The sequence below is a fragment of the Nicotiana tomentosiformis genome, chromosome 1 (assembly GCF_000390325.3).
Source record: "Nicotiana tomentosiformis chromosome 1, ASM39032v3, whole genome shotgun sequence".
Lineage (NCBI taxonomy): Eukaryota > Viridiplantae > Streptophyta > Magnoliopsida > Solanales > Solanaceae > Nicotiana > Nicotiana tomentosiformis.
In genome coordinates this window covers 31515813-31587408 of record NC_090812.1, presented here as the reverse complement: position 1 = coordinate 31587408, position 71596 = coordinate 31515813, and the positions used below count along the sequence as shown (strand labels likewise).

Sequence of the window (71596 nt, the reverse complement as noted above, 5' to 3'; positions counted from 1 at the left end):
CTAAAATTTTAAGCTAATTGGTCATATATTGTTGCGCTCGCTTTTGTGCGTCTTCAACTTGTTCTTTTTCGGGCTTAGTCTTAATTTTCATCTGTTTGACCTCTATCAGAGTGTAGTAAGAATGGATTTGAGTTTGTTATTATACAAAGTGCATTTGAGTTTGCATTAGAAATGTTTGAGAAATTGTTCGAAAGAAACTACTATTAACCTATTTTTTTCTATTATGCTGTTTCAATAAATGTTAACTCACAATATTAACTGATTTAAATGTGTGGTCTTAATTTACAAAAACAGCTTTTGCTGTCATTTCTTGTGATCAATTGTATATGAATAAGAATATCTGAACTTCGTAACGGCCATAAAAAGTTGCACACTGTAAATTCTGTTCAATCCTTATAGCCTCAATTTATTGCTCAGGTAATTTTGAAACCTGACACAGGGCTATCAATGGAATATTGTGGTGAAATATGGATATTTTATTTATTGAGTATTGCATTTGCTGTCTTTTTACCTCTTTTTTAGGCTTTCGCCGCACCGTATACTTTTTTTGCTGACAAATTAGACTAGGTTCTTTTTGTTACAGTTGGATGATTTTTGTTTCATCTTGATAAGCTTCAGGCTTCTATTTAAGCTTCTTAACTGATATAACAATCTGGTTGTTATTACAGATAAGTGACTTCTTGGAAAATCTGAGATTGGACTTTTTAGGAGTTCAACCGCTGAAGTGTCGGAGGGGTCTGGTTTTTCTATGTGCACCACAGAAGAAAAGGTTTACCTAGCGGTACTCCTCTGTTCTAATAGACTTGACTTCTTCTTTTTTCTTGTGTTAAAAAGGTTTACATTTTTTTTTTTTTTGTAAGAATCCAATTAGTAGTCGACATTGAAATATCACCCCAGAAGTGTACTCCTCAAAAGGTAGATAATACAATTAGCAGGATTATCTCAACAATATTTTTGCCTTTAAAGAATCTATATATCTGATTTATAGAATCATAAATCATATATTAGCTCAATACATAATTTAAAATTTTGAAGTTCCAAGAAATCCTTGATAAAACGACAGAGTATGTCATAAGAAATCCAAAGTGACGGCAGTTATCTTGAGCTGATTATTCTTCTAAAGATATTTTCGTTTTCCGAGTTGAAAGCTTAAGCTACTGCCAGTCCAAAAGATGTCACATAAATTCAGTAAGTGAGATTCACTGCTATGTAAATCTTGCCTGTTTTATTATTTGAAAAAAAATCATTACTGTATACAAAGATCAAATTAATCGCTTGGTTTATTGAGTTACAAGTTTCACCGGTTTATTATTTTTTAGCTCTGCCTTTGATTTGTTGGTCTGATGGAAGTTGGATCTGTCCATTTTTCAAAATTACTCTGTTAAATTACAAGTATCACAAACAAGTCACTAATGATATCCAGAAATAGTTAATTTAGGATGAAGTTGAAAGATGGAGAGAGGAACTTTTTGTTTTCTCTCTGATTTGTCTGGTGCTCGGTCTGATCTTTAATAGTATAATGGTGGTTCAATATGTCGAGGTTTTCTAAGTGGGTCAAGTGAAATTTTAATTTGTTCAAGTGGATTTTCAATTAATTCCCCATATATAATCACACCGTTAGCAATCTTTATTGTGTACAATATCTTTAAAGTTAATTTGTACGTCCTCATATGTAATGAATTGGCTGATTGATACTGATATTCTCATTCTTCATGTAGATTCCAAACTGTAGCTTATCTTCAACAAATCTGGTGGCTTGAAGTTGATGGGGATCTCGAGTTCCAATTTCAAGAAGGGACATATAGCTTATTCTTCAGACTTCAACTTGGCAAGGTGACAAAGAGACATAGTCGTCGAGTTGTAACTCCACTTACATTTTCATCTTGAACAATTATTGTTTGAAACTGAACCCGCTGATCCCTGCTTTCTCTTGGCCGAAATTTGTCCACGGGCTGAACTTTGCAAGTCCATTCTTTAGTCGATGGTGTAATTTGATTGATCGCAAATCTTTGTTCCATTCTATCAGTATAATCTGCATATTAACAACAGCAAAATTATAAGAACAAAGCATCCAAATATAGGGCGGCAAATTTACTGATAAATAAAGTGGCAGAAGAGTTTCATTTGAGAAGAGTTTAATATAATTTTCCACTGAATTTAATTTCGAAAAGTACGTTCAGCTAATTGAAGTAATTAAATAATCGTGCCTAATCTTATAAGATATCTATAGTTTTGCATTTTAATGAATAAGCTATTGCCAGGTAGCTTCTGTCACTTTATTTGTCGGTAAATTTGATGCTCTATATTTGGATGCTTTGTTGTTACAGGTTTGTTGTTATTAATATGCAGATTATACTGATAGAATGGAACAAAGACTTACGATCAATCAAATTACACCATCGACTAAAGAATGGACTTGCAAAGTTCAGCCCACGGACAAATTTCGGCCAAGAGAAAGTAGGATCGACGGGTTCAGTTTCAAAGAACAATTGTTCAAGATGAAAATGTAAGTGGAGTTACAATAATTGTTCTAACTTGTACTCTTCCAATATTTACTGCATTATTCGTCTCAATAAAAATTTAAGAAGAACAAATTTGTGTAATACTGTATGATGATGACATTGGACGATGTGATAAGTTGTTCTAACTTTTCGAGACGTATCTCATTTCAACTGCCAAAGTTAGAGATCCACAACCCTATTCAATACACATCGGTCAGTTTGAACGGGTCTTCGACTGGTTCACTATTGTGGAGTCTGTTCCAAAGATTAATGAAAATGAGGCACTGTTACCTCCTCCGAGGAGTCTACATACGATTTCCTTCCTCCATATCGAACAACAACCTTGCGGTGTCGAATTTGGTTAGCTATTCTCCCTGTAATTCTTCCATGCTTCACTTTCAAAAGATTTAAATTTTATTCATCATCTTTAAAGTCAACATATTCTTGGGTTAAGCGATACTGAAAGTCTGAAACTGATGAATGGAAACTATGAGAGAAGGGACAATTTCTCTTTCGAAACTCTTCCTAAAACAGAGTAGCACGATATCACACCAACTATCAAAAGTTGGTTCATGAGACTTTTTTTCCCCCCGAATTTAGTCGGTGCTTTACAACAGCTTGGTTACTTGGAAACCCATGGAGTATGTTAGTTATTATTTGTAGGTAGAAAACTTGGAGACACCAGAGTAGACTTGTTAAAAAATAATAGAAAGAAATATCAACATGTTTAAAACATTAGAAAAAATATAAGAAAAGTCTGATAGTTTAGTTAGACATGGGAATTTGCACACAAGGGCGTGGCCTAATGGTCAATGAAGTGAGCAAAAATCTTGAGGTCTCGGGTTCAAATTCCAGCGGAGGCAAATATTAGGTGATTTCTTCCCATCTATCCAAGCCTTGGTGGATAGAGTTACCTGGTACATGTTGCTGGTGCGAGGTGGCAGGTATCCCGTGAAATTAGTGAAGATGCGCGCAAACTGGACCGGACACCACGATTATCAAAAAAAAAAAAAAAAAAGGTTAGACATGGGAATTTAAAACTGAGATCCTCCACTGTTTCTTTTCGTCTTGAGTTTGACTATATGATATGTTGTTCATGTGCTAAATTACTTTGCGTCTAGCTGTCTGCATAACTTGCATAAAACTTTCTTAAGTATCTAACTAAATCTACTTTGAGGGGTAAATACTTTCAGTGAAACATAAGAATTTTCAACAGCTAAAAAGTTGCACGGCTCATTCTTTGAACTTTCGGTTTAATTTGCTTCTTTCACCCATAGCTTTCTTTTTTTGTGTTTTGAGTATATTTGCAGGTTGTAGTACTTTTAGTAATCGGAGGATCAAAATTTAAATAGTAGAATTAAATACCAAAGTATGTCAAAGGTGTAGAAATAAGTAATTCACCTTGAGGAAGTCGTGTTTCCATCTTTACTCACCCTTTGGAAGTTTCACTATCCTACTTTGGAAAAAGAATGGGAGTATATATCATTTACCACAAAATTTGTCTACATATATGTTTACCCGAAAAAATGGATATAGTTGAATTTATACGCAGTTCCGAAGATATGTGATACAACTTAATACAGAATGCTAGGATAAATAAAAGGATGAATATAGGGTGACGAAAGCGTAATCCAGGCGAATCAATTATGAACAGTGAATTTAGGATTTAACAAAATAGAATCAATCTAAGGAACTAGAAAGATCACTCTTGCTTATAGAGGAAAATAATACAGTTTTTGATAGTCTAAATCTCTCAGAAGATCCCCTAAAGAAATGATAAAACAAGCCCTTTTATAGTAAAAAGGGTTTGGCTCCAAGTATAATAAAATAAACATTCAGTGGGAGACCCATGATAAATCAGCTTTTTCATAATTTCTGCCAAGATTCCCTCTAGTGGGATTACAACGGCTTTTGTCTGCGAGCTCGATCTTGCTTAGAATCCTCGATTTTGGTTCGAGCTTGACTTCGGCTCGACCTCGTGATCTTGGCTCGAGCCCGATCATGGTTCGAGCCCTCGGATGGATTCCAGGTCGATGTAGGTTGGTTTTTGGATTATCAGTACGATAGATCTACCCGCGCCATAGTTCGATTCTTGTTCGAGTTTGATTATGATATCGATCTCAACACGGACCGGCCTCCCCGGGCTCTAGGTTAGTTCGTTCCCCCCTTCGGGATCTTACTTCGATATACCACCCTTCGAACCGTACCGGACATGCCAAGGCTGAAATTTATTTTGACCGTATACAGATAGTCCCCTCGTTTTTTCAGAAAGAAATATGGAGAGAAACGATATGATTTTCAACGGCTCGATCGGATTATACCTTGTCGATTCCATCAAGTTCGACCATGAAACACATGATAGATGTCCTGTCGGTTTAGTCTTTCAAGGCATTTAATGCATGTCAGGCGGTGGTCGGCCACTGCTGATAATGAACCGTCGTCGCTTTGAACTTATAAATAACTCTCACCTTTATCTTTTACCATTTTTGCATCTTCTATCTTCTAAAATTTCTCAATTTCTTCTTTATACTCTCCAGCCTACAAAGAAAGCTATGATTTCTTTCCGAAAAGACCCCTCAATTCTACCAAATTTCTATCACTTTCTTCTACTCCTTATTTTTGAATTCAAAAAATGGCGAAAACATCGCAAATCGTTCCTCAGAAAGAGAAAGCTTCATCTTCATATTGTGCCGCCGATGAGACACCGGCGGAGCCACAGCCAGAGGAGTGTGTCCCCGAGGCGTGCGTCCTTCCTTCAGATTTTAAAGTTGATAAAGGTTCATCGGTCCCTGGCCGGTGTGAGCCGATATCGAGGTACATGTATTCGATTACTAAGAAGCACCTCGATCTGTTAAAGAAGGACTGCAATTGGGGAAAAAAAGAAGTGATAATACCTACCCCTGACGAAGACATCACTTCTCACGTGAAAGGATTTTTGAACGTATATACTTACCCTTTCACTTTGGGTCCCCTCGATTCCGTCGTTATCGACTTCTGTCGACAGTATCATGTAACTTTAGGCCAGGTCCATCCTTCTTTGTGGCGGATCGTTATTCTGATCCGATATTTCGTGAGCAAAATCAAGGGGATGTCGTTCACCCTCGATCATCTTATCCGGCTGTATCGTCCCTGAATTTTTCGGGGAGGGTTAATAAAACTCCAGTGTCGGGCTACCAAGGCTTTGTTCTCGAGTATTGACGAGGACAGGGACCGGGGTTGGATGAGCAGGTTCGTTCGAGTAAGGACTTCGGACCTGATCCCGACTGAAAAGATGCCCTTTCCCGAGGAGTGGAATCTGAAACGTAAGTGTGATTTTGCTATTGCTTCTATTTTGTTCTTTCATTTGTTCTCTTATCGATGCTCCTCTTTTCATGATGTAGCGGTTCCCTGGATGCCCGGAGCGGTTCCCGACCTCAAGAATTGGGTACGGGATCTTGTTTCGACTTCCACATACGCCGAACGCTCATGGCGTGATTTGTCTAAGGGTCGATGGGAGGCTAAAAATCACGGTAAGCTCATTTCTCGGATTCTGACGAGGCATTTCTCGATATTTTTTATAAGGTTTCCCATATGCAGGTTTGGGTAAGGATGTGGTCTTGAGACCTCTGTCTAATGAGGAGGGTGTCTCGACCTTCGTTCCAAAGCCGGTGAAGGAAAATAAAAGGAAGAGAGCTTCGTTGCCCGAATATCCAAAACTAAAGAAAAGGACGGCTCGTAAGCCGAACAAGAACGTTATTCCTTTGACCGTAGAATCTGTTTTGCGCCTAAGGGATGAGGAAGAAGAGGAAGAGGATAATGAGTCCACGCTGGCGGTCCGGACGAAGAGAGCCACCGATGCTTCAACACCGGCTGGATCGATGATGCCCTATGGGGCTCCGTCTCGAAATGAAAATATACCGGAGAGAGGTTCTGGTAGAGTCCCCGAACTATCGGATGTCGAAGACACCTCTCACCGGAATCAACTGGCAGGGGTTACAATCGAAGAGCCCTTCGAACCCCTCCAAGCCGAGGGGAATGCTCCGAGCGACTCACTTGGGGCAGCAGCGATCGAGGAATCGCCTACCTTTCCCGCTTTTTCTACAGGGGTGATTCGGGAAGCTCAATCTCTGGGGGCCCTCGATCTAGGTAGGCCTCACGATGAAGAGGATCCGTTTCATGACCTGTTTATTGGTATCGAGGATGTTGCCGGTGCCGGTGATGAATCAGATCTTTTTCACGGTTTGCGGTAGGCTTTGAACCAGTTGAGTCTCTATGTTCGTTTTGTTGGTATTGCCTTTATGTTCGTCTTTCGTTAACTTCGCTTCTTGTTCCTTCGTAGGCTGCAGCAGTCTATCGAGAACAATGTTCTCGTTCCCAGAATGAGCTGCATCGATACGCGGCCGACCTGAAACGCGCTACCGATGAGAGGAACTCTCTCAAACTTTCCTTAGGGCAGAGAGAGGAGGAAATAAAAGATCTCCGAGCCGAGCTGGCCAAGGCTCATCGAGACCAGAATGATTTGTCTCAGCAGGTAATGATGCTTTTGAAAGCCTATGGGTTCGATACCAGAATGGTAGCTAACATTTTGGTCTCGCAGCTGCAGCAAAAAATCGAGATGATAGGGAAACTGCGTGAGGAGGTCGATATGATAAGGATGGAATCCTTGCGGTGGAAAGAAGGTATGGACCGCTTTGCTGCAGAAAAAGAGACTGCTCGAGCCCAGTTATCATCGTCTAAAACCCAACTTCAGAAAATGAAGGAAAAGGGTCTGGTTCAAGAAAGAAAAATTGAGGAGCTCGAGGCTCGGTTGGCCTCAGTACTCGCCAAGGCCGAATCCGATGTCGAAACGGCAAAGACTTATGCGGATGCGCTTGTGGCCGTCTATCGGGCTGATGCTGAAGCTACCCAAGTTCAAGCAAGAGAGGCAGCCGAATCCGCCAATGGTCGGGCGCATTGGGTCGCCGAACTTGCTAAGTACCGATCCAGGAGAGAAACTCTCGAGGAGATTCATGCTCGCAGCTTCGATCTCACAGAAGAGATAAAAAAGGCAAAAGAACTCGAAGCTGATGCTGAAGCTCTAGTTTCCGATGATGATGACGACGACGATGAGAGCAAAAGCGGATCCGAGAACGGGGGGGGGGGGGGGAATCTGATAAAGAAAAGACCGCTCCCGTTTAAATTTTTTTTTGCTGTAGCCACCTATGTAGATAACTTTTTGTGTATAGGCATATCTCTATGTATTAAACCACTTAATCAAACTTGAAACTCGTGGTCTCTTCACCGAGTGAGCGTTTATTCAAACTTGGGGCAATGTAGCCTTTTAGGCTTTTGACGGTCGAGCGGGTGTTTGCTTGTGCTCGAATTGATGTAGGCTATTTGGTTGAATGAGTGTTTGCTCGAACTTGAAACAAAAAATAGACCGTAGGCTTGATCGAGTGAATAATTCGAACTCGAATTAATGCAGCCCATAGGCTATTTGGTCGAGTGAGTGTTTGCTCAAACTCGAAACGAAAAATAGCCCGTAGGCTCGATCGAGTGAATATTTCGAACTCGAATTGATGCAGCCCGTAGGCTATTTGGTCGAGTGAGTGTTTGCTCGAACTCGAAATGAAAAATAGCTCGTAGGCTCGATCGAGTGAATGATTCGAACTCGAATTGATGTAGCCCGTAGGCTATTTGGTCGAGTGAGTGTTTGCTCGAACTCGAAGTGAAAAATAGCCCGTAGGCTCGATCGAGTGAATGATTCGAACTCGAATTGATGCAGCCCGTAGGCTATTTGGTCGAGTGAGTGTTTGCTCGAACTTAAAATGAAAAATAGCCCGTAGGCCTGGTCGAGTGAATGATTCGAACTCGAATTGATGCAGCCCGTAGGCTATTTGGTCGAGTGAGTGTTTGCTCGAACTCGAAATGAAAAATAGCCCGTAGGCTCGATCGAGTGAATATTTCAAACTCGAATTGATGCAGCCCGTAGGCTATTTGGTCGAGTGAGTGTTTGCTCGAACTCGAAATGAAAAATAGCCCGTAGGCCTGGTCGAGTGAATGATTCGAACTCGAATTGAAAAATATAGCCCGTAGGCTATTTGGTCGAGTGAGTGTTTGCTCGAACTCGAAATGAAAAATAGCCCGTAGGCCTGGTCGAGTGAATGATTCGAACTCGAATTGATGCAGCCCGTAGGCTATTTGGTCGAGTTAGTGTTTGCTCGAACTCGAAATGAAAAATAGCCCGTAGGCCTGGTCGAGTGAATGATTCGAACTCGAATTGAAAAATATAGCCCGTAGGCTATTTGGTCGAGTGAGTGTTTGCTCGAACTCGAAATGAAAAATAGCCCGTAGGCCTGGTCGAGTGAATGATTCGAACTTGAATTGATGCAGTTCATAGGCTATTTGGTCGAGTGAGTATTTGCTCGAACTCGAAATGAAAAATAGCCCGTAGGCTCGATCAAGTGAATATTTCGAACTCGAATTGATGCAGCCCGTAGGCTATTTGGTCGAGTGAGTGTTTGCTCGAACTCGAAATGAAAAATAGCCCGTAGGCCTAGTCGAGTGAATGATTCAAACTCGAATTGATGCAGCCCGTAGGCTATTTGGTCGAGTGAGTGTTTGCTCGAACTCGAAATGAAAAATAGCCCGTAGGCTCGATCGAGTCAATATTTCGAACTCGAATTGATGCAGCCCGTAGGCTATTTGGTCGAGTGAGTGTTTGCTCGAACTCGAAATGAAAAATAGCCCGTAGGCCTGGTCGAGTGAATGATTCGAACTTGAATTGATGCAGTTCATAGGCTATTTGGTCGAGTGAGTGTTTGCTCGAACTCGAAATGAAAAATAGCCCGTAGGCTCGATCAAGTGAATATTTCAAACTCGAATTGATGCAGCCCGTAGGCTATTTGGTCGAGTGAGTGTTTGCTCGAACTCGAAATGAAAAATAGCCCGTAGGCCTAGTCGAGTGAATGATTCAAACTCGAATTGATGCAGCCCGTAGGCTATTTGGTCGAGTGAGTGTTTGCTCGAACTCGAAATGAAAAATAGCCCGTAGGCTCGATCGAGTCAATATTTCGAACTCGAATTGATGCAGCCCGTAGGCTATTTGGTCGAGTGAGTGTTTACTCGAACTCGAAATGAAAAATAGCCCGTAGGCCTGGTCGAGTGAATGATTCGAACTCGAATTGAAAAATATAGCTTGTAGGCTTAATGGTCGCATTATATCTTAATTCTTCGCATATTATTACACGCCCGGGTTCGGGCCAATTTATACGAGCATGGCTCGCTTCGACCATTCGGCTCTTTACAGTTTTCCTATCGGGACCCTGTTGCTGTGAAGTAACTCTCTTACGGGGCCTCGGATATCATTATAAATGTTGCACGACTAGTGGTTGCCTCATTAAAAGCCTTGCCGAAAAACCCAATTGGGATAAAACCGGTATAAGGAAAAAAGAGTGCAACGCGTGCTTTCTGATGAGAGATCTGTCCCTTGTTCGGACTTCTGCAGGGGTCAGTTTTGAGATATAAACGAATATGGAAAAGTTTGTACCTTAACAGTAGTACCGTTTTAGATGTGATACATTCTAGTTACTTGATAACTGCTTGCCGTTTATAACGCCGATCCTGTACGACCCCTTTCCGATGTCCTCGAGTACCTGATATGGTCCTTCCCAATTCTGTCCTAGCTTCCCTTCATTCGGATTCCGGGTATTGATGGTAATTTTTCTCAACACTAAGTCCCCAGGCTTGAAATAGCGGAGCTTGGTTCTTCGATTATAATACCTTTCGATTCGCTGCTTTTGGGCGGCCATTCGAACGAGTGCAGTTTCTCGCCTTTCGTCTGATAGTTCGAGGCTTGTGTTCATAGCCTCGTTATTTGATTCTTCCGTCGAGAATCGAAATCTGGCACTGGGTTCACCAACCTCGACTGGTATCAATGCTTCGTATCCATATACTAAAGAGAACGGGGTCGCCCCCGTACTAGATTTTGATGTTGTCCGATATGCCCAAAGGACTTCGGGTAGGATTTCTCTCCATCTCCCTTTATCATCGTTCAATCTCTTCTTTAAGTTTTGAATGACAGTTTTATTCGTTGATTCGGCCTGCCCGTTCCCACTGGGGTGGTACGGCGTCGACAGTATCCTTCTTATCTTGTGGTCTTCGAGGAATCCTGTTACTTTGCCGCCAATGAATTGCTTTCCATTGTCACATACTATTTCGGCGGGTATCCCGAACCGGCATATGATATGATCCCAAATAAAGTCTATAACTTCTTTCTCTCTTATTTTCTCGAACGCCTATGCTTCAACCCATTTAGAAAAATAGTCAGTCATAAACAAAATGAATTTGGCTTTACCTGGGGTCGATGGAAGAGGGCCGACGATATCCATTCCCTATTTGATGAAAGGCCACGGGGATAAGACCGAATGGAGTTGTTCTCCGGGCTGGTGGATCATTGGTGCGAACCTTTGACATTTATCACATTTACGAACGAATTCCTTCGCATCTTTGCCCATATCGATCCAATAATACCTTGCTCTGATTATTTTTTGGGCTAATGTGTCGGCTCCAGAGTGATTCCCGCAAGTACCCCCATGCACTTCCCGTAGGACATAATCGACATCCCCCGGACCCAAGCATATCGCCAATGGTCCGTTGAACGTTCTTCGGTACAGTGTTCCATCTGAAGCCAGAGTGAATCGAGCAGCCTTGGTCCGTAGGGTTTTGGAATCTTTTGGGTCTAATGGGAGTTTTCCGTTTTTCAAATATTCGATATACTTGTTTCTCCAATCCCAAGTTAAGCTTGTAGAATTTATTTCGGCGTGTCCTTCTTCGATTACTGATCTCGAAAGTTGAACTACATTCCCCGAGCCCGTATCATCTACCTCGACCGATGCCCCCAAATTTGCCAGTGCGTCGGCCTCATTATTCTGTTCCCGTGGCACATGTCATAAAGTCCATTATTTGAAATGGCGCAAAGTGATAAGCAGTTTATCTAAATACCTCTGCATTCTACCTTCTCGAACTTCGAAAGTTTTGTTTACTTGACTTACCACCAGCAAGGAGTCGTAGTTGGCTTCAATGATTTCTGCTCCCAAATTTCTAGCTAGCTCGAGGCCTGCAATCATGGCTTCGTACTCGGCCTCGTTGTTAGTCAACCTGATAGTTTTAATAGATTTTCTAATAATGCCACCCGTGGGTGGTTTCAAAACTATGCCCAGCCCGGACCCCTTTACGTTTGAAGCCCCATCCGTAAAAAGGATCCATACCCCCGATGATGTGTCTGATTTCAACAGTTCATTTTCAGCTTCGGGTACGAGGGCTGGTGTGAAATCGGCCACGAAGTCTGCTAGGACTTGAGACTTGATGGTCGTGCAGGGTCGATATTCAATATCGTACCCACTGAGTTCGACGGCCCATTTGGCCAGTCGGCCCGATAACTCGGGTTTGTGCAAAATATTACGAAGTGGGTAAGTAGACAATACGCATATGGGGTGACATTGGAAGTATGGCCTTAACTTCCTTGAGGCGCTTATCAGTGCAAGTGCCAACCTTTCTAGGAGCGGATATCTAGTTTCCGCCTCTCCCAAGGTTCGACTTGTATAATAAACTGGGAATTGCGTACCTTGCTCTTCTCAAACTAGGACACCGCTTACAGCGACTTCCGATACTGCCAAGTACAAACAAAGTTTCTCATCGATTTTTGGAGTGTGAAGCAGTGGTGAACTTGATAGATATCGTTTCAGTCCTTCTAACGCTTGTTGGCACTCCGGGGTCCAAGAAAAATCGTTCTTCGTTTTGAGTAGAGAAAAAAATTTATGACTTCGATCGGACGATCTCGATATGAATCGGCTTAGGGCGGCGATCCGACCCGTTAGTCTTTGCACGGCCTTCACGTTGTCTATGACGGTGATGTCTTCGACGACCCTGATTTTATCGGGGTTAATCTCTATTCCCCGATATGGTACCATGAAGCCGAGGAACTTGCCCGAACCGACCCCAAAGGCACATTTTTCGGGGTTGAGCTTCAGTTTGTATTTCCTCAGAATCTCGAACGTTTTCTGCAAATGAATTAAATGGTCATCTGCGCGCAAGGATTTGACTAACATGTCATCAATATAAACCTCCATTGATTTTCCTATTTGTTCTTCGAACATTTTATTCACTAGGCGTTGGTAAGTGGCCCCTGCGTTCTTTAGCCCGAAGGGCATCACATTAGAACAATACGTCCCATATTTGGTGACAAATGAGGTTTTTTCCTGGTCCTCCGGGTTCATCTGTATTTGATTATACCCGGAATAGGCATCGAGAAAAGTGAGGATCTCGTGGCCGGTCGTGGCATCGATCATGCGATCGATGTTGGGCAACAGAAAAGAATCTTTGGGGCATGCTTTGTTCAAATCCTTATAGTCCACGCACATTCTAAGTTTGTCTCCTTTTTTAGGGACTACAACTACGTTGGCTAACCATTCGGGATATTTTACCTCCCGAATGGACCCTATTTTGAGAAGTTTGGTTACCTCGTCCTTTATGAAGGCATTCTTTCTATCAGACTGGGGTCTTCTTTTTTGCTTCACCGGTCTGAACCTATGGTCCAAACTTAGCTGATGCGTCGTTATGTCAGGCGAGATCCCTGTTATATCTAAATGGGACCAGGCGAAACAATCGATGTTATTGATAAGAAATTGAACGAGTTTCTTCCTGAGTTCAGGGCTCAACCCCGTTCCCAAGTATACCTTTTGCTCGGGCCGGCGCTCGATTAATATGACTTGCTCTAGCTCTTCGATCGTCGATTTTGTGGCATCAGAATCATCGGGAATTACGAAAGATTGAGGGACCCTTTGGTCCCCATCCTCTTCGACTTTCTGGTTGTCTGGCTGGGTTGAAGTCGCTGTCTGTGATTGCTATTTAGTGTCCTGTTCTCCTTCCGGGCCCGATCCTTTTATCGGCGAAAGTGAGGACATTGGTTTGGCTTCGTCGACGGCGAACATTTCTTTTGCGGCTGGTTGCTCTCCGTATACCGTTTTGACATCTCCCGACGCCGGAAATTTGAGGACCTGATGTAGGGTCGAAGGCACAGCTCTCATGTTGTGGATCCATGGTCTTCCGAAAAGGACGTTATACCTCATATCGCCTTCGATCACGTGAAACTTTGTTTCCTGGACAGTTCCGGCCACGTTTATTGGTAAGGCTATCTCCCCTTTGGTGGTTTCGCATGCCATATTGAACCCGTTTAGGACCAGAGTTGCAGGTACGATCCGATCCTGCAGGCCGAGCTGCTCTACTACCTTCAATCGGATGATATTGGCCGAGCTACCTGGATCGATCAACACACGCTTAATTTTAGTTTTATTTACGAGTACAGATATTACCAGTGCATCGTTTTGAGGTTGGATGACCCCCTCTGCATCTTCATCACCGAAGGACAAAGTCCCCATGGGTGCGCAGTCTTGAGTCCGAGATCGCCTTTTCCTCACCATCGATGTTCTAGTGCGCTTAAGCATCGGTCCCCAGGGGGTATCGGTGCCGCCGATGATCATGTGGATAACGTGTTGTGGTTCTTCTTGCTCGTTCTGCTTGCTGAAATCCCTACTTCTAAAATGGCTCTTTGCCCTATCACTCAGAAACTCCCGAAGATGCCCTTTGTTAAATAGGCGAGTTATTTCCTCTCTTAGTTGCTTGCAATCTTCCGTTCTGTGGCCATGGGTACCATGATATTCACACGTTTGATTGGGATTTCTATGGGCCGGATTGGTTTGCATTGGTCGAGGCCATTTAGTGTCTTCGATGCGTCCGATGGCCGACACGAGAGCGGATGCGCCCACGCTGAAGTTATATTCCGATAATCGAGGTGCTTCTATAGGCTCGGCATATTTGTCGAAGCCGCTCTTACTCATAAGCCCCCGAGAGTTTTTTCCCCGATCAATTCTTTGAATGTTCTGAACTGCGCTGCGTGTTGAGCCATTGTTTACTCGATCGGTGACGTACGGTCGATATCGGTCTCTGTTTGACCTTTGCTCTCTGTCGATCTGCTTTTGATTAATAACTGTCTTGTTCTGATGAACTGGTCCGTACGAGGTCCCCGATTGATCATCCTCGACCCTAATTTTCGATTGATATCGGTTGTGCACATCTGCCCAAGTTACCGCCGGATACTCGATCAAATTTTGCTTCAACCGATGTGATGCTATCGAACTTAGCTCGTTCAACCCTTGGGTGAAATCTTGTACGGCCCAGTCGTCGGTGACCGGGGGTAATTCCATGCGTTCCATTTGAAATCGGGATACGAATTCCCTCAGCATCTCTCCCTGCCTTTGCTTTACTTTGAAGAGGTCTGATTTTCTCGTTGCAACCTTTATGGCTCCAGCATGCGCTTTTACGAACGAATCTGCTAACATGGCAAAAGAATCGATGGAATTTGGTGGTAAATTATAGTACCAAATCATAGCTCCTTTTGAGAGGGTCTCCCCGAACTTTTTCAATAGCACGGATTCGATCTCATCATCTTCCAAATCATTGCCTTTTATGGCACACGTGTAAGAGGTGGCATGTTCGTTAGGATCGGTCGTACCGTTATATTTGGGAATTTCGGGCATACGGAACTTTTTGGGGATTGGCTTCGGTGCCGCACTCGATGGAAAAGGCTTTTGTATGAATTTTTTCGAATCAAGCCCTTTTACCATTGGTGGATCCCCCGGGATTTGATCGACCCTGGCATTATACGTCTCCACCCTCTTGTCGTTGGCTTTGACTCGTTTTGTGAGTTCCTCGAGCAATTTAGTAATTCCGGGAGTAGTCCCCGATTCCTGCTCATTAGATTTTACTATGGCAGGCTCTGTTCTGGGGGTGACCTCTCGAAGTAACCCTTGCCGGACCTCTCGAAGTGGATTGGAAACCGGCCTGCTTTGTGCTTGAGTTTGGCTCTGTAGCCGAGCTATCGCTAATTGCTGGGCTTGCAACATCTCGAAGATCATGCGTAAGCTGGCCTCGATCTCCTCTGGATTTTGGGTGTCTTGGGCTACGGATCGAGCACCGCCCTGAATGCTTCTTTCCGGTTCGGAATGCTGGTTTGCTTCCAAAGCAATTTGTCAATTGACATCTAGTGGTATTTCGGCTCGAATCTCGGGTAGTGACAAGTTGTTGGTTTCATCTTGAAGGCCAGCTTCGTAATCGGTCGGTGAAGCCATTCGGTCGGCGGCTATTCGTAGCCGAACCTGAATTGAAGGTGTTTTCGGAAATAAGTGACCACTGTTATCCTCGGCCCCACGGTGGGCGCTAAACTGTTTACCCGAAAAAATGGATATAGTTGAATTTATACGCAGTTCCGAAGATATGTGGTACAACTTAATACAGAATGCTAGGATAAATAAAAGGATGAATATAGGGTGACGAAAGCGTAATCCAGGCGAATCGATTATGAATAGTGAATTTAAGATTTAACAAAATAGAATCAATCTAAGGAACTAGAAAGATCACTCTTGCTTATAGAGGAAAATAATACAGTTTTTGATAGTCTAAATCTCTCAGAAGATCCCCTAAAGAAATGATAAAACAAGCCCTTTTATAGTAAAAAGGGTTTGGCTCCAAGTATAATAAAATAAACACGCAGTGGGAGACCCATGATAAATCAGTTTTTCCATAATTTCTGCCAAGATTCCCTCTAGTGGGATTACAACGGCTTTTGTCTGCGAGCTCGATCTTGCTTAGAATCCTCGATTTTGGTTCAAGCTTGACTTCGGCTCGACCTCGTGATCTTGGCTCGAGCCCGATCCTGGTTCGAGCCCTCGGATGGATTCCAGGTCGATGTAGGTTGGTTTTTGGATTATCAGCACGATAGATCTACCCGCGCCATGGTTCGATTCTTGTTCGAGTTTGATTATGATATCGATCTCAACACGGACCGGCCTCCCCGGGCTCTAGGTTAATTCGTTCCCCCTTCGGGATCTTACTTCGATATACCACCCTTCGAACCGTACCGGACATGCCAAGGCTGAAATTCATTTCGACCGTATACAATATATATTCTCTTCTATTTGAACTACCATCGCTATGACGATCAACGTAGTTAATTTTAACCACAAAATCTGTCTACATATGTATTTTCCAGAAACATTATAATGTTAAATTGAAAGAGCCTTTTTTTTTTTTTTTTTTTTTGGCATTTCAGCTAACAAGAAATACCAGCCATTCGACGAAAAGAAAGAGCATATTATCTTCAAACCCATTCTCGTAAAAGACTATGAAATACTTATATCATGATTTCTGGAAAGGAATAGAATTAAGGAAAAGATGTCTGAACATATCATGAAATTTGATGGAACCCCCTCAAAATAATTCTTACAAGTTAAATACGGATGGATCCTCCAGGGTTAACTTAATTAGGACAATTGGAATCATAAAACTGATATGATATTGGCTTTACTAAAGGATAAGTGTACATATATACACGTCTACAGCAGCAGAAAACGTTAGCTAGCACATTGAAGAAAGTTACAATTTCCTTTGGAGATCCGTTTAACTCATGCAACTCTATTAATATGCAGTCAATTAATAGACAAAATACATTTCATTTTTGCCTAATAAAAAGAATTGACAATGTAGCAGAATAAATTGTACGAATAACGAAGCCATGTTATGGTATGGCACCGCGTTTCTGCAAACATACTACTATAAACTTTAGTTTGGAAAATCAGGGAATGAGCAAAGAAATTCCAATTCAGAAAATCAACGCATATCAAATATAATAATCCTTGCAAAATCAAATCATATAATGCAATGAAAAAATGATAATGTCGTTAATCAAATCTCAAGAACCAATTTGATTTATATCCAAATCCAATAAACAAAAGTTAGTCAAAATACAGAGACCTCATTTAAAAATCCATATCATCCATGGCATCATCATATCCTTGATCATAGGCATCCATCTCTCCAACATCAGAAGCCATTTCACCTACCAACATACCACCAAGCAACCCTCCAGCCAAACCCAACCCTACTCCTGTTCCCATCCCTCCAAAATTGCTCTTTTTCTGTGGCTTTTGTACTTGTTGCACCTGTGGATATCCTCCTCCGTAACTTTGTTGCTGTTGTTGAGGAGGATATCCATATCCAGAGGGTGGATATCCAGATGGTGAGTATCCACCATTCTGACTAGCAGGAGGATATCTTGTTGGTTGCTGACCGTTGTAACCAGCGGGAGGATATCCTGCTGGTTGTTGATATGCCATGTTGGACGTTCCATATCCCATGCCAGGTGGCACATTATTAGACCCTGTCTGTGAATATGGATAAGCCGTGACAGGCACATCACCATGCTTGTTTTCATTATACATACCATTAGGTTGATTGACATTTTTGAACATTAGCTCTGAAGGTTGTCCATATTTCTTTCCAAATTTATATGCAAACTTGAGGGTTCCTCTAGGTCTACCAGAAATTGGTGTAAAAACTTGATACTCCACAAGTCTCTCAGCACTGCCATCAGGACCAGAGGCAGATTGGCCGAAGATTTCATTTATAGGAATGGAGACAATGCCAATATCCTTATCGCCGAAAAGGCGATCGGATCTGAGGCGGAAATAGAGGGAAAGGCCAGGTTTTGTGAGGGAAGGCTCGTCTAATGTGAATTTCATGGGGTGATTCCATTTAGGACTTGTGCCACCTCTTTTGTCAATGAACGTTCTCTTCGTGTTCTTGGCATAACCTACGATTGAAACTTCAACGTAAACATCCATTGTGGAGAAGTAATTGACATTTTTTATGCTTTCGGCGGAGATCAGAGTGACATCAAACGGACGCCACTCCATTGTTGAATTCTTTGATATTACGTCTAATATGTCAGTAGATTCAGGAATGGGAGGGAATTGATTAAAAAAATCTTTTTCCCCTTTTTTTTCTTGTGGTTTAGATGGATTTTTATGGGTGCTATGAGAGAAGTTTTAAGGGGGAAAATTAAATGTGAGAAGTGTATTAAATGTTGAATAGGAGACGCATAAGTAACCGCTTAAAGTGGAATAGAGAGGTTATTCCGCTTAAACTAAAATATGAGCTGGATTAATGGCAAATGGCTTCTATCTTTTCCTCCCCTCTTTTCAGCTGATGTTAGACATTTTCTCTATTTTGTTAGTGTATCCATTTTCTTAATTTGTATCGTATATTTTTTTCATTTTGAGAGTTTCTAGAAATATTTGTTTTTACCCGTAAAACGATACAGTTGAATTTATACGTGATTTTTAGACAAGTGAATTAATTTGATCCTGAAATAATAAAAGAATTGAAAAAATATGCAATACTTAGCCTTGAGACGAAGATGAAATAGCAGAAACAGTAAATCTGGGAGCAAGGTTTCTGGGCACAACAGTAATGAAATCGAAAAGTAAGAAGACAAAATTGTGCAGAGCTTTGAATAGATTATAGCGTAAGTTTGCCAGAAATTCATGTCCCTTTACAATGATAACAAAGCTCACTATTTATAGTTGCACTTAGGGAACAGGGTCCTAGGATCATGCCCTTCTTTAATGTTAATTATGAGGGCCATTGAAGAATGTGTAATGTTGAGCATACATGACAAATTCTTTATAACGATCAATGTATTAAATGCTGCAGAATATTCTCCATTAAGTGCTACCGGATGACAGGCATTTATTGCATCTTATGAGCATCATTCTTCCCGGTAGCAAATGGAACAGTTGTCTTCAGTTTTAGCTATCCTCTGTCTTCGGCTCTACGTGTCATTCTCTTATGCAATTACTTAGCATAATATATTTTTACCCTATACAGATAGTCCCCTACTTTCCGATGACATAACTTTGTGTCACTGGAAAATTGGTAGAAATATTCTTTTTGGCGGGAATTTCTCTAACCCCCTCTGAAAAACTTCTGACGGTTGATTAGACGCACGTCTCTCCGCATTTGATGCCCCGAACACGCGTCATCCCACGATTCAGCATAACTTTTGCCAGTTATCGAGGTAATTATGGCCACAAATTTAGCCGCCTAAACCTTTAGTTATACGCATCAACCTCCTTCATTCATACCCCATAATTCTCCAAACTCTCTCAAACTCTCTTCATTCAATTTGTACTCCGTTCTTCAACCTTTCTTTAACTCTCTTCAAACGAGAATTTTTTTCCCTTTTTCCATAACATACAATGGTTTCTTCAAAAAAAATACCGATTCCTCAAAGAACAAAAGCAAAGCCGATGACACCGCTCCGCATACAATGAGCACCATCATCCCTAGAAGTCTTGTCACAACTAAAGACTTCGAAGAGAAATTTCCTTCTGTTAGCCCTCATACATGGGCCGTTAGCAGATATCCTTCTTCCATCCGTCCTTCCAGCATTCCTGATGTGAAAAAAGATTGTCATTACCAAGATTTAGACATTATCGCTCATAATTTGGTGGAGCAGGTAACCTTACCCAAGAAGGGTTTTACGTAATTCTATATGTATCCTTTCACTTTGGGAACATTTTCTCTGAGTGGAAAGCTTGACTCCATTATTGCGGAGTTTTGACTCCACTACCAAGTATGTTTGGCGCAGGTGAGTCCCTGTGGAGGACGATTGCTTGCCTTCGACGCATGTGCCATGAAACAGGGGAGTAACTCTCCCTGACTCATGTGATGAACCTTTATTCCCCCAAGATCTTTTGTGAGGGGATGATTAACTTCAGCAAACGAGGCCACCATGCACTGCTATCCAACATGGATTATGATATCGATCGTGGGTGGATGGAACGGTTTGTTTTAGTTGCCACCGGTGAAATCATCCCGGCCTCGGCCCATTCCTTCCCGGAATTGTGGAACCGCACTCGTAATTATACAGTTTGCTTCTACTCTTGTTAAAGATCATTTTCTCGTCATTATTAATTTTTCTTCCTTTACCTGCCTCAGCGACTCGATGGGTTCCCTCTAGGGTTGAGGGCTTGGGCTAATGGGTTCAGAAAATTTTGGATGTTACTACGTCCGAAACCCGCTCGTGGAAAGAATTATTCCTAAAATATGGGTGGAAGGCCAAAAATCATGGTAAGTTTAACTCATCATGTCCTTACCTTTTCTTATGAGAAAGTTATCTGATTCTTCTCTCCTGTTGAATATAGGTCTACCCCATGGATCAGTTGTCGTCCATGAGAAGGACGTTTTGGTTGATCCTGCTGATGCGGTGAGGCTACTGCAGAAAGCTTTTTCACAGACAGGCGTCTCCGGGCCTGCTTCTGGTGCAAGTGCTTCTTCTCGGAGTCCCCGGCCGGAAAACAAGCAACCAAAAAGAAGGAGTTCCTCCTCAGCCGGGGGAAAAAATAAGAGGGCGAAGAATGCTGCCCCCGAGTCATCTCTGGAAGTCGTGGTGACGATCTCTCTGCCCGGGTCGGCCATAGATACCGTGATGATTGACGATGATGGAGAAGCTAGCGAGGATGGAGCTTCTCTACATAGAAGACGACGACCTTCCTCAACTCAACAGACCGCTCAATCTGTTGAGTTAGTAACACCAACCGAGGACGATGTCTCGGCGCTCTAGGGGGAGTATAAAATGGTGGAAAATGCCAACTCCCGCTTTCGAATCCCAGTCGTTGCGCCCGGTATTTTGGGGCTGAGTACCGGGTCCCTTCCTTTTTCGGTTGACGAGCAACCAACAACCAGCACTGTGTTTGTCGCAGCTATTTCTCACCCTTTAACACCATCAGCTTCATCTCCATCTTCACCAACTCTTCAGCAACTGCTACATCATCTCCACCGGCCGCATCTGTCCGAGAAGAAGATGTTCCTCTTCCATAGTCCCCATTTCATGGGAATTTGGGGCAAAATTATGATGCCCCCTCAGAAGATCCGCAATGGAGAAGGATCGTTACTCTCTCGGTCTCCACCAGATGCAATTTATTATCCCGGTCGGTGGAACTTGCTAACTATCTGAAGCCTTTGGCTTCAGAAAAGATTTGGAAAAGATACAAGCTCTCTCGGGAGAGTGCTTGTTGAACAATGCTATGCACAACGTCACAGTGGTACATTCTTCACTTCTTTTGTCATTTCTCATGTCCTTGACTGAATGAATATCCTGAGTTTGCATTTCTTATTTGCAGGACAATTTCCTTATTTTCGAGGGCCTCTAGAGGTTGATTCGGGAAAAAGAAGAACTTACCTCCGAACGGGATCAACTTTTGGCTGAGCGGGATCAAACTGTTGCTCGCCTCTCAGAATTGGAAGCCAAAGTTGCTGAGGCCGTTGTGTTGGAGACTCGTTTATAGCAAAATGAGCAAGAAGTGGAAACCCTTAGCCAAGAGATTTGCCCGCTGAGGGTTCAGTTTGATGAGGCCAAGGCCAAATGGGATGAAGTCCATAGTGCCATTCTTGTTGCATCCGATCGCGAGGCTGTCTCTGCTGAGAGATTGACCAACCTAGAGGCATCCTTGAACTCCAAAACTGAAGAGCTTGCTGGAGACTCAATGAGGCTATGCAAGAAGTTGTCAAAATGGAGATTATCAAGTGGTTGGATGTCGGGGTTGTCTACCCCATTTATGATAGTTCGTGGACTTCTTCGGTTCAATGTGTCCCAAAGAAACGGCATGACGGTGGTCACCAATGACAAGAATGAGTTGATTCCTACAAGAACGGTGACCGGTTGGAGAGTGTGTATGGACTATCACAAGCTCAACAAAGTCACAGCGGTACATTCTTCACTTCTTTTGTCATTTCTCATGTCCTTGACTGAATGAATATCCTGAGTTTGCATTTCTTGTTTGCAGGCCAATTTCCTTATTTTCGAGGGCCTCTAGAGGTTGATTCGGGAAAAAGAAGAACTTACCTCCGAACGGGATCAACTTTTGGCTAAGCGGGATCAAACTGTTGCTCGCCTCTCAGAATTAGAAGCCAAAGTTGCTGAGGCCATTGTGTTGGAGACTCGTTTGCAGCAAAGCGAGCAAGAAGTGAAAACCCTTAGCCAAGAGATTGGCCCGCTGAGGGTTCAGTTTGATGAGGCCAAGGCCAAATGGGATGAAGTCCATAGTGCCGTTCTTGTTGCATCCGATCGCGAGGCTGTCTCTGTTGAGAGATTGACCAACCTAGAGGCATCCTTGAACTCCAAAACTGAAGAGCTTGCTGGAGACTCAATGAGGCTATGCAAGAAGTTGTCAAAATGGAGATTATCAAGTGGTTGGATGTCGGGGTTGTCTACCCCATTTTATGATAGTTCGTGGACTTCTTCGGTTCAATGTGTCCCAAAGAAACGGCATGATGGTGGTCACCAATGACAAGAATGAGTTGATTTCTACAAGAACGATGACCGGTTGGAGAGTGTGTATGGACTATCACAAGCTCAACAAAGTCACAAGGAAGGTTCATTTTCCACTTCCTTTCCTATACCAAATGCTTGATAGGTTGGCCGACTGTGCTTTCTATTGCTTTGTTGATGGGTATTCGGGATACAACCAAATCCTTATTGCTCCGGAGGATCAAGAGAAAATAACCTTTACATGTCCTTATGGTACTTTCGCCTTCAAACAGATTCCATTTGGTTTGTGCAATACACCAGCGACTTTTCAAAGGTGTATGATGGTTATCTTCACAGACATGGTAGAGGACTACCTTGAAGTTTTCATGGATGACTTCTCGGTAGTTGGAGATTCTTTTGATGATTGTCTTGCAAATTTAGATAAAGTGTTGGCAAGATGTGAAGAAACAAATTTGGTGCTAAATTGGGAGAAGTGTCATTTCATGATCGAGGAAGGCATTGTCCTTGACCACAAAATCTCAAAGAATGGAATTGAAGTTGACAAGGTAAAGATTGAGGTGATTTCTAAACTTTCACCTCCAACTTTGGTGAAAGGTGTGATCTTAGGCCACGCGGGATTTTACCGGCGCTTCATCAAAGATTTCTCTAACATGGTGAACCCGTTGTGCAAGCTTCTTGAGAAAGATGCTAAGTTTAACTTCAATGATGATTGCATGAGAGCCTTTGAATTGTTAAAGTTCAAGATGACAACTACTCCCATCATCACCGCTCCAAATTGGAGTGTCCCTTTTGAACTCATATGTGATGCTAGTGACGTAGCGGTTGGGGTTGTTTTGGAGGCAATGCATCAACAAGATTTTTCATCCGGTCTACTATGCTAGTAAGACCATGAATGGTGCCCAAGTCAACTATACCGTTACGGAGAAAGAGCTTCTTGCCATTGTATTTGCAATTGAGAAGTTCTGCCCGTACTTAATGGGTGCGAAAGTCATTGTCCACATGGATCATGCAACACTTAGTTATCTTATGAGCAAGAAAGATTCTAAAGCTCGGTTGATGAGATGGGTGCTTTTGTTACAAGAGTTTGATATTGACATCCAAGATAGAAAATGAAGTGAAAACCAAATGGCGGACCTCTTGTCTCGTTTGGAGGAGGATGGGAGGCCGTATGATGGCCTTGAAATCAATGACTCCTTCCCCGATGAGCAACTCTTGGCCATTTCAATGAAGGAGGTGCCATGATTCGCGGATCTAGCAAATTTCCTTATGTGTGCTATCATCCCGGATGAGTTCTCTTCAAACCAAAGGAAGAAGCTCAATCGGGATTGTCAAGATTATTATTGGGACGAACCATACCTTTTTCGGATTTTTACGGATGGGGTGATTAGAATATGTGTACCGGAAGAAGAGCAATATGAAATTCTCGGGGCTTGTCATTCTTCGCCATATGGTGTTCACCATGGTGGAGCAAAAATGGCAGCCAAAGTGCTAAGTTGCGGTTTCTATTGGCCCACTCTTTACAATAATGCAAGTGATAAGATGTGATGAATGTCAAAGGGACGGTGGAATCTCAAAGAAAAATGAAATGCCCCTCACCACCATTTTGGAGATTGATATTTTCGATGTGTGGGGTATTGACTTCATGGGTCCGTTTGTGAGTTTTTGTGGAAACACCTACATCTTGGTCGCGGTTGATAATGTGTCTAAATGGTTTAAGGCCATTCCTCTACCCAACAATGAGGCGAGAAGTGTTGTGGCATTCTTGAAAAAGAATATTTTCACAAGGTTTGGTACTCCGCGGGCTATTATAAGCGATGTGGGGTCATATTTTTGCAACAAGGCTTTTGACACTTTACTTAGCAAGTATGGTGTTACTCATAAAGTCACGACTCCCTATCATCCACAAGCTAGTAGTCAAGTGGAAGTCTCCAACCGGGAGATAAAGAGTATTTTGTCCAAAATAGTGAATGCTAACCGGACGGATTGGTCCAAGAAGCTTGATGATGCATTATGGGCCTATCGGATGACTTACAAAACACCTATCGGAATGTCGCCATACCGGTTGGTGTTCGGCAAAGCTTGTCATCTTCCGGTGGAACTTGAGCACAAAGCCATGTGGGCTCTAAAGAAGTTGAATCTTGATTGGGATGTAGCCGCTAACTTGAGGGTTGCACATTTGAATAAATTGGATGAGTTCCGATACTATGCTTATGCAAGTTCGTCCTTGTACAAAGAAAAGATGAAATATCTTCATGACAAATACATTTGGAACAAAAAGTTCAAGGTGGGCGATCTTGTGTTGCTGTTTAACTCAAGGTTGAGGTTGTTTCCTGGAAAGCTAAAGTCTAAATGGAATGGTCCCTTTGAAATTGTGGGTGTGACGCTTTTTTGTGCATTGGACTTGAAAAACAAAATCAATGAGGTATTCCGAGCTAATGGTCACCGGGTGAAGAACTATTTGGGAAAAGTTGGAGATGCGGTCATTCATTTCAACTGATGGTATTCTGCGTCGTGCCGCTGCGTTAAATCAGGCGCTCATTGGGAGGCAACCCATGTTTCTTTTTCTTCTTTTGTAGTTAGGTATGGTTTTGGTGCTAACTTGATTTGAAGTGTGTTACAGGGATGAGTGTGCCTTACAGGAATGGTGGACAGAAATCTGGCTAAGTGTGCAAAATTTTGTGGACCGCATGTGAATTATGCGAACCGCACATTTACAATTGTTGCAGCAAAAGTGCTCTGCAGTCGCACAATTATCATGCGGACCACAGAAGTGGAAGGTGAAAAATGCCAACTCTCTGAATTTGGTCTGTCAGAAAAATGATTAATATGCGGTCGCAACAGGAAATGTGCAGCCGCAACAGGGGATCTACGGTCGCATACAAAATTCTGCGGACCGCAGACAAAATGATGATTTAAGCTCACTAGGTAACAGAGTGCAGTCCGCAGTTGAAATTCTGCGGCCACACTCGCTCTTCTTTCCCTTAGAAAATCAAGAGTATAAATAGAGGGCTAGGGCTATGTTACTCTTTTTCCTCTCTGAGAAAAATCACAGTAATCTTTGGAAATTTCTTGCTGAGTATACATGTGCATTCATACAACACCTTTGATTGATCTCTCATCACACTCATTCATTTGGTATTTTTCAAAATCTTGTTAATGCTTTTCTTTTAATTTGTAGATTTTTAGTCAATTTTAAGCCATTTGTCAATAGAATCCAATTGTACATACATATGGGGGTAAATCTGTAGTGGGTTAACTAGTACATGTTCTAGGGGGACTGGGTAAATGTATTCTCATGCTTTGATGATGTTACAATGTCAAAACTTGCACAAAAATTGCAAACCCTCATTGGAAATTAACTGATTGTTAGTATATTTTAAATTTTGCGGCCGCACCTGAAATTGTGCGGTCTGCAGAAGTTGACTATAGGTCAGTTTAGTAAGAATGAGTCTGCGGCCGCAACAAAGATTGTGCGGACCGCAGAATTTCCATTGCGGCCGCATAACAACTCTTTCACTATCTTCAGAGAGTCTACATTTTGTGACTCAGATGTGCGGTCGTAGGTCAAATTGTGCGGATCGCACAAATCATGTTGCGGCCGCACATCCACCAATTCTCTGTTGCGGGCGCCAAACTATTTACCCGTAAAATAGTACAATTTAATTTGTACATAGTTTTTAGACAAGTAAATTAATTTGATCCTGAAATAATAAAAGAATTGAAGAAATATGCAATACTTAGCCTTGAGACGAAGATGAAATAGCAGAAACAGTAAATTCGGGAGCAAGGCTTCCGGGCACAACAGTAATGAAATCAAAAAGTAAGAAGACAAAATTGTGCAGAGCTTTGAATAGATTATAGCGTAAGTTTGCTAGAAAATTTGTATCCCTTTATAATGATAACAAAGCGCACTATTTATAGTTGCACCTAAAGAACAAGGTCTTATGATCATGTCATTCTTTAATGTCAATTATGAGGGCCATTGAAGAATGTGTAACGGTGAGCATAAATGACAAATTCTTTATAACGGGTAATATATTAAATGTTGTAGAATATTCTCCATTAAGTGCTACCGGGTGGCAGACATTTATTGTATCTTTATGAGCATCATTCTTCCCGGTAGCAAATGGAACAGTTGTCTTCGGTTTTAGCTATCCTCTGTCTTCGACTCCACGTGTTATTTTTTTATGCAATTACTTAGCGTAGCATATTTTTACCTTATACAATTTGATACGTCGGTTACTAATAGTATCTATACGATTTATATAATTCTCAGGAACTTTAATTTATTGAACTATTAAATTTTAAAATTCGATGTGAGTCATTCATTGATTATTTTAAAATTTTCTTTCACTATTATTCAAATTAACATATTAAAATTCTTGATTCAGACAAAAAAATGTATAGTATAAAATAATGCGTAAAGATCACTTATTCCCGACAGGAGGATCTGACTCAAGCTATTTATCTATTGGCAGCAAGATTCATTCGATTGCTTCTTAATATGTACTATGATTTTTAGAACACACGTCTATTTTCGTAGTTAAGCTTTTTCCTTCTTACAACCAGTTTTCTTTTTATTTCCGAGGTCGAAGAGTGGGTAGGTCTTAGGTAGAGGAAGGAAAGATTCTAATGAGAATCAAATTTTACACTTCTAGATTGTACTAATCATGGTTCATAAATGAACCTTTTCTTAACTTTGCATCATAAGAGGGAATTCTGCAAATCTCTCCATATAGTTCCACTGTTAATTTGTGAATCTACAAAAACACTTGAGAATAAAGTAATCAAATTTCAAAAATTCATGAAAAATATACTCCGATAAAAATGTAGACTTTTGGCATGATATAACAACATACCCACATAATTAGCAGAAAAAAACTCTAGTTATAGATATTGGCATCAGGTAGCCAATAAATGTATATCACAACAATAATATGTATATCAAATGATATATTACAACTTTATTTTTCTTTTTTGTGTATATCAAAATGTATTATTAAAATTTTATTTTCCTTCTTTTAATATCTAAAATATGAAATTATAAATATAATTATTTAAACTATATTGTTGTCTCTATATTAATGTATATCAATAAAAATTATTATATTATTTGTATATCACAGTGTATAACACATCAATGTATATCAAATATATTATTGCTTTGTATATTCCAGCATATAACACATTTGCAGATGTTTTGTTTTGTATATCACAATGTATAATATAATGATAATATGTATATCAAATATTATATTATCCAATGATGGAACTGAATCCGACGATCCTTCCCTTTCTTTGCACCCTGCTGTTATTATTAAAATTTCAGATTTTTCTTTCATGTGACAAAATTGATAGCAAAAAAGAATACAAATTTTTTGAGAGGGGAAAAAGAAAAAAGATCGCAACTTGTTCTTGCACTTAGCTTTTCTAGGCTTCTAAAGGTTGTGAACCATCTTGGGAATATTACACAGTAAAAACAGATGGAAAAAAGAAAAAAGAAGATTGAAGGTGAAGCATAAACTCTATCTGCAATCTATTCCTTTTTATTTTCATCATAGCAACCAGCAAACAAGGGAGAGAAGGGGGGACGGGGAAGAACCGAACAAGAAGGGGAGGGGGGATAGAAGCAGCGAATAAAAAAAGAGGAGGAGAGCAAGGAACACGAGGGAGGGGGACGCAATGAACAGTGAGAGAGAATAAGAAAATAGGGGTTTTAGGATTTGGCTATATAATACCAATTATTTGGGGCTATTTTTGCCAGACCTAATATACCGTTAAAGAATTGTCAATTCCTCTTACGTGTTGTGAGGTGGTGCCAACTTTTCAGACATATATAAAGGATAGCCTCACAGCTTCAGAAGGAAAAAATGGTATAATATAACAACCTTTGAAGAGAATTGGTATAAAAAAGCCTTAGTTTTAGATATTGGTACTATATATCCCAACATTAAGATTTTTATATCTAATTGATATTTTATAACCGAAATTATTTTTATGCAAAATCAAAAGAAACGTACAACACTCTCCCCTCTCTCCCTCTTTAAGCCCTTGTTCTCTTTCTTCCCCAAATTTCACTCCACATTTTTTAATCCCTCAAATCTCTCTTTTTTTCTCTGATAATTACTTTGTTAGGTTTTCTTTTAATCTTTTTTTTTTGGGTAATTCTCTATATCTAGAATCTTTTGTAGAATTTTCCATAGCATATCAACATTCTTTTCAACTTGAAAGATGGATAAAAATTCAACATCTAAGAAATCAAGATCTAAAGCTACAGTGGTCAAATCTTCATTTCTTCATGTAGATGATGACTCTGATTTACGAAGTTTCGGTGTTAAAGAGGCCGAATTCACTACATGCAATAGATATTCGACATGACAATTAGGTTTCATTTCATTCAATAGTATCTGAAAAATCTCCGAACTTTTTCTAAATTATTTTCTAATTTTTTATCAGTATATCCAAATATATATAACATAGTAATAATTATATTATTTGTATATCCCATTGTATAACATAATAATAATGTGTATATCAAAAAATATATCAAAATTTTATTTTGCTTCTTTGTATAATATGTTTCAGATTGAAAACTCAAGTTTTATGATGGCTCCACTGTGTATCCCCTATTGTATCCCGTGTATATCTCCATGTACATCAGTGGTATCTCATGTATATCATGTGTATCTGTATATATCCATGAAAATCTATGTTATATACACGATATATAATGTAATATACACAGGCGTAACACACGATATACAATATTATATACACAGGCGCCCATCAAAAATTTGTGTTATATACACGATATACAAAGTGATATACATAGACGTCCATAAAAATATGTGTGTGATATACACTGATGTACAAGATATACAATATGATATACACATGTTGCAGTTGGATTTTTAGGTCTGGTTTTTTAAATGAAACCGGTCTAAATCACTTATAATCTTGCTCAAAATTTGTATATATCCTGGTCTAGATTTTTTAACCAATTTCAATCACACCCACTCGTTCAGTCCAACAAACAAAGAGAGAGAGAGAGAGAGAGAGAGAGAGAGAGAGAGAGAGAGAAAAACAAAGTTGAACTCTATTTTTTCCTTTTTTTTCTCTTAGTTTTTATTTCTGATTTTTTCTGATGTGAGATCAACCTTACCTTTTCATCCAACTGATTTCTTTGCATAATTTGTAATACTTTTCACTAAATCATGAGAGAGAAAGAGGAGAGATAGAAGAAGAAATATAAGGAGAGAAAGGAAGAGGGAAAAGAAAAGATAGTAGGTTATAGAGAAAGGGGAGAGGGAGGTTATAAAGAGAAAATAAATGGGAATTAGGTTTTTTTAAATTTGGCTATACCATGCCAAAAATTTTGGGCTTCTACTAAATTAAATTTAAGGACTAAAAAATACCAATTATACTAATCTTATACGGTGTCAATTCTTCAGAAGATAAACCAAATGGCCCAGCCCATAGCAGCACGCGAAGATCCCAAGATGCTAGAAGCTCAATGTTTGTCGATTCTTCTTTAAAATTAATGGTAGATTAATGATAGATTATATATATGGATGTTTGACTTGCATATTATCATAATATAATTGAACTTTAAAAAATTAAAAAATCAGTAAAATGTTAAATCTAATAATTATTCAGATTAAAATAACAGTATATCAGAAAAGGTAAATAAAATAATGTATAATGTTATGAAAATATGGTTGATGTATATTGGATTATATTTTATTAGATTTAGTCGCCATAACATATTAAACATTAATGATAATCATAATAATTTTAATCCAATCACACAAACAATAAATTCGTCAATTTTTAAATACCGATAAAGAGAAGTAGAAAACCTTAAAACTAAAATATAATCAAAGTTAAAAACATATACATATGAAAATACTGTACTAAATGAAAGTGAAAAGGAACCTTACTAATCTAGTGTAGAAGAAGTAAAACAAAACAAAAAGAGCAGCACTAGAATGTCTCTTAACTCCCAAGTTAAAGCAAAAGGAACCTTCTGTAACTTCTCTTCTACCTTACACTTGCAATCATTTCATTCTCATCCCCTCTCTCTCTCTCTCTCTCTCTCTCCACCGTAGCACGCAATTCCTCCGCCATCTACAACCGTTCTCCACCCTTTCCCCATGACCTCTACCCTCCCTTCCTCCTCCCCTTGGCCCGATTCCAACCCTTTCGTTGCCCCTCACATGTCGGAAAATTCACCTCAAGCTCTAGAATCCGATGATCGTTCCTCTCTCTCTGACCTCTCCGATATCTCCTCCGCCATCACTGCCGCCACAGCTGATGATGCTGAACACCGCGCTGAAACCTCCGTTACCTCCCCTGCTGCCGCCGCTACTACTCCTACTACCGTACAGAATATTAACCCTAATCCTACTTCAATTTCTCTTCCCGTTGATTCTTCTACCCCGAATATCCTCTACCTCTCCTTCAACCAGGATCACGGTTGCTTTGCGGCGGGCACCGATCGCGGGTTCCGGATCTACAACTGCGACCCGCTTCGCGAGATTTTCCGCCGCGATTTTGCCGGTAATGCTAATGGCGGAGGTGGAATTTGTGTTGTTCAGATGCTTTTTCGGTGCAATATTCTGGCGTTGGTTGGAGGTGGCCCGGAACCTCAATATCCCTTAAACAAGGTGATGATATGGGATGATCATCAATCCAGGTGCATCGGCGAGCTGTCGTTTAGATCCGAGGTGAAATCCGTGAGGCTAAGAAGGGATAGAATTGTGGTTGTTTTAGCCCAGAAGATATTTGTTTACAACTTTGCGGATTTGAAGCTGTTACATCAGATTGAGACGGTGGCAAATCCTAAAGGTTTGTGTGAGGTGTCACAGGTATCGGGATCGATGGTTCTGGTTTGTCCGGGGCTGCAGAAGGGTCAGGTGAGAGTGGAGCATTACGCGTCGAAGAGGACCAAGTTTATAATGGCACATGACTCGAGGACTGTGTGTTTTGCGCTCACAAATGATGGGAGGTTGCTCGCTACTGCTAGCAGTAAGGGTACTCTTGTCAGAGTGTTCAATACTTTAGATGGATCCTTGGTCCAAGAGGTATACACTTTCTCTGAATTAATTATCATACTTTATTAAATTGTTTTATTTACATGGTTAACATGGTGACGCCAAATTCCCCGTAGAGCATGAAGTAATCCAGGGTGTGTTGGGTATAGAGAAAAGTGTTTTTCATGGAAATGTCTTCTTTAAGAAAAAAAATTTATCTGGATAATTTTTGGTTGGGTATAGAAGTCTAAGATAGAGATGAAGTGGATTTAACTTGATATTATTTTAAGAAGTTAGTTTTTAAGTGACGTGATAATTTGTATATGGATTTAATGCATGAATAAAATGGCAAAGATGATGTATCTTCTAGTTTTCTAGAGAATGAGTTTGCCTTAATAGCTGATTGTTTTTGGCAAAACCAAATGATTTGCATGACATTGTAAGGCCTTCCGAGAATTGATGTTTCCGTCTTCATATATGTCAATGCAAGTTGCCTCCATGTACTTGAGAAAAATGTGGGGTAACTTCATAACCAGCCTCCCTAAAAAGTATGAAAAGGATAAAATGAAGGTCGATGTCCAAGTTGATGCTAGTTACAGTATTCATACATGAAACACCATCAAAATATTAGTCTGTCCTGTCAATGCTTGTTGTCTCTTCCTCTTTTGAAGGACTGACAACTATGTCAAATAATTGAGACTGTGCATCAGGCATAATCTTTACATGCATTGCCTATGCCTTCTTGTGATACTACTTCACTGAAGATCTGAATGCCATTTGATTTCCAATGAACGTGTCTGGTGTGTTATTGCTAACAACTGCCACTTTGGAAATGGAATATGAACTTTTGTCTTTGATCTTAAGCATGTTCTTTTCGTTTAATACAGGTCAGGAGAGGCGCAGATAGAGCAGAAATCTATAGCCTTGCCTTTTCTTCAACTGCACAATGGCTAGCTGTTTCCAGCGATAAAGGAACTGTCCATGTGTTCAATCTAAAGGTTGATTCAGCAGCTTTAGGAGTTGATAGGCCAAGAGGGGCATCTGAGTCAAATGCTACATCTCCATCAGCTGTGTCTCATCTCTCCTTCATTAGAGGTAATGAGCCTGTGATATTCTTCTCTGTAGTTACTTGACTTTAAATGCAAATCTTCCTGAGGAAGTGCATGCTATTTATAGCATTAAATGCGAATTTAGTTATTCAGAGAACTCCATGAAGTGCATCTTTTTGTTATAATCGACTACATGCAGTTAAACTCTTTCAGAAAGGAGCATCAAATCCTTCCATGGAGGCCTTTATGATGCATCGACGAATGTGTGTAGCTCTGATAAGATATTCTAACTTTTCTAAATTTTGGCATGGAGAAGAAAGGGTAACATTTGCTCCTTAGAGTAAGGACAGCACCAGTGATATCAGTTACATCTTGATCATAAATCAAGAGAATATAATTTTGCATTTAAGTATAAGAGGAGGACTCTACTTCGCATTTAACTTAAAAGTATTTGTTTTCGACCTATGTAACTCCTTTCAAACATCTCAAGTTTTTACATGACGTGGTTCACACAATTCAACGTTGTATTAGAGTAAGCCGAGTGTAAGTCGAGGTGAGTTTGAGTCTTACCGCCACTCATTTAACAAGAATATTTCCATGTAATTGCCCCAAGGAAGGAATCAGGTTGCATGTGAGGTGGTGTATTGCAGACTTATATAAATAATAAAAGTGTTCCTTCTCAAAAAGTTTTGAGTTTTTAGTGGAAGTGTCTTACTTCATCAAAAAAAAAATTAAGTTCTTAAGTTAGCGGATCACTTAAATTAAGATTATGTATAGGATAAAAGTGAGCAATCTGTATGTGTAGTGGTGCTTCCTGGAATCTTTCTTCAGAAACAATGTGTGGAATCACTCGTCCAGCTCTGGTTACTGATTATCTTTCTGCTCTGCATCTCATGGCATATTCTCCTGTAAAATTGAAGGAATAGATGGCTTCAAATTGTAGTTAAAGCTAAATAAAAGAAATATGAATGATATGGATGGAAACATTTTTCAGGTCGGGGCTTAAAATTCCCCTGTTGGCATCGGAAGCTTTCGCTATCTTTGGAAAATGTCCTACAACCTCCTAGTGATCAGCCAGCTACTTGCCCACTAGAGCCTAGGAAATGAAGTTCCTCATTACTTATCTTTTATGATCAATGGGTTATACCTTGTTTACAACAACCCAGTAAAATCCCACAAGTGGCACAAGTGAGGTCTGGGGAGGGTAGAATGTACGCAGATCTTACCCGAGAAGTTGTTCCCGAGAGACCTTCGACTCAAGAAGACGAAAATAGACAATAGAATCTGTGACAGCAACAAAAATCAAAAAAATAATATAAGCATCATAGGAAACAGAAAATAGATGGAAAAACAATAACAACAACTAGTAATAGGCACATTACTATGAAAAAATGGAAAAATAGTGTGGACACAACCTTCACCACCAATAATCCAAGACAATACCCTAACAGACTAGCCGTACCCCCGGTACGAAGGAAGAAAAACGCTTGACTCCTTCGTGACCAGCAACCCTAATGTTCGACCTCCACATTTTCCTATCAAGAGTCATGTTCTCGAAAATCTGAAGTCGCGTCATGTCCTGCCTGATCAACTCACCCCAATACTTCTTAGGCCACCCTCTACCTCATCTCATACCCGTTAAAGCCAACTGCTCACACCTCCTAACCGGGCATCTTGGCTTCTCCTCCGCACATGCCCGAACCATCTAAGTCTCGCTTCCCGCATCTTGTCGTCTATGGGAGCCACGCCCACCTTCTTCCGAATATCTTCATTCCTAATCTTATCCAGCCTGGTGTGCCCACACATCCATCTTAGCATCCGCTTCTCTGCTACTTTCATATTCGATCAATAATGGTATTCTTGGCTAGAGAAAGGTTCTCCTCAACCTCTAGGGGAGTGGAAGAGACTTCTTTGTCCTTCTTGTTTTGACTTTTGCTCTGACTTCTTCTTATCTAAGCATTTGCTTCGACCTGCAAAAGCTCGGACGAGCGGGGACTTATTCTTATTCTTTCTTAGTTGAAGTTCCCCTTCTCCGGATTTACCCGGTGAGCACAACTCTTGCTCGGGTAGGTGGTGCCGGTTTTCGGCAACTTGCTAAATTTCACCATGGAATTCTTGACTGGCCATCAGTCAGCCCTATATAACATGGCCGGTCTAACCATTGCTCTATAGAACTTTTCCTCAAGTTTCGGTGGTACATTCTTGTCACACAGTACTCCAGACGTTAACCTCCATTTCATCCACCCCACCCCTATACGATGCGTGACATCCTCGTCTATCTCCCCATCCCCCTGGATAATTGATCCAAGGTACTTGAAACTTCCTCTCTTGGAGATGACTTATGAGTCAAGCCTCACGTCCAAATCTGCTTCCCCCGTCACGTCGTTGAACTTGTACTCCAGATATTCTGTGTTAGTCCTACTCAACTTGAAACATTTAGACTCAAGGGCTGTTTCCAAACATCCAAATCTCTCGTTAACGCTGTCTCGTGTCTCATCGCCAGGGCAAATAAGAACGGGTTGAGCGTAGATCCTTGGTGCAACCCAATAACAACCGGAAAATGCTCCGAGTCACCACCCACAGTCCTAACCCGAGTCTTAGCTCCATCATACATGTCTTTTATCACCCTAATGTAAGCTACCGGCACACCTTTCACCTCCAGGCATTTCCAAAGCACCTCCCTAGGGACCTTGTCATACGCTTTCTCAAGGTCAATAAACACCATGTGCAAATCCTTCTCCCTATCCTTGTATTGTTCCACCAACCTCCTGATAAGGTGGATAGCTTCCGTAGTCGAACGACCCGGAATGAACCCGAATTGGTTGTCTGATATAGACACCGGGGTTATACCTTGTTTAGGATTTGAAATTCACTAGAATACACATCTTTCTTTTCTTGTGAGATAAAACAAAAAAACAGATGTATATTCTAGGGTAGCGAATAGAATACACATCTTTCCTAGTTCGAAGGACTTTAACTCCTGTGGTGAAGACTGCAGTTAATTTTGAATGATATGTTACTGCCATCTTATGGTTCAGATTCTTGAAGGAGGTTCTTGCAATAGCAATCCTTTTCCGGTTCATTTTGTAGATGACACTAACCATAGGTGTCTGTCAAACAGTCTGAACAAGTCTTTAGGTTTCTGTAATTTTGTTGCCAATAGAATCAGGGCAGACAATTTTTGGATACATTCCAGAAGAATTAGTTGAAGAGTTTTGTCAATAACTCCATATTCTAAGCTTATTGACAGACACCTTTGTGGTGTTTTGCCGTACAGGTGTGCTGCCAAAGTATTTCAGCTCTGAGTGGTCTGTGGCGCAGTTCCGCTTGCAAGAAGGTCTGCAGCACATTGTGGCCTTTGGCCACCAAAAGAATACTGTTGTGATTCTTGGCATGGATGGCAGGTAAGGTTATTAGTGTACTTCCAGGAAGAATCCTGGTGGGACCGTGTTGCTATTTCTCTTTTTACTTTGTCCCAACTTTTGCGACAAGTGGATTGCATCTTTTGTAAGTTCAACTATTAATGCTTTGATGAATTGGAAATGCAGTTTCTACCGATGCGAGTTTGATGCAGCAGCTGGTGGGGAGATGACCCTGTTGGAACATCACAGTTTCTTAAAGCCAGAGGAGAACTTCTAACTTGGGAAATCTAGTTGGGTGCATACTACAGTTCTCTTTGCTACCCTTCCTGTGTCGCTTTTGTTGTTACTGTATCTGTTATAAATTCAGAGGGGGACACTTGTAGTGACTGTGAATATGCATACATATCCAAAAAATGTAAATATATAAGAGGATAAGAATGGGTCGGCTTTTGTAACAACCTTCTGGCTGTACATAGATTGCTGCTGTGCATAGTGCCAGATAACAATATTGTTATGGGCAAATCTGTCATCTCGTTACTGAAGTATCTACTTAGCTATTCATCTGGCGCCCAATGTTTATTCGTCTCTGAAGGAGCTATGACCAGAGCATATATGAATAACTAGGGGTCGTTTGGTACATTCCTGGGATAAAGTTTGGGATTAACTTTATCCCATATTTGGTTTGGGGTATTAGCTAATCTCGGGATATCTTTTATACTAAAATGGTGGGATTAGCTATCCCATACATAAGGTGGGATATCCCACCACATAGGATATCTAATATTATACCAAATGACCCCTAAAGTTTCTCAGTGTGAACATTGGTATTGTCTATCACATATTTAATGGGTACTCTTCTTAAAATTATAAAATTAAATACTAGAAATATTGTTGGAAACAGTTGAAGACCAAGTGAAATGGATGTTAAACAAACAATTAAATTTATGTCTTAAAACATATTCTTATCTAGGTAATGCGAATACATACAGTTATTCAATACCAAATTTAACATAAAGTAATATGGTAGCTAATATTTAGAAACCACAAATGGCAACTAAAGTGCCAATAACACGGCTAAGCAAGCAACCATCAAGGAATGAAACAGGTCGCTGCTTAAACCCCGTTGATTATATAGTGACTGCAAGTCCAACTAGTTTTCGTTTTAGTTGAGCATCTCAACCATGGCTAACCTTAAAATTTTCCAGTCCTCTCTCGGAGAAAGGCAATACATACAGTCTTACTGAGTTTTAGTAACTTCGTCAATAGCATAGAGCACTAAGGACAGCCCGGTGCACTAAGCTTCCGCTATGCGCGGGGTCCGGGGAAGGGCCGGACCACAAGGGTCTATTGTACGCAGTCTTACCCTGCATTTCTACAAGAGGCTGTTTCCACGGCTTAAACATGTGATCTCCAGGTCACATGGCACCAATTTTACCAGTTACGCCAAGGCTCCCCCTCCAATAGCATAGAGCACTCTTTGCATTAAAAGAACAACCAAATGGCGTCCCTTGAATTGTGCATTTTGAACCAACGGACACTGTACTATTGTACTGCTACGCAATTCAGGAACACAAGAGAGCTCCAGTACAGGCTGTAACTAAACTAGTAGTTCGTGGAATAACTCAAAGTCTTAGCTCTAACGGCGGAAGGAAATAGATGAGGGAAGAAAAGGAAGAAGAGGAATAGCAATAGCAATAGCAATAGCAAGACTTGAAGAGACTCCAAACAATTGGAGTTGATCATAAAGAGGAGATTAATAGCTCAAATGGTGGTCTCCTATCACAAGCTATATCCAAAGATCCCATAAAATAATATTTGCTTCCTTACTCCTCATAACATATGCGAAGGATGGAATATCTCCATAAGTAAGTTAGTATACAACACTCTAATTTCCCTCTTCACTGATCAATATTCTAAATGGGAAGATCACAATGTTTGGTTTACACAGATAACTAACATGCAATAATCCACGTAAATACAACACCAATTTGGCTCTAGCAAGAACCGTCATGTCACCAATTTGAAGCGTTTCCATGTCTCTGATTTCGGTCTAAAGTATCATAACATTGTTTGCATTTACATCATACTCAATTTCCACAGGGTGCAACAAGAGATGGGTCTTCCAAGGCATCAATCTTCTACATTTCTAAAGAAAACTCACAAGATCTTCTAAAGCTTCAAGTTGAAGTGCTTCACTTATATTTCCATGAAAAGTGCCTCAAGATGCATGTCTTCAAGAGTTTCAAATTCACTGTTCCTTCGATTGGAGTCACTGTCTAAAGAATCTCCCTGTCATTATCAAACACCTTATGAGTCGCGTTCCTCTTCATGCATTTTGATTGCTCATCAAAGTATTGAGGAAGAGGTGAGTTAGTGATGTTGTTTGTAGATGAAGAAATAAATTGAAGACATGAAAAGAACAAAGTCTGACACATTGCAGCATCTGTTCATTGTCTTCAACGTTGATGATGACAATGGATCAATTTTTTTATCTAAAATTGTTGCCGAAGAGGAACTAGTGCTTGACATGGTTACCTCGATTTCTGTTGAATGGCATTGTTCACCATTGTCACTTCCAGGAATTTCTTCAATGTTAGACAGCTTTGACTGCCTCGACATGAATGGAACTTTGCTTGGAAATGTGAACCAGCAGTTGCCTTGTGAATAGGAGGGAGCGGAACTGTCGACAACTTCTCATATCATTGATTGGACAGATGCAACGCTCGAGCAAATTCCTTCAAAATCCTGTCCATTCCATTATACATGGCATTGATATGAGAGACCTTTTCAAGCACTGTATGCAAGAAATCTTTTCTCTCTTTCATTGTTGAATCATAGGAGCAAGATTACTCCACAGGAACTCAAGAGCGCTCGAGTAGAGTCTACAACTAAGCTAGGAGTCCAGAAAAGAACTCAAACATTAGCTCTAATGTGAGAAAGGAAAGAGACGGTGAAAAAGAATAGGAATAGAAATAAGAGAGAAAAATACTTCATTCATGTTCAATATTGTATTGCATGGCACTATTTATACGATTTATTTCACTTTAACTAACTACCGTTAATAGATTTATTACCACTAAATAGTAGTAACTAAGTAGATGATTTAAGTGTAGGCCAACTAATTCAACTTGATCCCTTGCAAGATTGGTATTTAGATGCATCATGAGCATAGTAAAACAAGTGCCTGTCTGCAATCAAAACATATATACATTGTATAGATACAGAACATGCACACTACTACTCTTCTCTAGGAGATTTCTCCTTTGATGTCTTAAAACAGTGTAGCAATTAACGTCATTTTGGGGGGGAAAGCAAGCCTGTTTTTTGTAAAGTGAAAGGATACATAATGGTCATATCAGGATTAGCCTCCTCTGGAATCACAGTCAAGGTGCAGCGTGATAATTGGCTCTTATCAGTTATCATCAAAACTTGTAATGGCTTTTCAATGTTGTCACCATTATATCAATGATTTGCAGCAGAATCAGAGTATCAAAACCGCCACTACTTAGTATCAATCGCTTAGACATGCAGGAAATATCATGATTGAACCAATAGCACTAAGTCGTTTGCAGCTGGAGTTACATTAGTTACTCATATGCAAACTTGAAAGAGAAGTGCGGCTCATGTAGTTGCTCATTAGGCATTAGACCAGACGCATAAGTTAGTTTCAATTAGATACAGATGCAAATAATGTATCTTTGGAACCTAATTGCTCCTGAGGACGCAGCCGAGCTTCAAATTCTGAATACCAGCTTCCAAGTTAGGACTGTCTTCTGCCAATAAGACAAAAGAATTCCAAGCAGAAAACCATGTACAGATATTCCGATCCACAAAATCTCCAGCAGAATCTCCGGATTCACAAACAAGAGGGATAAAATCAACAACACATGGCACTATGATTCTACAGGGCATAGGCAAACAACAAGATGGTTGTATATAGTATTATTATCTGTTTGATGGTCTTAAGTATGCAGTGATTGACCATCACAGCTTACCACATGTGTAATCTGATTTCCTGACTGAAGAGGGTAACATAAAAGATAGCAGTCTCGGGATGCAAACCAGATTAGGAGGTTGCTAGTTATGATGGGATGACGAAGGCTACTATATTGTAACGACAATTTCTGCAATGAAAGGGAAGGAATAAATATCAAGGAACAGATATATCACTCACACTAATGTTTATCGTCAAGGAATAATGTGTGCTCTCGGTAGCTTAATTGTGGTTTCATAAGAAATAGCTGGGATGTGCTTGGACTGAATAAAAAAACAGCACTCTCCTCCTTGACATTTAGCTCAGCCTAAATTACACCTTACTGATGGTAAACTTCCATCCATCTGGTACTCCCCCAAGTAGTAAAGACTCCAAAGAATCTGCCGTTCCTTGTGCAATCCTTGAAATACCAAGAAATGACTTGCCACAATTTCAGTAACCACACAAAATAACACTAACAAACAGGAAAAGAAAAACCAGAAATAGCTGTGAAGGAAAAAAATAAACTACTGAATAATGCACTTTACAGCATCTCTCAATACTCTCTCCGCATGCCTCCAAGACCAAGATCGCTACTTTTATGTTCGACACAGCTGTATGGATTTGGGAAAAGAAAATAGTGAGAAAGGATAAGAAAGATTTTTCTTTGCAGTTGCAAACAGTTAACAAACTGGAGATATTAGATCTCAGGGTAGTCCATGTTTCTCCAGTTCATTTTCATTGGCCATGCACATTTGATCTATGACACAGAATCTATGCAAATAGTTATGAACCAATCAGGAACTCCAGTAAAAAAAGAGACGGAAGGCAATGCTGGCTGTAAAACTATTTTGAAGGGATAGGGGCCAACCTATAGTGACAAATCAATCCCAGGATGAAACTTTGCTTCAAGTGCAATGTTTTGCAGCTGGTTATAAACCAGTATTGACCACTGCCTCCTCAAGTACATGGCCATTTTTCATGGTAACATTAATCTTACATAAATGTATTTTCCCCATTTATACGTGGAAGAACATAGATACTGACAAGCATGTGAATTGAGTGCAGATGAGTAGAGAGCTTATTATGGACAAGCTGCCTTAGCATAATGACTCGTGATCATGGCTTCGGAAAAAAGAAGATGAACATTTTTCAAATTGATCATCAGATACTAATCACTACAAAAACAATCAGCATACAAACAATTCAGCCTCCCCCTTCACACCTACGCTTACTTCTAGAGAATGAGAAACAACTATGTCTGGATGGCAATCATCTCAGACTATTTCTATCTTAAGCAGTAAGCTATAGTAAACATCAGAGCAGATGCAGACTATTCCTCAATGTTTAGACTTCAAAACTATTCAAAGAATATTCTAAATAAAAGGGCAAATCCACATGGAAAAAGGAAGTGAATGCAATTATTAAACAGCATATCTGTAATATAAGCTAAATAGGACAAAAATCAGATTTGTGTAACTAATGACAGGAAATGATACTTTGTACTAGAAGATGATCCAATTAACGCTTCTCTACCAGTCACCTTCCCTTTGGATGAACATTTTAAACCTTGAAAATCAACTATATGAGCACAACCATACTTCTTGAAAACAACAGTATTAACTACAGCAGGAGGGCAAGACAAACAACAGCTGCTGCATTGGCAATATTGAAACAACTACAGTGTTTAGATTCTTACCATCTCCAGAATCCAAAAGAAGTAGACGAAAACCTATTGTAGCAGTTGTAAACACCTATGGATCCAAGGTAAGAAATACTGCACAAAGAAGTTGAACTTTCACTGTCCACTGCAATGTCACGTGGAACAGAAACATATGGACCTAAAATTAGTCGATGCTTTCGATAACTTGAATACTCATCAAAGTTGAACCACTCGGCCAATTAAGCTACTGCTACAATAATAGAGCAATAGCAGATTTACACTAATAAAATAGTCTTTATCAAGCGGTAGCCTTGGCTAAAACACAAATTGAAAATATCCTACCGTAATTTGATGCTTTCCTCCAACTTCAACTACTTAGGCTCATGAATCATTGATTAGAATTCTTGTTTCTGGGCCTAGTGCTCTGGCCCAAATTTCTGGCCCACAGAGCAAGGTCCAATACAAGCTTTGGTGATGGTTTCTCCATCAAATGCACTCTATTATAAGATTTCCCTCCGATTCTTCCTTCTGTGGTTTCAGTCGACGGTAATCGATTTCAAGTTGTCTACACAATTATATCAATGACATTATGGATACGGAAAAGAAAAAAAACGAGAAATCCAACAAATAGCAAAACTTTTGGGAAAGCAGCAATATTAAATCGCCAAAAGAGTTACCTTCTATTATATTTCCAAGCAACATTAAACCGAAATAAGAAAACTAAAATCTACGTCCTACTACAAGAAGTAGTACCAATAAACTAGACAAAAGACGGGTCCACCATATTTAACCCATAGATATGTTCTAATAGATAGTCCTAGGCCTTCTTTGGCGATTTGGTGGCCTTGGGTGTAGATGCCTTCTCCTCGGACGCAGAAGATTTCTTAGGCAACAGAACTGGGTTAATGTTTGGAAGAACACCTCCACTTGCAATGGTAACTCCACTCAGCAATTTCCCCAACTCTTCATCATTCCTCACTGCCAAAAGCACGTGCCTAGGAATAATCCTACTCTTCTTGTTATCTCTCGCAGCATTTCCAGCCAACTCCAACACCTGTACCCACACAAAAGATATTCAAAAAGTCAATACAACATCACTAGCTGTGTAGTAGTCAACAGAAAATTACGGATCTAAGAAGAAAATATTGGGTACCTCAGCAGCAAGGTATTCAAGAACAGCAGCGAGGTAAATTGGAGCACCAGTTCCAACACGCTGAGCATAACGACCCTTCTTCAGGAAACGAGCAATACGACCAACGGGAAACTGAAGACCAGCTTTGACTGATTTGGTTACAGACTTCTTTCTTGGGCCTCCTCCTTTCCTTCCTCCGGCACCTTTGGTTGTCTTGGTTGTTGCTGCATCCATTGCTGTGGTTGAACTGAGAGAAAAGTTTGAGGAGAGAGTAATAATCAGGAAAAAATTAAGCTTTTGGATTGTGACTTGAGTGTTGAGTGAGAAAAGGAAAAGGGGAGTTTAATTATATATAGGGATAAGATGAGATTGCCACGCTGGCGATCCGCGTGAGGAGTGTGTATTTAACGAAGCGGATTGTTATTTACAATGTGATCTCACGGTTAAGAAAAACAGGACAGGATTGGTGATCCTTGCCTAATATAAATAGCCAATGATGTACTGACACGTAGTTGTGCTTGGTGAATTTGCTTACTGACAGCCAAAACCGCGAGCGGGAAATTTGAATTTTCCTAAATTTGTTTGCGCGAGCTTTTCGTTTTGCTGGTTCGCGCTAACTCTTTTGGCAATTGAAAATCTAGAGGTATAGTTATTCCTAATTCCTGTTTATCCAACCAATTTCGTACTTAGCTTAAATACTTAGCTCCTGGTTATTAGTAAAAAACCTATCTCCAGTAGTACTTTTTTTTTTGTCAAAATATAGCATAGATATTAGAATATCTCCAATACTTTGCTATCTTAAGTTAGCATTTTGTTTTGTATAAATAAAGGTGTGAATTACATAGGTAATGATTAAGCAAATCCTAAATTAAGACAAAAAATCAAATAAATCCTAATTGTTACATAAGTTTTTCTGATGAATAATCACGATCCATCTCGTCAAAAAAAGATTTGCACCTAGGGTTATGGGCATAATTCGGGCAAACCCGAACCCCAAATTGAAATCCGATTTTTTGAATTTTTGGTTTAGATTCCCGGATTACGGATTAAATTTTGGATTTAATTTTTAAATTTCGAATTGGATATTATATTTGGTATTTCATATTTATTGATATCCGAAAATTCAAAAAATTTATACTTTGTAATTTGTAGTTTGTATTTAGTCTATTATTCATAGGCAAATAGTAATAAGTCCAATACCCTGTCCATTAGACATTAATTCATATATTCAATACTAATTATTAAGTTACTGTCAGAATACGTTGTATTTGGACATAGTTTTCCTATTGCTATTTTTTATTGACTTATTAATGTCTTTGTTGTATTTTCTTGATAATGATTTCACTACTTGAATAGTACTTTATTTGGATGATTGCAGTGAGAATGAGAAACTTCTTATGTAATTTAACATGAATACTTTATTTGGGTGCTCATTTTTATAGGAAGAAGAAACATCTAAGCTTATAGGCTCAAAACCGAAAATCCGAAATATCCAAACCGCCCGTCACCTAGCATATGCGTCACCTCCAAAGTAATCACATGATAACAAAAATCCGGGGTTCCATACCATCACGACCAGATTTATAATTGTTACTTACCTCAAAGCCGTGTAATTCTTTATTCTGCAATGTCTTTCCTCATGAATTGGTCTCCAAATGTCTCGAATCTAGCCACAAATAATTTGATTCGGTCAATAAAATTTATTGGAATTAATTTCATGAGAAAATACTAATTTTCCAACAAAATCAGAAATTTAGCTCAAAAATCGCCCGTGGGGCCCACGTTTCGGAATCAGGCAAAAGTTACAAAATTCGAAAGCTCATTCAACCACGAGTCTAACCATACCAATTTTACCAAAATCCGACCTCAACTCGACCCTCAAATCTTCAATTTAAACCAAGAGGGTTTTCTAAATTTTCCAACTTGATTCACCAAACAAATGATAAAAACAACCATGCATTCGGGTAATTTAATCAATATTGAGTTAAAAATACTTACTCCGTTGTTTCTTCTTAAAATCTCCCAAAAATCGCCTCTTCCCGAGCTCCAATCTGTCAAGAATGGAAATCTTCATAACTTAAACTCTCTGTCTCTCTGCCCAGTCATTTGCTCTACGCGACTGCGAACAATCACACGCGATCGCGAAGAACAGTTTTTCACTGCCCAGGTTTAACCATACACAATCGCGAATAATCACACGCGATCGTGATACATAAGATTCCAGCTCTACGCGGTCGCATCCCTCTTCAAGCGATCGCATAGAGCAAACGTGTGGCTCGGCTTCCTCTCAAGTTTCCCCTACGCGATCGCGGCCTCTTCCACGCGTTCGCATAGTACAGACTGGCCCAACCTATGCGATCGCGGTTGACCTCATGCGATCGCGAAGAACAAAATTAATATTGCCTCAGCTAAGCCTACGCGATCGCGTCCCAATCTTCGCGATCGCGAAGAAGGTCTGAAACACCAGCAAACAGCAACTACCAACAGTGCCAAAATAAAGGAAAATAATCCGAATACCATCTGAAACAAGCCAGAGCCCCTCGTGACCCCAACCAAATATACCAACAAGTCCAAAAATATCATACAAACTTAGTCGAGTCTTCAATTCACATCCAAGAATACTAAAAACACGAATTAGACATAGATTCAAGCCTAATGAACTTTGAAACTTTTAATTTCTACAAACGACGTCGGAACCTACCAAATCACGTCCGATTGACCTCAAATTTTGCACACAAGTCATAAATGACATAACAGAGGTTTTTCAATTTTTAGAATCGAATTCCGACCCCGGTTAAACTTCCCGAGAAATTTAATTTTCCCCATTCAAGCCTAATTCCTCTACCGACCTCCAAATAATTTTTCGGACACGATCCTAAGTCCAAAATTACTATACGGAGCTATTAGAATCATCAGAATTAGATCCTGATGTCGTTTACACATAAATAAATATCCAATCAATTTTTCCAACTTAAGTTTTTAATTATGAGACTAAGTGTCTCATTTCACTCCGAATTTCTTCCAGAACCGAACCAACTAACATGGTAAGTCACAAAATAACTGTAAAGCATAAATTGAGCAGTAAATGGATGAACAGGTTATAATACTCAAAATGATCGGCCGGGTCGTTATATTTTTTCCCTCTTAAACAAACGTTTGTCCTCGAACGGGTTTAGAATCATACCTGGAGTCTCAAATAGGTGTGGATATTTTCTTTGCATCTCCCGTTCAATCTCCCAAGTAGCTTTTTCGACTGGCTGGCCTCTCCACCGTACCTTCACTGATGCTATGTTCTTTGACCTCAGCTTTCGAACTTGCCGGTCTAAAATAGCCACCTACTCCACATCATAAGTCAAGTTACCGTCCAACTGAACTGTACTGAAATCCAAAATATGAGACGGATCCCTAACATACTTTCGAAGCATAAATACATGGAACACTAGATGAACACCTGATAGACTAGGTATAAATGAACACTGGATGAACACTACGGATAGTCCCAACATCTGAAAGTATAAAACCAGTGGAGGTATAAATATGTTATTGTGCGAAAAAAAAAGGTCAAGTCAATAAACATAAAGAAGAAAATTTGTAAATATCCTGGCATTGATTATATAGAGACATGTTTTCTTGTGGTGGATATCGCCATTTCAGGTTTTAATATGGCAATACAAGAAAAACGTGATATACGTATAATGGAAATCATTGAAGGATTTAAATTGTTCTGAAGCATATTAAGGTTTCCAAGAAATTTATTAAATTAAGCTTCAAAAATCCTTATATAGATTGAAACAATCAGGGCACGTATGGTATAATGGCCTGAGTGAGTACCTATTAAAAGAAGGGTACAAGAATGATTCAATTTGTCCTTGTATCTTTATAAAAAGATCTGAGTCTAAATTTGTTATAATCACCGTGTATGTTGATGATTTAGATATCATTGGAACTCCTGGAGAGCTTCCTAAAGCAGTAGACTATTTAAAGAAAGAATTTGAAATGAAAGATCTTGGAAAAACAAAATTTTGTCTTGGTCTATAAATTGAGTATATGAAAGATGAATTTTTTGTCCATCAATCAACATACACTAAAATAATTTTAAAGCGATTATATATGGATAGAGCACATCCATTCCGACCTCATGAAAATAATGAAGAGCTTCCTGGTCCCGAAGTACCATATCTTAGTGTAATTGGTGCACTAATGTATCTTTCTAACATTACAAGGTCTGACATAACGTTTTTAGTTAATGTCTTAACAAGATATAGCTCTGCTCCTACAAGGAGACATTGGAATGGAATCAAACACATATTGCGGTATCTAAAATAGACTACCGATATGGGATTATTTTATGGCAATGATTGCAGTCCCGATCTTGTTGGTTATGCTGATGCTGGGTATTTATATGACCCACACAATGCTCGATCTCAAACAGGCTATGTGTTTACATATGGAGACACTGTCATATTTTGGCGATCGACTAAGCAATCAATCGTGGCTACTTCATTTAATCATGCTGAGATAATTGCTATTCATGAAGCAAGTCGAGAATGTGTATGGTTGAGGTCTATACTACATCTTATTCGAGACAAGTATGGTTTGAAGTGTGACAAACTACCCACAATTTTGTATGAAGATAATGCAGCATGCATAACCCAATTGAAGGGAGGATTCATAAAGGGGATAGGACAAAGCAAATTTCACCAAAGTTATTTTTCACACATGATCTTCAAACGAATGGTGATATCAATGTGCAACAGATCCGTTCAAGTGATAAAATGGCTGATCTGTTCACCAAATCTCTACCGACGTCAACCTTCAAGAAACTAGTGTATAGGATTGGGATGTGAAGGCTCAAGGATATGAATTGATGCTCTCATCAGGGGGAGTTAATACGCGTTGTACTCTCTTTCCCTTACAAGTTTTTGTCCCACTGGGTTTTCCTTGCAAGGTTTTTAATGAGACAACCAAAAGACGTATTTCTAAACATGTGTACTCTTTTTCCTTCCCTAGAATTTTTTTTCCATAGGGTTTTTTCCTAACAAGGTTTTAACGAGGCACATTATCTATGGACATCCAAGGGGGGGTGTTATAAGAAAAATCAAATTATGGTAGATGTCTACTCTTCCTCCATGATCTTCTCAAATGCTTAATGACATATTCAATGACATATTTCTATGCTTAATGACATAATTAATGACATATTTTTCTTCACTTTTCATGCCTATATAAAGGCCTTGTAATAGATAAGAAAATACACACAATTGAAGAAGAAAATCTCTTCCTTTTCTCTATCTCTATTTCTTGTTCATGTTTTACTAAATTGCTTTTATTTCATAACAACATGTCTTATTCATGTTTTACTAAATTGCTTTTATTTTATAACATAATTATAATAATACGCGCCTTTTTTAAAAATTTATTTTGTCACATCAGCTTTTGGGTAGGTATTAAATTTATTTCGGACAAGTATAGAGAGGTACTGGGACGTCCACAAAAGTTAAGTGTAAAACTAATTTTTCGGGACAAGTACATGATGCATGCTATGTATTTTTTCTTTATTTTTTTGGTAATCATATTCTATATGTATGCGACCGTTAGATAGGTGTATCTTGATTTACATATGCCAATGGTTTGAGTTAAGATTTCTTCTCGTGTAGTGCATTTTTCTTTTTAATTTAAATGACAACATGTTTTATTAATGGCTAAACCCCTTTATTTGCAAACGACGTCGACTTTCGTGAATACTATAAAGTTTCATGTAATATTGATATGTCTTAAAAAATTATACTTTTACAAGTTTTGCTTACTTATACATCATCATATGTTAGAAATGCTAATAATTTTTGTAAAATGTTAGGTTCGAATTTAGATTGAGAAAAGTTCTTACAAAAAAATAAATAAATTGAAAAAGATGAAAGGCTAGCCCACGACTCACTTAGAGATGGGTTGGGCTCGCTATTTTAAGGTCATTCGAAAATGAAGTCGGCCCGTCCCAGCCTATTAAATTTCATGGTTTTTGAGGCCTGGGCTAGGTTAAGATCGACTAGCTTATTTGGACCGCTCTATTTAATATTGTTGTTGTTGTTATTATTATTATTATTATTACTTTTAAGCTCTATTTTTCAAAAATACTCCGAAATCATTTACGTGCAATTTTTCCCAATAATTTATTTGATAATTATTAACAACTATACACGTTAGATCAAAAGTATATGTATTATAAATCTAATAGCTTGTTTGGATGGTTGTTATGTATCGTTTCATAATGTATCGTACAATATTGTATTGTATTATACTGTATCGTTTTGATGTATATAATGTTTGAATATATTGTATTATTTGTCGTCATTTCATGATGTCATGCACCAACAAATATGAAGAATAAACTTACAATATTATATGTATAAAAAGTAAGGTACGTGATAAAATTATTATATAAAAAGGTAGGTTAAAAGATAACATAGTATTATTTTATAATAAGAAACGGTGAGATAAGAGAAAAAAATAAGGTACCGTTGCGACCATACCAAATCGTTCGTTCCATAAAGTGAGATTTTTCGTTTTAACGATACGATACAATAACATTTAAGTAACAATCGAAACAAATATTATATTTAGGTGTCGTTTGGTAGGGTGCATTAGCTTTTGGTATTACTAATCCCTTGCGCGGTACACTTTTTTAACATATGTATTACTAATGCAAGTATTAGTTATACAACATATTTGGTATTATCCTATGTATAACTAATGCATAACAACCCTTGGTATTAGCAATACCAAGGCTATTAATGCATGCATGCATTAGCATTGTTAAAGACAGAATTATCTTTAAAGTCCCTTAAAGCTAAAGAATATGGAGGGCATTTTCGTAAACAACTAATTTTCTTAAAAAGGATGAAATACATTTTAATTTTTAATACACCGTATCAAACAATAAATAAGAAATAATCTCTGCATAACTAATGCTTGTATTACTAACGATGCATTACTAATCCCTGCATTATTAATATACTTTATTCAGCACTATTCTTATGCACCCATCCAAACGACCCCTTAAAGTAACAATCTTCTATATATAATAGGAGAGGCAAAGACACCACATTATGCCAAGTGCCAACATGATAATAAGCCACATGATAATTTTAAGACAAAATTAGTTAGATTGGGTAATAATTATTTTTTTAATGCATTATTTATTATTAATAGTTAGTTACTCTTTTTGAATTTAATATAGAAAAAAGTCTAATTTGAATTTGAAATAATTACAAACAACATAGTAAAAAAATATAAAAATCAAAACTTTATATCGAAAATAAAATAGAAGAAAAGTCTAGTATGATAAGGTAACAACCATCCAAACAAGTTGTAACTAAGTATTATGTAATCATCTTTTTCACGCACATTTGAGAAGATAATCACTATTTTTCATTTATCTTCTATATGTAATAGGAGAGGCAAAGACACTATAGTATACCAAATGGCAACATAATAATAAGCCATTTGGTAATTTTAGGACAAAGTTAGTGACGGGGGAGCAATCTGCATGACCCAAAATTCAACTAGTCGTGATAGCACCTAACCCAACCCACCAGGTAAGCCAATTAATTATTAACCAATTCCAATATCAATTAATAAAGCAATCAAGTAAAGAAATATCTAAATCCGATACATTTCCCAAAGACTGGTAGTACAAATCATGAGCTTCTAAGAATAGATTTTACAAAGTTGGTATGAAGTAAATACATCATCTGTTTGAAAAATTCATAAACAAAGTTTTATGAATCTAAGGCTACCAAGAACAAGAGGCAGCTACAACCGGAACGCAGGTACGTCTTCAATTTCAGCTCTCGTCGAGTACAACAACATCAATATCTAATATCTGCACGCAATTAAATTTTCAACACACTTCAAAACTTATATCATTTTTTAAGACAAACGTGTTAAGAATGGGGTAGAAGAGACACTTTTATGATTAGGATAAATGACATTATTTTTAAAATTCACAAAGTTTTCTTATTTTCAAAAAAGCCCCCCTCCCCCCTCCTCCCCCTCCTCCTGCCACTCATCTTCCTCCTCTTGTTCTTCCATCTCGCAACGCTCATCTCTATCCCCTGTCACTCATAATCCTCAAACATTTAGTAAAGATGTTTCAAATATCTAGAGAAATATTTCAAACATCTATTGAGATGTTTCAAACAGCTGCACACATCTGTGAGGACGTTTGAAATACTTGTGAAAAAAAAAGATCAATAAGAACAACACTAAAAAAAAGAAGGAAGCAGAAGAAAAATACCGATGGATGTTTCAAACATCCCGGGAAATGTTTCAAACATCTAGAAGAAAAAAAAAATGAAAAATAAGATGAAGAGGGAAAGAACAAAATAAAGAATAAGAATAAGAAGATGGCATGGTCAAACCAGCAGCAACAACAACAACGAAAGTTGAAGAGAAAGAAAAAAAGTAAGGAAGAAGAACGAGAGAACGAGGAAGAGAAAGAAGAAAAAAGAAAGAAGGAGAAAAAGAAGTAAAGAGGAGAAAGAAGAAGGAGATGAAAATTTAAAATAATTTGAATGGGTATGGTTTTTTAAATTTTTTGAAAAATTTAATATTTACCCACAACTTTTGTTATTTTTAATCTGACCCCCGAACCTCCTTAATTACACATTTTCTGTTAACCAAATAATGTGTCCTATATTCTAACACAAGACTTCAAAAGTCTTTTTACTACATTTTTCCTAGTTAGGTTATGTAATAATTAGTTTATTTTTGAGTTTAAATTTAAAAAAAAAATAAAAGTATGCATTATTTATTATTAATAGTTAGTTACTCTTTTTGAATTCAATATAGAAGAAAAGTCTAATTTGAATTTGAAATAATTACAAATAACACAGTAAAAAGTATAAAAATCAAAACTTTATATCGAAAATAAAATAGAAGAAAAGTCTAATATGATATAATACAAGAGGTAACAACCATCCAAACAAGTTGTAACTATACAACTTGTTTGGATGGTTGTTACCTATTGTATCGTATTGTTACTTTAAATACGCTGTTTGTTTTGATTGTTACTTAAATTTGATTGTACCGTATCGTTAAATCCGTCGTTACGTAACGTCAAAATGTGCGCTTTATGTAACGACCGATTTGGTGTGGTCGCGTCGTTACCTTATCTTTTTCTCTCAATTTCGCCCTTCATTATTATTAAATAATTTTACTTTATCATTTACCATTCATTTTTATATACCGTATCAAATTTTTATTTATTTATTTTATAATATTACAATTTTATTCTTCATATTGCTGGTGTGTGATATCATAAAACGACGACAAACGACACAATCTATCCAAACATTATATTCATCAAACAATACAATACAATACAATACAACATGATACATTATGAAATGATATGTAACAATAATCCAAACAAGCTCCAAGTATTTTGTAATCATCTTTTTTCACACACATTTGAGAAGATAATCACTATTTTTCATTTATGTGACTCGAATCATCCACTTAAAGAGTAAAGGCAAACATGCTTCACTAACTAATCAATACTCACTCTAGCAAGAAGATCCACAGGTTTACTTTCTTGAATTTGGTTACAATTTTTACAATAAAAGAAAAAAACGTTCCCAATTGATCTAATGCTCACATATGCAGTGATACGACGCCGTAAAATTCCCTTTAAACCATCGATAACCTTTAATTTAGGCGGGCCATTTGGCGCGGCACAGGGGAGCAGACCATTGGGATCCAATTTTGATTTTCTTCAACGGTAGGGTTCCCACTGTTCCTCGTCTCTACAACGGTAGAAAGGTAATCACTAACATCTCACTTCCACTCTCATAGTCGTGACAGACACACACCAATTAGATAGATGATACTAAGAACCAATGTTGTTGGAAAATTCCATTTTAGCCGAGAAAAATATAAACGATTATTGGGATGGGAAAACTTGAACCATAACATCTTGGCAATAATAGGACAATTATGAAAAATTGTAAATAAAAGGTATATTATGAGATTTTTTTTGTTAATTCAGTTCTTGATTGAAGTTAGTGAATTATTTGATTTTCAGTATTACTTAGAAGTGATTGCAGCATTGAATCAGAAAAACTAAATATTGAGAAACATTATTGACATTAAAGTAGTATAGTGTTTTTAAGTCTGTAAAACAGTCAATGTAGTTGCAAAAAGTTGTACTGTAAGTGTTTTTGGTTCAATGAGTTTTCTTTTCCTATGTTCGGATGATTTTGATTTGTTTGATAATAGTTCAATCTGGATTCTCTGACTTTTCTTTACTTCCATGCGACTGAGAATATATTCTGTTTTGTCTATACCAAGGACTTGCATGTGTACTGTCAGAGTGCAAGTAAATGGAGCCAGACCAAGTTGTTGCTGAATTGGTTGGAATGGGATTTGAGTTATCTGATGTTACAAATGCTATAGAAGCCGTGGGTCCGTCGATTGATGGTGCAATTGATTATCTCCTTGATGATTCTCGAAGAAACACTACGAGTGCATCAACTATTAATGCATGCATCACCAGCTGTGCTGGCACACTGGGAAAAAGAGCCTCCTCTTCGTCGTGTTCTGCAAGTAAAATGCGGCAACCCAGCATAAACGAATTCATTCAGTCAGCAGGCAGACCTAAAAGAAGCAAGACCATGAATAAGTTGGATACGTCTCAATTAGAAGTCTTGCAAAGAGATCCCGGAGGTTGTAATGTGCATCCTCCCCCAGAGGATACTGATCTGCACATTGCAACTGAAAAAGTCGTGTTGCCATATAATTACAAAGACGAAGAGAGCATTGGACCAGATTGGGAAAAGCAGGTTAAGAATTTGTTGCACAAGCACTTTGGATACTCATCCTTGAAGAATTTTCAGAGAGAAGCTCTCGCAACTTGGTTAGCTCATCAGGACTGTCTTGTTCTTGCAGCAACAGGATCTGGTATTGGCCCCTCACTTTTTTTTCCTTCGTTGCTATTGTCCCCTTTTTTATATCTTAATGTGATATTCTGTGTTCTGACAGTTACTTTTATGTAGGGAAGTCTTTGTGTTTTCAAATTCCTGCATTGCTGACTGGGAAGGTTGTCATTGTTATATCGCCATTGATTAGCTTGATGCACGATCAGTGCTTGAAGTTAGCAAAACATGGTGTTTCTGCTTGCTTCCTTGGATCTGGTCAAATTGATCGAAGTGTTGAACAAAAAGCAATGGCAGGCATGTATAGCATCATTTATGTATGCCCCGAGACAATTCTAAGGTATAGAGCATGTTACTCGAATTGTATTTCAAGGATAGCATTGGCTGTTGTTTGACAGATGAGTTGCTTATCTTTTCTTTCAGACTCATAAAACCCATCCAAGGCCTTGCAGAAAGCCGTGGAATTGCTCTATTTGCAATCGATGAAGTTCATTGTGTTTCTAAGTGGGGTCATGATTTTCGACCAGATTACAGGTTTATATTCTTTTTTTTTGTTTGATGAACCAGACTAATACTATTATCTGGAATTGGTCAAAATTTTCAGTAACTGATTAAGTCAGTGGATATAGATAAGTACTATAGCCTCTTGTCCTAGAGTGCGCAAAGTAAGAAGGATATTTTTATCCTTCAATACAGCATTTACATACCATATCATGCCAATTATAGTACTTGCAACAATTCACATTGTGAGTGTGTGTGTGTGTGTGTGTGGGGGGGGGGGGGGGGTCACCTTCCGCATTCTGGTTCTATGTTTGTTCATGCACTTGGTTATCCAAATGAAGAATGGATGATGCACACAAACGACACAAATATCATATGATTGTTGAAAGCGGAAAATGCAAAAGAAGTTGTTAGTTCCATGGGTTTTATACAAAGAATAAAATACTGGCAAATGTCATTTTTCTACTTCTTCTGAGGTTGCCAACAATAATTTTTTTTTTTTTACCATTCGGTGCAACGTCCAATTGAAATGAGAAACTTTATTCAGAACACGTTACAAGAGTGCCAAACAATCTTTCTTGAGTTCACCACTGTCATCAGCCAAAGAATAGGATAATTCTGACCTTCCATTTGGTGTTCTTCTTCTTTGATTTCATCACATGAGTTCCTTGAAAATTCAACAGAAATAATTATAGGGTTTCCATAGTGCTAACTTTTTGATTGAGGGAGTTCTTATTTTGATGCTGAAACTCATCTGGAGGGTGATGTTCCGCTTTTTTCTATTCAGCCAGATGATATTGTCTTCTCTCCATCAACTCTTTCCAAGAAAGAGCTCCTTATCATCAGAAGCGAGTGAAGTAAGTATGAATAAAGTTAGTAGAGAGGTTAGAGAGGGTGGATTATCAGCATGAGTTTACCCCCTTTATCAGTATCACTTATTTCATCCTGAAAACTACTTCAAAGATTTATCTACAATTAGTTGCAAAAAGCACTGGTTTAAACCTAGTTTGTGAAATAAGGTGGCAGAGTGGATAAATTTCATAAATAAGTGGTAAATGGTTAGTGTTATTCAATCGCGAATGCTACTTTCACATTTGCTCATTAATCCCCATTTTTAGCCTAAGGAAGATGCAGACGGGCCAAGCATTTTGATGAAGCCACATTGCATCTTAAAATATGCAAGGGCTGAAATTTTGAGCCTCAGCAACATGCATAAGCATTCACTCGAAACTGCATGATATTCTTTATTATTCTTCATGCAGCAGTGTTGAAGACATAATTAGTAAATAAAAGTATGTTCTCTCTAAAAGCTTAGTTTTTTTAGATGAGATGGTCACACATTTCAACATGGTATCAGAGCAGGCAGAGGTCCTAGGTTCGAGTCTCACCACCACCCTATATCAAAAAGAATTTTCACGTGCTTGGCTCATAAAAAAGAATCAAGCCCGCGCATGAGGGGGCGTGTTGAAGACATAATTAAGCAAATAAAAGTGTGCTTTCGCTAAAGCTTAAGCTTTTAGATGAGATTATCACACATTTCAACAAACAAGAATGGTTCTTGCACTCGAAGCTCAAAGACATATGTGTTTCTGTTATTATTAACATGGAAACATCGATCTTTTTCTCCTTATTAATATTGTATCATACCATGACTGATTTCTTAAGTTCCTTGAGTTTGTTTATCAACTTATTGCAAAGTCTACTACTTTAGCATAATAGATACGATACATCATGCTTATAACTCATAAGATAAACATCATGCTTATGACTAGTCAAATTCTGATCTTTCTCTTCTCTAACTTCCATTCTAGCCAAGCAAAAGCTACAAGAAAATATTGACACAAATCTTCCATGTACGTAGGCGATTGTCTGTTTTGAGAGAGAACTTTAGAATGGATACCATGAAGTTTCTGAAATTTGACATACCGATCATGGCACTGACTGCCACTGCAACTACTCGTGTTCAAGAAGACATTCTGCAGTCATTGCACATGTCAAAGGCGACACAAATTGTTCTCACTTCATTTTTCAGGCCAAATCTTCGATTTTCAGTAAGTTAATCTACAATGTGTTTGGTACTCTTTTGGTTTGGTATTCCCTGTATGTTCTGCATCTGCCTTGCTGCACAATTTCAATTTTTGCTTTCTTGTGTATGAAGGGTGCTTTTTTTTCTTCTTCATATTTTTTTTTTGTGTGTGTGGGGTGGGGGGTTGCAAATTGTTTGACGATACACCTATTTATATAATATTGCGAATAATATTTACACCAATTAAACTTTCATGAAGCTAAATTCTTCAGCAAACTTATACTTAAATTGTGATATTTGGTTGCCCTATAATGTATTCACACTCAAGAACTAAATTACTATTTTCTTTGACCATATTTATTGTATTTTAAACTAGATCGTCAATCTTTGTGTCACTTTTGTTTGCTGCATAATACGACAACAACAACATATCCAGTATTATCCCACACCGTGGGGTTTGGGGAGGGTAGTGTATACGCAGACCTTACCCCTACCTTGTGAGGATAGAGAGACTGTTTCCAATAGACCTTCGGCTCAGGAAAGCATAAGCACCACATTAATGAAAATATAGACAAGGAGGGACAATACCAAAAATCCATATAAAAACAAAATAAAAACAACAAGACAGTAATGTGATCAACAATGAAAGAAACAACGGTTAGTCATAAAAACCTACTATCAACAGAAAGTAAGACTGCGTGCTAATACTACTGTTATGAACACTTTAGACTACCTACTCTACTATCCTAATCCTCGACCTCCATACCTTCCTATCAAAGGTCATGTCCTCGGTCAGCTGAAGCTGCGCCATGTCTTGCTTAATCACCTCTCCCCACTTCTTCTTTGGCCTACCTCTACCTCTCCGTAGGCCTTCCAATGTCAACCTCTCACACCTCCTCACCGGGGCGTCTGTGCTCCTCCTCCTCACATGACCAAACCACCTAAGTCGCTCTTCCCGCATCTTGTCATCAATAGGGGCCACACCCACCTTGTCGTGAATAACCTCATTTCTGACCCTATCTAATCTGGTGTGACCGCACATCCATCTCAACATCCTCATCTCTGCTACCTTCATCTTCTGGACATGAGCGATCTTGACTGGACAACACTCAGCCCCATACAACATTGTTGGTCTGACCACCATTCTGTAGAACTTACCCTTAAGTTTCGATGGCACCTTCTTGTCACACAAAACACCGGAAGCGAGTCTCCATTTCATCCATCCCGCCCCAATACGATGTGTGACATCTTCATCAATCTCCCCATCCCCCTGAATAATAGACCCAAGGTACTTAAGACTCCCTCTCCTAGGGATGACATGCGAGTCCAACCTCACTTCCCCTTCCCCTCCTTGAGTCTCGCCACTGAACTTACACTCCAAGTATTCTGTCTTGGTCCTGCTCAACTTAAAACCTTTAGATTCCAGGGTCTACCTCCATACCTCTAATTGCGCGTTCACACCGTCTCGCGTCTCGTCAATCAATACAATATTATCTTTGCTGCATAATACGATGAAAGGGAAATACTACATACTAATAAAGTTTACTTTGAGTGTTTTTAATTTTATTTTTGCTACAATATTAGTGTTTGATCTTCTAAAAATAAAGTCTTCACTTTCAGTACATATACTGATAGACATAATAGCAATTCACTTCATTTCTGCTGATTGCAGGTGAAGCACTCTAGAACATCATCTATAGAGTCCTACAAGAAGGATTTTCATGAATTGATAAGCACTTATTCCAAAAAAGGAAAGACTGGCAGGAAAAGTAAGTTAATGCCCACAAATCTGGAGGAGAACTCTGAAAGCTCTGATAATGCTTCCAATGGTTGCATGGATGAATATAATGGAATCTATGAGGTTAATGTAGATGGCGTTGAGGGGGATGGCGTTTCTGATAGTGAAGACAAAGTACGTTCTCCTGGGAGATGTGGTTTGGCTTCTCTGAAGGATAGACAATTGTCCGTTGAGTATCTGGAAGATGAGTGTGATCTTGTGCAAGATGTTGATGATTTGGATGGTAAGACTCTTCTTTGGTGAAATATTCGCTTAGACAGTACATATCAAATTTAAGAGAGAATTTAATCGCACCCATCTTCCATGGCACTAAAGATTACACAACGAATAACTTATCTGTTACCAAAAGCCAGTGCAGAGACCTCAGGAATTTTTCTTGTGCAAATATAGAGAAGATTTAGAAAATTTTAATAGTTGTTACCTTAGTGTGGATTGAAATAAATCCTTTTGTTTTGTCTTATCTGCAGCAGTATTTTTATCTAAATTCTAAAGAGTTTAAGTTTCAATTCACACCCTTGTAGCAGCCACTGACAACCTTCAGCACACCGGTGCAAGATTGTTTAGTATGAGATTTCAAGAGGGTAAAATAACCTTAGCTTGAGAAAGAGATGACTTATCCTTGATAGTTTGATAGAAGAAAAGCCTCACACTCTTATCGTACGATATGACTCGCCCATTATGTGATCAAAAGAATACATATATTGAATGTATCTCATCCTTCTTGTTCCTGCATTCTCAAACTTGACCTTTTTGTTTCCTAGATAGTCTCTTCGTTTGTTAAAACCGAAAAAATGAAATGCCTTTTGTGTGTTGTCGTCAGCCTCTAACTGGCTATGTAGCAGTGTAAGTAAAGACTTTATCTTCTTGAGAGCAAGGTCTAGGGTAGTTTTTAGGAATTTCCTTGATTTCTAATTGGCTACTTAAGATATAAATTTGAAATTTGAAATCATAAGCTTGGTCATTTAATTTTACTTTATGAACTCAAATAAATTGTACTGATGTTGAAATTGCTGTAGTTTCTTGTGGTGAATTTAGTGGAAAACTACCAACAAAAGGTTTAAGTGGTTTTCTATTGCCCAAAGCACCTGATCTGCCCAGTAAGCCAGAGGAAAGAGCAAAGTTTCAGCATGAACCGTTGGAAGATGGACCAACAATAATCTATGTCCCAACTAGGAAAGAAACGTTAAGTATATCAAAATTTCTTTCTAGATCTGGGATCAAAGCTGCTGCTTACAATGCTAAGGTAATTTTTATATATATATATATATATATATATATATTTCTTTCAGTTAAAGCAATTTATCTTGCTCTCCCTCTGATTTTGCATGGTCTCATATCATCTAATAAATGCTCAGCTAGGGGCATGTCTTTAGGACGCAAAATACCATAGTTATGAAAGTGGACTAAAGGTGATCATACTCGTGCTGTAGCCTGTTCAATTGATTTGTTTCCATGTAATTAGTATATTTTGTCCCTAGTGATATTATGTGTTCCATGCCTTTGCTTGATTAAAGTCGATATCTAACAATGATGCTACTCAGCAATGAAGTTGGTTGATATACTCCTCTTTTCCTATTGAGAAGTAATGTTTTCTTTTGCTTTCTCTTTTCAGTTGCCAAAATCACATCTAAGGCAGGTGCATAAGGAATTTCACGAGAACACGCTGCAGGTAAAGTTTAGGTGACGTGTTAGATGAAGTAACGATAGTAAATATTCTTTATCTTATTTAACAGGTTGTTGCATATAAGAGTGCCTTTGATCGATTGCATTCGATATTTAACATTTTAAAGTGACCTTTGCATATTTTCTCTTTCATGAAGAGCGTAAAGAAATGGACCTTGAGCCTAATTCAACTCAAAAGCTAGCTTATTAGGTGAGGACTGTCCAAGACTATATAAGGACATCAAAAACCCAATCCACAATGGATGTCGGACTCTAACAGTCTCCTCACGCTCAAGACTTGACATCTAGAGCTTGGACAATATAATATGGGGGCCAACATCGGTAAACCTAGAATTCAGATGGGTTTGGTTCTGATACCATGTAAAGAAATGGACCCTGGGTCTAATTTAACCCCAAAAAATGAGCTCGTGAGGTAAGGATTGTCCAAGACCATATAATGAGACCTAAAACCCCATCCACAACCGACGTGGGATTCTAAGAAAGAGGAAATTCATTGATGACCCTGTCTGTTATCCTCATTTATTGTGAGAGTCAAGTTGGATAGATCTCTATGTTCTCATCTCATATTCTTTGTACTTATTTATCTTAACTTGGTCCAAATATATATAGGAGTCATATGCCGTCCCCACTAGTTTGGGATTGGGGCATAGTAGTAGTAGTAGTTGTTGTTATTGTCGTTGGTCGAATTAGTTGTTGTGTTGTCCATATTGTCTGACACAATATACTGATAGAGTTCTAGTATAAGATGATTTTTTCATTTAGAATATATTTGTGGTATCTAGATCTAGTTTTTGACTAGAATTATGTAATTCCTGCTTCATTGCTTATGAAAAGAGAAAAAAAATGTAATAATAATTTGTTAGTTAACTTCTCAAAAAGATGAAATACTTTTATGAACTGTCCTTTTACAACAACAACAGCAGCAAACCCAGTATAATCCCACAAAGTAGGGGTCTTGGGAGGGTAGTGTGTACGCAGACCTTACCCCTACCTTGTAACCTGTCCTTTTACATCGTCATTAAATGTTATTGATAAGATGCTACAAATAAGTCTGCAATATTGACTATTCATGAGTCTACAAAGAAGTCTCTGGGATAGAGGAGAATGCAAAAGGATAAGAAATCTTTTTTACTTTTCTTTAGAGAATGATCCTTGTAGTCCTGTTTTCACAATGTCCAGTGGCATGATTAGAATGTCATCCTAATAATTATTCTCTAGAATTTATGAGCCGATATTTGGGATAAATAATACAAGATACTTCTGGACAAAACTATGTTGAAGCTGGGGTTTAACATTGGCTGGCAGATCCTGGTCTGTCTCCGAAACACCTATTAGTTATTTCATTCTGAGAATTATTTGATTTGGTTTTCCTGTTATATACTGTTGCGTATTTCTTTTCAACACAGCCAATCATTTTTTACTATTGACACTTAATATAATAGGATAAATCCACTTTAACTCTTAGATAAAATAGTATCTTCAAGATATCCTGACAGCAGATAGGCGATTAGCGTGAGCTTAAAGTTGTTTTGTTTATGTTTATATTGCACACTTATGTATTTATTAACTGAGGCTACACATTGTACTTTCTGATATTCAGGTCATTGTCGCAACAATCGCCTTTGGTATGGGTATCGACAAGTTGAATGTGCGAAGGATCATTCACTACGGCTGGCCCCAGGTGCAATTACTCAGCTAGATTGCCTTAATGTGTTTTGCGTAACTACGTCTATTTACTCTTGTAAACAAACTACATGAAAATCTAGACCATGTTCCCACATCGTCTTTCTTCTTTAGCAATGTAATCATACATATTCTCATAGGTGTACTTAAGAAGCATTATGCTTCAAATTCAGACCTTGTTCAAACTATTTTCTCTTCGTTGCTTTTGGTGTTACATGGCTTAGATTTCAGTTATGCTTCTCGGTCAAGATATTGTAACCTTTACAGAGTCTGGAGGCTTATTATCAAGAGGCTGGTCGAGCTGGTCGGGATGGAAAAGTAGCAGAGTGTGGTTAGTTAATTTGATTCTTTTTATTTGTGGTATATTTGTCATAATCTTGAGATCGAATCTTTATACTTCAAAGAGAACAAAATTGTATCCAATGGATATAGCACTGATGGTAATGTTTGGGAGGGTGAAATGAAGCAATTTTCCAACCCATGCATGAGACTCAGCTTCTTGGAGTACAAAAACAAGAATTAGCCTTAAACCAGTAAAAATCGAAAGTTCTATGGTTGAATTCAAAAGCTTAGGACATAATTTCTTTGAATGCTTAAATATTGTGAATTTGTAGTTATGGAAAAAGGTCATGAAACCTCTACTTCTAGTCAAACATGGATCCGAAATTGATTCCACAGAGAAATATTGGTAGAATTACATGTCATTGTTCCACCTTTTCTAGTCGGTTTGACATTCTTATGAAGTGATTGACTTTTAAAATTTAGGAACTAATCCTAGAAGCATATCAAAATATGTTAAACATCATAGGGTCAAAATGGTTCTCATTAGGAAAAGTTAAATGAGTGAACGACAAAGTGTCTTCGTGAAGATACCTAGATTAAAAAGAAAAGTAAGACAAAATATAATTATGGCACACGGAACAATTAGGGAAGAAGTTGAAAAGATTTAGTGCATAAACTAGGAAATAGATATATGAAAGGAAATCTGACATTGTCAAAGTACTGGAATATGAATTGCTCATTATTGGTGAAAAGGAACCTCGTGCCTTCCCCTTGGTTTAGCAGACGTTATCCTGTAGTGCATTAAGGTGTGGTTTTGATAAATTTACACCAAATGGTTTCTTATTCAACTTTTATTATTCAGAAGAGCTTCACTTATCTGGTAGAGCTTGGACATCGGCTCCAGAGAGGCACTACATATATACTTAAGCTGTTTGATTCCTTCTGAAACAGTTCTATATGCAAACATGTCAAGAACACCGACGCTTCTACCAAGTCAAAGAAGTGAAGAGCAGACAAAACACGCATATAAGATGTTATCGGATTGCTTCAGGTGTAAGATAACTTGCCAATTGAACTGATTAGGGAGTACTTTGGTTTTCCATCTTATGTGTTGATTATGTTCAACAGATATGGAATGAACACTTCTTGCTGTAGAGCGAAAACACTTGTGGAGTACTTCGGCGAGCGCTTTCTTTTGGAGAAATGTCTTGTGTATGTCAAGACACACTGGCTATTGTGCTTTATCTTTTGTTCCTTACAAGCTGCTTCATGTCAAGGATGTATGCTTGTGCTTTTCTTTTAATTTTCTTTCACTTTCCCTTTTGGGGTGGGTGTGGAGCACGAAGAATGTCCACAGCACTGTTAATGAGATATTAGTGTGTTTGTAACATTTGACTCCTCTTAAGTTAGTCTATATATTGAGGTTTCAGGTAGTCTTTTTATCATAGGACATGCCACATAAAAGAGATTTTCTCTTCCAACACTTTGAAGTGAAAAATGACTTCCTATGCATGTAAAGGTTCCAAATGCATCCGATTGCTAATATCCTTTTCAATTTTCATGCTTACTGATGTTTGCCTTGTTTTTTGTCTTCTGATTAAAAAGTTAATTTCTGCTCGGGAAAGTACATATTTGTCTATAGGTTTTCCATACCCGCTATGAGTTCTCACTTTCTCAATTTATGTCTTTTACCTGGTACGTAATGCACAGGTGTGATATATGCATCAAAGGACCACCTGAAAGGCAGAATTTAAAGGCCGAGGCCATTATTTTCTTGCAAGTTGTTGCTACTCATTGTGTGAGTACGTCTGCCATCTCATATTGCTTGTGCTTCTTTGTATTTTGTCATCTCATTTTGACATTGCGGTCATTGTTCATCCTTTCTGGCGCAGAGAAATTTTGCAGACATCTCCTATGGTGGCGATGAAGGGAGACTTGGTGAGAAGCTAAACATAAAGGCTTTAGTCAGCAGAATAAGAGAACAGGTACTTATTCTGCTCAATGCCCTCTCTTCCCCTATCTCCCTCTCTCCCCCTCTCTCCCTCTTTCTTCCTCTTACACATGAGCATGCCCCATGAAAAATTCTCAGCGAAGGCCCTTAGAAAGCATGTCTACCAAGGGGCATGACAAAGAGACATACAAATTTTCCTTCAATTTGAATGAGCTTCTTGTCACTAATTTCTGGGATCTCTCTTGTACCGCCAACAGAGTTGCCTGGAGATATATTGTGTTTGTAATTTGGATTGCTCTTGAAGAGCCCTCTTCAAAATGTTTTTTGAATAATATGTAATTCTTTCTTTCTTTTTGGTGTAAAGCTAATTTGTCATACTGAAAATAGCTTTAACTTGTCGAGCAGATGTCCTTCAGCTGCATGTTACTCCTACTCTAATAAGGCTGTATTTAATTTTTCTCATCTCCGACGTGCTGCCTATTTTCCTTTACAGAGAACTTTTCCATCCACTCTGCATTAGTTCTGGTATAGCATACTACTTTAAAGTTACTCATTTTTTGAGAAAGTACTTTAAAGTTACTCGTGCAATCTATTCTTGTAAATCCTCATACTTATCAAGAGTAATCTATCTCTACTTTCGTATCCAGTCTCTCAACTAGCATATAATGTCGGCTCCACTCTTCTATTTTGTGTTCAATTAGTGTAAGAGGATAACAAGATATTTCTTTTATTGGAATAGATCTTTCTTTCTTGTTTTACAACATTATTGCTAATACTCTTTTGTATTTACCTTTTCCTATTGCAACTCTAATGTCATTTGTTTTCTTTATATTGTGTTGTAGTATCAGCAATTTAGTGCAAGTGACCTCTTGTGGTGGAGAGGTCTTGCTCGACTGTTGGAAGTTAAAGGATTCATTAGGGAGGGAGATGACATGGTAAGCTTTCTGCATAGTAACCATAGTTATTTCATATAAGGTACTAAGTTTTGGCACTATGCTTCTCAAATCCATCCAATCTTCATTTACTTTTACGGCCTATTTGATAGCTTCTCATTTTATCCTTTACTGTACTATGAGTTCAGTTAGTCATGCTGTTTTCAATGCTGAAAACTAGGATCTTAGAAACTTGTACTACGTGGCAAGGAGTGGAAACAAATACTTGGAATCCCTTTCTAGTTTGCTATTATTGGTCTAATTAATGTTCAGTTAGTTTGTTCATTTTTTGATAAGTCAAAAAGTTTCACTAATAAACATCAAGTTGATGTCAAAAAATAGTACTAGATGTGTGCGTGACTCTGCTGGAGTCATACATTGTCTTCCACATGTTTGACCATCTATCCATACAACATGGTGCTTTTCCTCATACCACAAATTACAAGTGGTGGAAAAAATCTTATAATACTTTCTACGTCATTCTCACTATTATGAGACATTCTCCTGTTCTGATCGTTCCATATACCCCGAAAGAGACAAGATGGTCTTGTCTTCCATGTTACCTTCCTTTCATTGTTGACCCTCTCCGATCTGGCGATCTCCAACTCGTATTTGTTTCCTCCACCGACCGTGATAACACCCAAGAGATGTAAATTAATGACAATGCAATGTTCCATAGTCATAAAGCCAACCTGAGATGCAACAAGAGATGCTTAGTATCTTCTCCAGATACTTTGCACATGCAACACCAACTCACAAATGTCCTCTCTGTCCGCTGTTATAATTGCATCTCGCACTACACACCCAACAAAGAAAGTTACTTTCTCCGGAAATTTGGTGTTCGGTGTTCCAAAACTTTTCACGCATCTTATTATCTCCCCTTTCTTTTTTTTTTTTGATGAGGTAAAGGTTTCATTAATAAGGTACCAAGATGGTACAAAAAGTTACAAAAAACACCCCAAAACAACCATATCCTACATGCCTCCTAGTAGATCCAGAAACTCTAAAAACTGTTGTTGTTCCACTGATACACTGCTTTTACACCAATAAAACAAGTTGTGAACGGTATTTGGCACCCACCCCCCTCCATATCGTTTATCCCCTTCCTCATCCTCGGTTGGATAATTATATATTTTCTGAAAGTATAGTAGTATTGTTGTTAGAATTTGACATGTTCTAGATATGAAACTTTTATTTAAGAAAAGAGGGTAACGGTTTTGGGACAAAGCAAAGAGAATGTAGATGATTTTAATGGGACAGACGGTATTATGATAAGATTCTCTCATGAAAGTTACATTAGTTTTAATCTGTCTACTAAGAAAGATATTTAAATCCCCTTTTGCTTTGTTCATTCTATGTTTGAGATTTGCTTGTTTTATCATCTGGTTCCTCTTGCTTGATGGAGAATGTAGAAAGATAGAACTTGTCAAACGTGTGAAACTTAGATTGTAAAAATAGCTGTTGTTTAATTGGAACTATGATTTTTGGACAATATTTGTATAATGCCAATTAGAAATAATTATAATATCTCTAACAGTGAATTTCTTCTGGGAGGGGGAAAATGTTTTCATTTGGTGCCTTATATCCCGTTTCTTCATATTATGTTGCATTTGATATCAATCTTGCACTGGAAGTATGTTTGTATAGTGGTCATTTTCAATGATACGGCTGATAATTTCTGGCGAATGTTACAGACACGCGTGCAGATAAAATATCCAGAAGTAACAGAACGGGGAAGGCAGTTCCTGAGTTGTGAAACAGAGCAGCCATTTCATGTTTATCCTGAAGCAGATATGCTGCTATCAATGAGAAGCCCCAAGTCTTATTCCAGTTTTGCTGAATGGGGGAAAGGGTGGGCTGATCCAGAGATCCGTCGCCAACGCTTGCAGAGAAAGCGAACATGGAAATCTCCAAGAAAACGAAAATCACGTAAACGTCAGCCTGATTGTAATACAGTTCGTGGAAGACTGACTGCCAAGCTATCGAAAAATAAGTGACACAAATGTGAACTATGAACTGTTCATAAAAATGTGATTTTGGCGATTTGATTATATATTTTGTTTCATTGAAACAATCAGCATTGTAACAACATTAAAGATTGGATTTGCACGATCCCATTCTTTATTTGTTCGTCTATTTTTTATGATTGGTGGATACTTGTCGGTTGTCACTTGTTTGCCTGTCTTTATCTTTTTATAGTCTAAACCTAGCTCCAAGCTTGGTAACGTAAGCGAAAATAAGTTTTTTTACAGGGAGAGGCGGCTTATGCATTGTTTTCCCCATGAGTGAAGAGATACAATTCTCCCTTGAAATGTACGAGGGCCTGAAGCAAAACGGATCCTCTATTGGATAAACAAGGGGAAAATATATTTATGAGCAAGTACAAGTATGCTTTAAATCATATGATGTGTTGTTTTGAGATATTATTTCAAACGATGCAAAAGATTTTTAGAATCAAATAAGCCTTCCTCTAACAACAAAACTTTGAATAACAAACCAGCAAATTATAGAGAAAATAAAGTATGGTTATCCAGTTATTGGTAATCTCTAGTGAAGACATCATTAGTATATGGACGGTGTAGTTGGAAGGAGTAGCAATTAAGAGATGTTTCTTATTGTGACATGTGTCGTGATTTTATGAAGAGCTATTGAAAGTAGGAGCATAATTGTCACGGGGAGACTAAGGTGGAAGGAAGGATACTTGCTGCCACGTGTCATCAACCTTTCCAAGTAGCCAATAGTATTGCAAAATCTCTTTTGAAATATCTTTCATTAATTATAAACTCTTATATTGCCTACAATTGCAACTATTCAACAAGCAAACGTGAATAGAGGAGCCTTCGGAGCGTTATTTTGGACAATTTTGCTGCATTTATGAGGTAGAGTATTTTCAACGCATTTTAGCCTATGCTTTCCTAGTTCTGGCGAGCAAACTGACAAGTATCTTTCAATCTTCTCTCGGTTTTTGAATGACATTGATCATTCACCTTTACGCAACGATTCTTATTATACGACTGAGAGAGTGAGAGTGATGATTTCAGACTCCGTGGCGGAGTTAGTGTATATATTATCGGTTTAGCTGAACTCATCCAAATTTTGAATATTTATCTTAAGAAATATTCATTACGAAATTTATAGGTATGTTCAAATTCTCACTTTAAAGTTTAATAACTTAAAAAGACTAGAGTTTCGATCCCTATAACTTCAAATCTTGGCTCCACATTTATTTTCATTTGTAGAAAACGCACAAGGAAAGATCAAGCTTTTAACGTCAATTCTCCTACTAATACATAGGGAAATCCTTGACTTAAAAACTATTACTATTATTTTCTTTTTTGGCATCTGATGTGCCTCGATCTCCACATTTATATTAGTCTTATATTAGGATTAGGATAGTAATAGCAAGAAGCGCATCTGGTGTAGTGGTATCATAGTACCCTCCCACGGTACTGACCGGGGTTCGATTCCCCGGATGCGCACATCTAGCTACTTGTTTTTGGCTTTATTCCTTTTCCATTTCGTTTCAAATTCCCGGTCCCAAAATTTTTCCTTTTCTTAAACTTTTTTGTTCTCACTTCCAAAAAAGTTATATTTACCCCAAATTCTACCTTCACAAACAGGGTTGTGCATTAGAATGAATCAGACAAGCTAAGCAGAGAAGGAATATAACTCACTACAAGGAAGTGATATGAAGTTATGCCATTTTCAAGTTCCCCCTCAGACACGTCAAAGAATCAATACCCCCTTCTATTATTTTTATTCAACAACTCTTGGTACTTTTGGTGAATTCTCAAGAGAGCCTCAATGTATTGTAGTAACATCACATTTGCAATTATAGGCTTCTCAGCATCATTCTTGCTATACTTGCCAAACTTGAGGAAAAGGCAGAACAAGCAAATTGCAGCCGAGAAATTCCGAATAATTACAGAAGCATTAGAACAAGCAGAGGACAGAGTATTAAGGTATGAAGAAAGACAGGACAAAATACTAAGCCAAATTTGTTCTCACTACATTGTAAGTCAAGAAATATTAGATGCACTTGTAGTTGCTCGAGAGGCCATGAATGAAGCATTAGAATTTGCTATTACTCTCAGAAATTTACAGCTAGATGTTATTAGATTGTACCCTGATGAAGGTGTTCCTAGGCCTGTTAAGTTACTTGGAAAATCAAGAAGACAAAGGAACAATTAATAGAGTACTACGTCATTTTTTCTTTCCTTTTAGATGGCCAAGACAATTAATAACATCAGAGCCAAAAAAATTGATATCTGTAGTATTTGCTTTCTTTTCTTAGCAAGAGATCTGCAATAACCCTTTTGATTTCTTTACATCATGAACAGGAAATTCTCGCGACTATCTTATCATATGTATATTGTTTACCTTAAAAATGGATAACAATTGAATTTATACGTGATTTAAGGATATGTGAATTAATTCAATACAAGTGATCAATGACGTCAGATAAGCGAATTAAATATAACATAAATAATCAAACCAGTTGTGCTATTAATTCAATACAAGTGATCAATGGATCAGAGATTCACTGTTGATACGGGTCGAGATTCACGCCGTGATATTCGGTTGGGCGCGGATATCATGGCCCTTCGTTAGTCGTGTACAACTGTTTGGTTATGCTTTCCGAGGTCTTGGAGCACGAACCAGATTCATGGGGCGTTGTCTCGATGGCCCCGATGGTAAGCGCTTCGTTCGGGTACGAGGGGTTCTTAGCTTCGATTCCGATTCCATGTAGTTATGTCCTTGCTTTGTTTGCCTCACCGGGGAATCAGGATGCTCACTAGACCCGGTTTTACCCGTATACAGATAGTTCCCTCGTTTTTCAGAGAGTAGGTTTGTCGAAACGATGAGTAACGATAGACGAACTCCAGTTCCTTCCTTCGTATGTCACAACCGAAACAACGAAGAAGTCGAAACGTCCCATCAATCGTGTCGTTCTGACTTCGAACACGTGTCAATCATCGACTGGTTGTTTTCGAATGCGAAGCGTCGCGTACTTCCCCTATAAAAGCTTCTACCCTCTACTCTTTTTCTACTTTCCGATCAAGCTTCCACCTTCGAATTTTCTAGCTATTACTAATTTCTTTCAAACCTTCATATCTTCATCCTTGATCTTCAAATTCTCATAATTGTTCTTAGATTTTTACTCAGATTTTCTTCAAATCATCATACTCTGCTCTTCAGCCTTCAAGATTGTTTCTTCAAACCTTCATATTTTTTCTTTAAATTTTCAAACTTTACCGGATAGCAATGGCTAAAACATCCAAATCAGTTCTTCAACAGGCTACCTCTTCATCTTTCCATCCGGCCACAAATGCTGAGGTGGCTTCTTCCGAGGAGGCCGTTCCCGAAGTGGCTGCTCCCGAGGTGGCTACCCTTGAGGCATCTGCCCCCGAGCCTCCCATGAGAAGCTTTATATTCGGGGGTTGCTCCATCGCGGACGACTTCAAAGTCGAGAAGCCCTCATCTAAATAGGACTGGGGTGAAAGAGCTTCGAGGTATATATGCTCCGTTACCGAAGATGTCCTTCCCGTGGTCCGAGAGGACTGTAAATGGGAATCCAAGGACGTAGTAGTCCCCGGGCTTGAGGGTGATATTACCATCCACGCGCGGGGGGGGGGGGGGGGTATTAAGTGTTTACACTTACCCCTTCACTCTAGGTCCGGTAGACCCGGTGATTTTGACCTTATGTAAGAGGTACGAGGTGTGCCTCGGGCATATCCACCAATTTTTTGGAGGATCGTGATCCTCATTCGTTATTTTCTGAGCCACATCGAATCATCTCGGTTCACCCTCGACTATATGCTCCGTTTATACAGTCCCTGAATTTTCTAGGGGGACTGATCAAGCTCACTCGCCGGGCCAGCAAGGACTCTTTTTCGAGTATTGACGAGGATCGAGACCGAGGCTGGCAGGGGTGCTTTGTTCGGGTGAAGACTGAAGATCTGATCCCTCCCGAGTTTCTTCCGTTCCCTGAGAAGTGGAATGCATCTCGTAAGTGCATTTTTTCCTTAAGTGTCAATTTTTCTTCATTTCCTTTCTCATCATTCATATTCGTGATCGTGCAGCTGTTGCCCGGGTTCCCAATACGGTCCCTCGACTCAAGGAGTGGATCGAGGGCATCTACCAGCAGATGTCGTATTTTGAGCGCTCGTGACGCAAGATTTCGAGGGGCCGATGGGAGTCCCGTTCTCATGGTAAGGTCTTTCCCAGAACGGTTACTATTATGCTCCGAATTTTCATAATGCCGGCCTTTTCTTTTTCCTTCACAGGTTTGCCTAAGACCACTGAACTTAGGCCGCTGAAGGGGGCGAGGACGCGTCCCTACTCATTGACTCCTCCGTTATGGGATAGTCCGGGGTTGCCGCGGGGGAAAAGAAGAAGAGGAAAAGAAAGTCTTCGGGCTCCCCGGGTTCCGAGGTGAAGCCAAAGAAGATGGTGGCTCGTAAGACTAATAAGAGCACCAACTCCCGGGTTCCGGATTCATACTCGCTTCTCCGACTCAGGGACGAGTCTGAAGAAGAGACATTTTTGTTGCCCACGGATCGACTTCTCCCGGGGAGCAGGCGACAACCGAAGAGAAGAATCGTGATGTCGAGCCCCTCCAAGTCCGAGAGTCCGAAGTTGAGATGGAGGCCACGACCTCTCAAAAAACTGATCCTACCTTGAAGGAGGCTACCGATGTGATTGACATCGTTGAGACACCCTCCTACATCGATTCTATGCTCGACGAGGCCCAAGCGGGCAAAGATAAATCAAGTGAAGGAGCACAAGGTGCAGATGACCCCCTCCGTTCCTTCTTTGATGGCGTGGACATGTCCAATTTGGATGATTTTACCGGGCTGGGGGACTTGGAGGTCCCAAAGAAGGATGCACCTTCAGAAGTTGGCGGGCCGA

At 38.9% G+C, this 71596-nt stretch overlaps 4 protein-coding genes, 2 long non-coding RNA genes and 1 other non-coding gene across 10 annotated transcripts; 4 read left to right on the top strand and 3 right to left on the bottom strand.

Annotated features, from left to right (window-relative positions):
- Positions 1 to 17251: 17251 nt before the first annotated feature.
- LOC104119324 (protein SRC2-like) lies at positions 17252 to 18377 on the bottom strand. The gene has a single exon (XM_009630803.4). The coding sequence runs from the start codon at positions 18266 to 18268 to the stop codon at positions 17333 to 17335; it is 936 nt and encodes a 311-aa protein (XP_009629098.1). The 5' UTR covers positions 18269 to 18377; the 3' UTR covers positions 17252 to 17332.
- Positions 18378 to 30658: 12281 nt separating this feature from the next.
- On the top strand, positions 30659 to 36671 carry LOC104119323 (autophagy-related protein 18a). Its single transcript, XM_009630802.4, has 4 exons — positions 30659 to 31769; positions 32606 to 32813; positions 36045 to 36171; positions 36316 to 36671. Exons 1-4 carry the CDS (start codon positions 30840 to 30842, stop codon positions 36404 to 36406), a joined length of 1356 nt encoding a protein of 451 aa, XP_009629097.1. The 5' UTR covers positions 30659 to 30839; the 3' UTR covers positions 36407 to 36671.
- Positions 36672 to 37928: 1257 nt separating this feature from the next.
- Positions 37929 to 41795, bottom strand: LOC117273213 (uncharacterized). Its single transcript, XR_011409425.1, has 2 exons — positions 38665 to 41795; positions 37929 to 38418 (listed from the first exon to the last, which is right to left on the bottom strand). It is a non-coding gene; the product is annotated as an uncharacterized lncRNA (long non-coding RNA).
- A 626-nt stretch (positions 41796 to 42421) lies between these two features.
- On the bottom strand, positions 42422 to 43271 carry LOC104119322 (histone H2A.1). Its single transcript, XM_009630801.4, has 2 exons — positions 42919 to 43271; positions 42422 to 42819 (listed from the first exon to the last, which is right to left on the bottom strand). Exons 1-2 carry the CDS (start codon positions 43129 to 43131, stop codon positions 42583 to 42585), a joined length of 450 nt encoding a protein of 149 aa, XP_009629096.1. The 5' UTR covers positions 43132 to 43271; the 3' UTR covers positions 42422 to 42582.
- A 9208-nt stretch (positions 43272 to 52479) lies between these two features.
- LOC104119321 (ATP-dependent DNA helicase Q-like SIM) lies at positions 52480 to 66854 on the top strand. 4 transcript variants are annotated; one of them, XR_011409423.1, is made up of 16 exons: positions 52480 to 52716; positions 53245 to 53853; positions 53949 to 54168; positions 54252 to 54362; positions 56191 to 56380; positions 58028 to 58376; positions 59170 to 59396; positions 59766 to 59822; positions 61437 to 61517; positions 61787 to 61850; positions 62753 to 62852; positions 62930 to 63081; positions 63512 to 63603; positions 63694 to 63786; positions 64595 to 64687; positions 66379 to 66854. XR_011409423.1 is itself a non-coding variant. In XM_033652309.2 (16 exons), the coding sequence occupies exons 2-16, from the start codon at positions 53277 to 53279 to the stop codon at positions 66679 to 66681; spliced, it is 2637 nt and encodes an 878-aa protein (XP_033508200.1). In that variant the 5' UTR covers positions 52489 to 52716; positions 53245 to 53276; the 3' UTR covers positions 66682 to 66854. The 4 variants fall into 4 exon arrangements, 2 of the variants coding, with proteins under 2 accessions (XP_009629095.1, XP_033508200.1); XR_691402.4 differs by having other exon boundaries at positions 52484 to 52716; positions 62930 to 63013; XM_033652309.2 differs by having other exon boundaries at positions 52489 to 52716; positions 62930 to 63013; positions 63512 to 63599.
- Positions 66855 to 67481: 627 nt separating this feature from the next.
- Positions 67482 to 69038, top strand: LOC138906580 (uncharacterized). Its single transcript, XR_011414050.1, has 2 exons — positions 67482 to 67563; positions 68305 to 69038. It is a non-coding gene; the product is annotated as an uncharacterized lncRNA (long non-coding RNA).
- TRNAG-CCC (transfer RNA glycine (anticodon CCC)) lies at positions 68093 to 68163 on the top strand. The gene has a single exon. It is a non-coding gene; the product is annotated as a tRNA-Gly (tRNA).
- Positions 69039 to 71596: the final 2558 nt, after the last annotated feature.

Excerpts from the sequence above, each read along its gene's own strand:
- LOC104119321 (XM_033652309.2), top strand. The coding sequence starts at position 53,277 with ATGGAGCCAGACCAAGTTGTTGCTGAATTGGTTGGAATGGGATTTGAG. Across the intron at positions 54,169-54,251 it reads TGCCCCGAGACAATTCTAAG|ACTCATAAAACCCATCCAAG; the intron begins GTATAGAGCATG and ends CTTTTCTTTCAG. Across the intron at positions 61,851-62,752 it reads TGGAAAAGTAGCAGAGTGTG|TTCTATATGCAAACATGTCA; the intron begins GTTAGTTAATTT and ends CTTCTGAAACAG.
- LOC104119322 (XM_009630801.4), bottom strand. The coding sequence starts at position 43,131 with ATGGATGCAGCAACAACCAAGACAACCAAAGGTGCCGGAGGAAGGAAA. Across the intron at positions 42,820-42,918 it reads TTGAATACCTTGCTGCTGAG|GTGTTGGAGTTGGCTGGAAA; the intron begins GTACCCAATATT and ends GTGTGGGTACAG.
- LOC104119324 (XM_009630803.4), bottom strand. The coding sequence starts at position 18,268 with ATGGAGTGGCGTCCGTTTGATGTCACTCTGATCTCCGCCGAAAGCATA.
- LOC104119323 (XM_009630802.4), top strand. The coding sequence starts at position 30,840 with ATGACCTCTACCCTCCCTTCCTCCTCCCCTTGGCCCGATTCCAACCCT. Across the intron at positions 31,770-32,605 it reads ATGGATCCTTGGTCCAAGAG|GTCAGGAGAGGCGCAGATAG; the intron begins GTATACACTTTC and ends CGTTTAATACAG. Across the intron at positions 32,814-36,044 it reads TCATCTCTCCTTCATTAGAG|GTGTGCTGCCAAAGTATTTC; the intron begins GTAATGAGCCTG and ends TTTGCCGTACAG.